Raw genomic sequence first — 69,970 nt, forward strand, 5'->3', positions numbered from 1 at the left:
AGTTTTAAAAGACATTTTACCCAGTTGTTTTCACTGGGGGTGTTGGTGCAAACCATCGACTCAGTCCAAATAACCAGAAGTGGAACTCACTCAAATCCCTGATGAATAAACACGAGTTACCACATGCTCTCTTTTCATTAAGATATTCCTCTGAGTCTCGGTCAAACAGTGCTTTGTACTTCAAATGTTTATGTCTCAGTGTAGAGGATCCACAGCCATTCACGTCAATAAACTCAAAGACCAACGTGCTAATTTATGACTCACGTTCCAACAGTGGTTCGTTTGTGTTCTTTGGGATCCATTCAAGGTTACTCTTCATACCCTGCACATCTTCAAACAACAGGAAGTGGGGTTATTTGTTTCAAACAAGAAAAAACACACAGAGAGATGGACTGGATCTGAGTAAGCAGTTAGGTCCGTTTGAGTGAGCTGTGGCCCAACGATTGAAAGGAGGGTTTGTACACAAACACATCGGGGTTTGCCCTGCTGTGGGGTGTGGGCTGTTGCAGGTCCCGGTGGTGACACAGTCAGCCTCCACCAGCAGTGGGGAAGCGTACGTATCGGACGATGGCAGATGATCTCATGTCCACGGCAAGCTTCTCCACCAGTTGCTTGTTTTTAAAACAAATAAACACACAGACAAAAAAAACCCAAAAACCTGCTGAGACACACCTGCTCTGTTGCACCACCAGCGGGGGTCAACTGCTCCCCGGAAATGGGGCTCCATGGCATCAGGGACTTTGTGCACTGAATTCACAGTCATCCTGTCAGGGCTGGAGAAGAGGTCTGACACCTAATTTGCAGAATCGATGAACGGAGGCAGACATTACCCGTTGTCTGTTGGTAGACAGTTCCTCCAGGTGGAGGCGCCGTGGAGGCAGGGACACTTGGGGTGTGGGGGTTTGCAAGGACCCAGGTCTGGGAGGGATGGCCTGCCTGCTGCCATTTCTCCTGAGGAAGTGATTTAGGACAACATGCTGGTAAAGATGATTGGGCTCAGCAAACCCAGCAAAGGCCATGATGAAATCCGGCCATGGGGCCGAGTCAATGGCTTTTAGGCTTTGCTTCCTCATGTCTGAGGGGCACAGCCCTTGCTTCCAGCCATTCCTGAAAGCCATCCCAACAGGAACCTCGGTCCTCATCAGGTTTGCTCCCATGGATGCTGGGGTCTCTGCATGTCCCCAAGAGCAGAGCAGTAGGCATGTTCGGCTGCGGGAAGCCAGAGGACCCCATGTCTTCAACAGAGGGCGTTGAGGACTCAAGGGTGGGACTGCCTGGCCAGGCTGTGGGAAGCACAGAGGGGCTGGTTGTCCTCCTTGGGGACTGGGCAGAGGACTGCAGCAGGAAGGGGGTTGGGCAGAGTGGCCCTCTGGACAGATTGCAGGAAAAGCAGGGGAGAAGGGCCTGGCCAGAGCCGGCCTCAGTTTCTCTATCTGTGCAGTGGGAGACCACACTCAGCCACAAAGAACTCAGGTTCCTGACAGCCCTTCTTCTGTCTCCCTGCTGCGCTGACAATGACCCAGTTCCCCGCCTTCCTGAGTCCACCGGCCCAGTGACTCATCCACGCTCAGACCACACAAAGCACGCGGGTCCACCCGGGAAGGACACAACAACGGGCCAGTGGGTACAGACACACTCTGCCTCCTCCATGAGTCAGGGGCAGGCTCAGGCGAGAGGGCATCAGGGACAGGACCGGGAGTGCGGGTCGCAGCCGGCCTTTCGGGACAGCCTCCTCCACACCCTGTCCGCAGGGCCACACCCAGGCCTTCTGGAAAGCGATCATTGCGTTATTCTTCACACTGATTCCAGATGGAAACGAAACATCACATCCCGCCCTGAGAGAGGTCATCGGGGCTTCCTGATCTGGAGCGGAGGGAGCTTCCCCACACTGTGCAGGGTCGTGCTCCCCTCGGGATATGGGCGGGGACACAGCTACCGATAATGAATCACAGGGAGCATTGATATGTCCCCAAACCAGAGTCACAAGGGACGGACTCTGCTTTAATTCCTGACCTCAGGCAGGACCCCACGGGGAGGGGTTTGCAATCACTAAGGCGCAGTGTCCCAGAGTCTGTGATGGGGGCTGGGGCCGAGGGGACAGGAGGAGGGGGAGGCAGCCGCAGAAGAGGCCAACGAGTGACAGGTCAAGAAGGCAGGGGTACGTCTGTCCCTGTCTCTGTCGCTGTCTCTCTGCAGGTATGATGATCCATCAAGAACCCGCACAAGGAGCTAAACCACCCAAAGAGCGATGCTGGGCAGATTGCCCAAGGGCCAGTGAGTGGCTGGTGTGTACTTTCTGGGCAGGGGAGAGAGCTGCATGGTGCCTGCCGTGACCCACTCTGCCTGGTACCGTGGGGATGTGCCTGGCTCCCCTGGGCCACCGCAGAGCTCTGCCTCTGTTTCTTAGCTATTTACCTTGCTCGGAGGGCTCACAGGCTTGCAGATACCCGCAGTGTGCAGAGGTGGAGCTGGGGAAAGGGGCAAAGATAACAGGAGAAGGAGGGATCAGGGCTGTGATCGGGCCCCAGGGGCCCACACCCCCAGAGGGGCCGCCTGTCTGCCTGAGCGGAGACTGGGCTCCACGGTCCACTATTATGACCAGTTCCTCAGCCAAACCCAGCATGTCTGCGTGGCCTGCACGGCCTCATTATCTGAGGTGTTTTCCCAGCCCTCCTTGGGGGCCTTCGATCTTGGGTGTGCTTGACCCCCAGGGAGCAGGCCATGTCTTGGTTTTGAACCCAGACCCTCACAGAGGATGGGGGGACAGGAGCCGGAGCCCAGGAGGATGGAAGCAGGGTGGCGAGGGCTGGAGATGGCACAGGGTGGGCACGGGTTGTGCGGGGCTGTGGGGGTGCCAGGGGCGGGAGGGGACTGCTCACGGCCTGTGCGGGCGCAGGGCTGACCTGGACCGTGGCGGCCCCCAGACTCACTGGATGGAGGGAGCCTGTCCTATGGCTGGGACAGGCTGCAAAGCTGCGGCAGGCCCCCACGCCCCCCAGCCCACAGGGGACCAGGAGCTGAGCCCGGGTTAGTCTGACGGAGATGGAGGAACTCTCACCCTCCTGCTTCCAGCGGTGCTCTGCGTCCCCGCCATGCACCCCGGGTCTTCCACGGTCCCCAGAGCCCGACCTGGGGCCTCGCTTCCATCAACGACAGTGGACGAAAGGCCCACTGTCCCTGGCTTCTCTCAGTGGTGATGTCCTCACAGGTGTGTGAGCAGGGGAGCACCTGTCTCCCCAGGGTTGTGGGGGGGCAGGACTCCGGTGGGAGCCTGGGGGAGGGCGGCCAGGCTGTGCCACGGGGGGCTGAGGCGCATGGTGCTTCCAGGGGCATCTGGCAGGAGAGCCCACAGAGGTGTATGGGGGACGCCCACCGGGGGACGCATGTGACGGCAGTCCTGCTGGGACGCCGGCCCCTCGTACATCCTATCTGGGGGATGCGCGCGGGTGTGGACTGGGACTCGGGGGGCTGACTACCCAACTCTCCACCCGAGGTCAAGGACAACCTTGTTTTCCTCGTGCGCTTCGGGACGGGGACGGGACGGCTCCCACGTGGCCGGTGAGGGCCCCCAGGGCGGAGCCGGTGCATTACCAGGCCTCTGTCAACATTTGCCTGTTTTTCTTGCATGTTTGGTTTTTTTTTTTTTTTTTTTTTTCCAAACAGTAAACACTCCCGGTTTCAGGTTTACTCTTCCGAGGAAGAAGTGGGTTGGGGAAGTTGGACACAAAATAATGTTGCTCTGAGGGGCGTTCCGGTTTCCCCACTGACTGCAGTCCGCAAGCCGAGGGTCCGGACTGAAAATCCCACACAGCAGGCTGGAGCCGGTTGGACTGGGCCTGAGGGGGGTGCACACGGGGTGTGTGGGCGCCCTCAGACGCTCTGCCCTGTTGAGGGCCCCCACACTGTCCAGAGCCAGCCCCCTCCCTTGGCCTCCCGAGCGTCATGCTTGTCCTGCCGCATGGAATTCTCCGGTCCACCTGAACAGAATATCGTTCGGCTGAAATGCACCAGCATCCAGCGATCTCCGTTCTTTGAGGCTAAAATTCTGTTACCGTGGGACACCTGGGTGGCTCAGTCGTTAAGCGTCTGCCTTCGGCTCAGGGCATTCTGGGATTGAGCCCCACATCAGGCTCCTCCGCTGGGAGCCTGCTTCTTCCTCTCCCACTCCCCCTGCTTGTGTTCCCTCTCTCGCTGGCTGTCTCTCTCTATCAAAAAATAAATAAAATCTTTAAAAAAAAATTCTGTTACCGTGCCCTGGAGAGTGGGGGGAAGTTAGTGGTAGGCCCCGTGATTTTCACAAGCCAGGAAGAAAACAGGGCCTGGTGGTGTGTGCCGGCTCCTCTCCACGCTGAATCGAGTGCTTCATAAGCACAGACCACCACTGGGCAGGGATTCTGCTTTCCTCACTTACCCCCCACCCCCTGGTCGGACACCCTGGCGGCCAGCCCCACGTCCGTCCCCCCATGTCCGTCCCCTCACGTCCACCCCTCCACGTGCTAATGAACAGGGCAGAGAAGGCGCCCAGGGAAGAGTATTCAGCTCCTCAGGCTCTCTCGAAGCGTGGGGTGGCCGCAGGACACTTCTGGCAAATGAGACATAAGCAGGAACCTGCTGGGGCATCTGGGGACCCTTTCCTTCCCTGAAAAATGCACCCCCTTCTCCCATTCTTTCTTCCTCCCTGGACCACAGAAGCAACGCCTGGGGCATCAGGAGCCGTCCTGCAATCCCAAAGCAGTGATCTGGGGAAGGGGAGCCAACAGGAAGGATGGTCGAGCAGGGAGGTGGCAGGGGCAAGGGTCCCTGATGGCACCGGGGTCACCGCCCCAAAGCGGGGCCTGGGTTTGTCAGGGTGCGTGTTGTTTGCAGGTGAACAAGAGTTCCTACAGGAGGCTTTCTCCTGGGATCGGGATAGACCAGGGTTGAAGTTAGGAGGACGTGTTGGCCATCCCTGTATTGTTGCTCACAAGGACACAGAAGGGGACCCCCAGGAGGAGAGTTGACCCCTGAAGTGCTGCTCCCCAGAGCCCCCTACGTGGCTGGGCGCATGTCTGGGCTGTGGGCTCGGTGGGGTCCCCCAATGAGATGCACAACATAGAGGCAAGATCTCCGCTTCTCTGGACCTCAGGTTCTGCTTGTTGAGTTGACGTTCTTTGTTCTTGCTATAAAGTAGGGTTTCTTCTGCATGTAGCCCTCTCCCCCCCAGCTCAGGGGGCAAGGTGGCCAGTAGGCGGGGGTGGAGAGGGAGAGAGAGATTTCACTGGAAAACCTTTCCTGACTCTGATAAACGACCATGAACTGGTTGGGGCAGCAGCAGGGAAGCGTTTCCACATAAAACAGAACTATTTTTAATCGGAGAAGTGTTTTGTTTTTCTTCCTGCTGTACAAGAACACACACGAAGTATATAATGGGGTTGCTATGAACTCAGTCACCCCGAACCCAAATATTTACATTCCAGGTGACTTAGTCTCGCTCCCAGCTCCGCTGGACCAGGTGCCAGCATGTTCACGGGAAAGAACACCCTGCCCGAGTCGGGGATGGCCGGGGGCTCCTGAAGGCGGTCGCATAAGGCCTTTGACCCTACTTGCTGGGTGAGCCTGCTGAGAAATCACGGAGTGACTCTGTCTCCACGGCCCTCGCTCTGCAAACACTCAGCCTCAGGCCAGACCCATCCGGCTGCATTCCGGGCACGGACACGGGACGCAGGTCACGCGGCGAGGCGCTCCTCTGCCTCCTTCAGGAAGGGCCGCTCCGGGCTTCCTGGACGGTCGCCCAGGGAAACCCAAGCCCCGTCCCCACTGTAAGGTGGGGCTGCAGCGGACCTCTGTGCGGGCTCCCCTGCTCAGCCTTCCCAGCTGGCAGTGGGGGGCATCGCCTCAGCCGCCCCTCCTACTTACCAGCAGTACCTCTCATTTCGATTACTCCTGTTCCTAGCCAGTTTGGGGGCGGGAGATGGAGGAGACAGGCTGAGGCTTATTCCTCTCTGAACAACAGAGGTCGGCCCCACTGGGCTTTATGTGCCGCGGAAGTCAGGGCCATGCTGTTGATTTGTATCTCTGGCTCGAGGCATGGGGCTTGTATACAGTAGGTGCTCAATGCTTGTTTCACTGAGATATTCCTTTTCTATTTGGAAAAAAAAAAGGCGGGGGCTACTTTTGACTTGAAGAAAAGGACTCTTATTTGCATTTGAAACCCAAAAAGAAATCTGGTGATACCATAATAATTTAGGCATTCTGGTTTAGCGTGAGGATTTCAGGTAATTCACATCACAAGGTGTGTGATGTTCGCAGTGGGCCCGTTTGGGACAAAATACTGAAGAAGACACACACATCCTAGACAGGTCACGTTTTTATCAAGACTCAGATCTCATCTGATAGTGAAGATGAACTGCCGTCCTGGGATCGAGCCCCACATCAGGTTTCCTGCTCAGTGGGGAGCCTGCTTCTCCCTTTCCCCTGCGCCTCCCCCTGCTTGTGCTCTCTCTCTCTTCCTCTCTCTCTCTCAAATAAATAAATAAAATCTTAAAAAAAAAACAGTAAAGATGCCCCATGATCTTATGTACCTCTTAGCGAAAATAACAACTACCAACTAACCAAACTATGATATGTCATCATCTGAAAGATAGCTCCCCATTTTGGAGGTGTTAGAATGTGGCGTTGAGTCGATGAAATAGTAATTTATCTTGACTTGACGTGGGATGTCACGTTGGAGACACCAGATTTAAATGCATGAAATAAATTTTAAAACCGAGACAATCCACAATTATGAACTCCATGGTTTGACACAGGCAGCAGAGGGCATGGGGATTCAGAAAGAAGTGCCAGCTGGCGCTAAGGGAGATGGGGGGAGGTTTGAAAAGAAGATGAAGTTATCTGAGCCCTGAAAGGGGAAGCTCAGGATGAAAGGCGAGGTGGGGAAGTGGAGTCATGGGAAAAACTCCAAGCTCTGACATGGAGAGGGGAACAGGGTGGGGTGGGCACGGCAGGGGCAGTGGGCACTGAGGGGGGTCAGCCAGACGACTGCAGCAGAGGCCACCATGGGGGGAGAACCTGCTCCCTTGTACGCGACCTCCAGCAGGCACTGCGCTCTCCACACACTGTCACATCTCGTCCCCATCATGGTCCCAAGAGTGAAGCGGGTTTCCCAGGAACTGAGCCTGTGACAAGGACACATGCATGAGTGGTGAACTCAGGAAACAAGTCCAGGAGTAGGGTGGGCAGACCAGGGAACTGAAAGAAGGTAAACAAGGTGCGACTTAGGTTAAGTCCCAGCCTGATCCCCTGGGGAACACTGGAGTGTCCCCCACATCTCAGAGTAAGGAAGCTTGGCTGAGGGGCCATAAATCCCTAGGCACTGAGGACTCACTCAGCTGTGTGGTGACAGCAGTCCTCCCAGGAGAGCTGGGGGGCAGGTGGTTGCTGTTAAAAGCAGACCCTCCCTCACATAGGTCAGGGGAGGCATGCAGGTGTGGTAGGTGACAGGGTCGGAGAGCATCTGGGAGTGGCACCATTGGCATTGGCACAATGGCATGCTTGTATACAGTAGGTATTCAATGCTTGCACAGATGGAGTATCAGAAACACACGAAAAGTGATTACAGTCTCTACGGGGGACACTGTGAGGAACGAGAAATGGGCTCTCTGACTCTGAATAAAGCACTTCCTGCATTTATCCATTCAGTGAACAATTACTTATTTTTTCACTTGTTAACCTTAAAAATAAAACTGCTAGTTATTTTGCCAGCAAAAGATGGGTGTATTTGGGAATAACAGAGAACTGCAATCTGGGACAAACTAGAATGGAAGAGAGGAGGCTCTTTTACAGAGGAATGTGGGTGGGGTGGGGTTTGGGAGAGGCTGTTGTAAACAGAAGGTCCATTGAGGTAAACTGGGAGCTGTAAGTGTAGAGGCTTTTCTCATTGGTTGGGCTGTTGCCCTGGGAGGAAGAAAACTTCCTTCCTCTTGCTGGGGTAGTAAAATAGTAGCTTCGAGCAAGGTGTCTCTCTTCCTGTTGGCTTTGCAATTGAAGATGAGTGGTAGGGCTATCAGCCCCCCTGCCAGCCCCCTACTCCATTTTAGTGAGGTTTCTCTTTATTAATTTTCACACATTCCTTTCACTACACCCAACTACTGCGTAAAGGGTTTGGTTGTACAATCAAGAAACTAGAATTAAAATGGGAAAGACAGAACCATCAGTGAACTGTAGAATTTTTCATTATCTTGTGTTCCCTTTGTTCTACATTAAGAGGGACAGATGATAGATAGATAGATAGATAGATAGATAGATAGATTGATAGATAGATAGAAAATGAAAATGCCATAAGGAAAGTATAAGACAAAAACAAGTTAGGAAATAATATTCACAGCTACTGCCACAGCAAATGTGCTGTATCCCTAACACTTAAGAGCTGCCAAAAATCAGAGAAGAGAAAGACCAACAGTTGAACCCTACCTCACACCATATACAAAATCAACTCAAAGTGGATCAAAGACCTAAACATAAGAGCTAACACTATAATACTCTAAAAAGAAAACATTGGGGTAAGTCTGTATGACCTTAGATTTGGCAACAGTTTCTTAGATATGACATGAATAGCACAGGCAACAAAAAAATACATAAATCGGAGTTCACCAAAATGTAAAAGCTTTATGTATCAAAGAATGCTATCAAGAGAGTGAAAAGCCAGCCCACAGAATGGGGAAGATATTGAGAATCATAACTCTGATAATGGTCTCATGTCCAGAATGCGTAACTCCTGTAATTCAACAATAAAAGGACAACAACCCGACCAAAAATGGGCTAAACATTTGGAAAGACATTTCTTCGAAGCAGATACACAGACGGCCAACAAGCACTTGAAAGGAAGCCCAATATCATGGGCCATCAGGGAAATGTAAGTCAAAACCACAATAAGCTGCTACTTCACACCCACTGGGGTGGCCACAGTTTTTTTAAAAAGCAGAGAACAGAAGCAGTGCTGGGGAGCACGTGGAGATGCTGGAACATCGGATCTCGCCGTTGGAAATGTGAAGTGGTGCAGCTGCTGTGGAAAGCAATTGCAAAAGTGATGCATAGAGTTACCATTTGACCCAGCAATGCCACCGCTAGGTACGCACCCGGAAGAACTGGAAAGAGGCGTTCAAGCAAAAACGTGGACACAAATGTCCATAGCGGCACTATTCACACAGCCAAAGGGTGGAAACAACCCAGATGTCCACTGACTGGGGAACGGAGAAATAAAATGTGGTGAACCCATTTGCTGGAATATTACTCAGCCAGGAACAGGAGTGGCGCACGGGCACAGGCTACAACACGGACGCACCTGGAAAACGTGATGCTTGGTGAACGACGTCAGACACAAGAGGCCACGTGCTTTGTGGTTCCTTATGTGTGAAAGGCGGGGAATAGGCAAATCCATAGAGACAGAAAGCAGATTAGTGACTGACGGGGGCTGCGGAGGGACTCCTCAATAGTTCAGGGTTTCCTTCTGGAGTGATGAGAATGTTCTGGAACTAGATGGTGGTCATGGTTGCACAATACTGTGTCTTTGCTAAATGTCACTGACTTGTACACTTTAAAATGGAAAAAATCGTACATTTTATATATTATGAGCTCAATCTGTAAAAATCATGCCAGCTAGAGGTTTCTAGGAGTGGGGCCCCCACGCTCAGCAGCACCGGAAATTAATAACATGGCAAAGTTGGGTTGATCTTACAGGTGGGACATTTATGTTTTAATTTGAGAAACTTCATTAATGAGCTCAGGTAGTTTTCCAGATGCTTACTGGAAATCTGAATGTTTTCCATTTTGTATTTGATTCTTTTGTACTCTCTCCTGCCTTGGTTGTGAGGACTTTAAATTTTCCTATTAACCTTTCGTCCATTATGCATCTTGCCAATATTTTCTGGCCATACGGCACCTTCAATCTATATGCCAAAAAGATTCCCTTTGGGCTTTGACTGAAATGACACCAATGATGACAGATGGGGGGCAAGGGGAGGATTCTACTGCCCTGCGTTTCTGGTCCACAACGGTCTCGGGTCCCTAGTGCACACTTATGGCATGTGTTCTTTGGTCAAATTTTACTCTTTTGTACCTGTCTCACTCTCTTGATACTCCTTGTAGATACTTTACAGTTGGGTCTGCAATGGCCCTGGGAGTCCTTCCCAAGCATCACGCACCGGTGTGGCTGGTGTGCGTGATCCCAGTCTCACACCGAGCTCCTGCGGGAATGTGACCTTAGAAACCGTGGCAGTCACTCAGCAAAACCTGCCTCAAATATTTTCCCTAAGTTTTCTGGAGCCCAACAAAGAACAGACAAGAAAACAGAGTCCTGCAACGTCCTTGCCAGTTTAATGAGTAAAAAATAATTGTAGAAAATAAACTGGCGCTAACGAGGTCTTCCCTGTAACCAGTTCTCAGACCAACAAGGAAGGGACGCGAGGTGAGCCGATGCCTGGCACAACACACACACCCAGGGGGTATAAAAGCCGACAGACAGCTTGAGCACCTCACACACACACTCACACACCCACACACTCACACACTCACAGCCTCCTCCAGCTCCACCCCACCCCCACCATGGCCGCGTCCACCCTGTCCGTCTGTTCCAGCGACCGGAGCTACGGCAGCCGCGTCTGCCTGCCCGGCTCCTGTGACTCCTGCCCTGACTCCTCCTGGCAGGTGGATGACTGCCCAGAGAGCTGCTGCGAGCCCCCCTGCTGCGCCCCCACCTGCTGTGCCCCCACCTGTTGCGCCCCCAGCTCCTGCACCCCGGCCTCCTGCCTGACCCTCATCTGCACCCCTGCGAGGTGCGTGTCCAGCCCCTGCCAATCAGCGTGCACCAGCTCCTGCCAGCCTTCCTGCTGCAGCTCCTCCCCCTGCCAGGAAGACTGCTGTGTGTCTGTCTGCTGCAAGCCCGTCTGCTGCACCCTTGTCTGCTGCAAGCCTGTGTGCTGCACCCCTGTCTGCTGCACCCCTGTCTGCTGCAAGACCTCCCCCTGCTCAGCCTCCTCATGCTGCCAGCAGTCTAGCTGCCAACCCTCCTGCGGCAGCTCCTCCCCCTGCCAGGAAGACTGCTGTGTGTCTGTCTGTTGCAAGCCTGTGTGCTGCACCCCTGTCTGCTGCAAGCCCGTGTGCTGCACTCCTGTCTGCTGCAAGCCCATTTGCTGCACACCTGTCTGCTCGGGGGCCTCCCCCTGCTCTGCCCCCTCCTGCTGCCAGCCCAGCCCCTGCTCCTCGTCCTGCTGCAGACCCTCTTCCTGCGTGTCCCTGCTCTGCCGCCCCGTGTGCAGACCCGCCTGCTGCGTGCCCGCCTCCTCCTGCTGTGCCCCCGCCTCCTCCTGCCAGCCCAACTGCTGCCGCCGGGCCTCCTGCGTGTCCCTGCTCTGCCATCCCGTGTGCTCCCGCCAGACCTGCCGCGTCCCCACCTCGGCCCAGAAGTCCTGCTGCTGACAAGCTCGAACTTCTGCCTCTGGTGTTGCCATCTCTGCTCCTGGGCACGAATGTCCTCTCTCAGGAGCCCTGGAGCCCCTCTGGGCACCAGGACCACCCTTTTGCCCCTTGGTGAGCACACAGCTGCTGCCTGCCAGGGATTCAAACATGCCATCCATCCCTTTCTGCAAAAAGATGGCCCATAAGTCCCTCCATGGAGGTGGACTGCGGCACCCTGGGAACCCTCCTCTGTAGGATTGGTTGCTTGTGTTCCACATGACAAAGGCCGATTGCCATAATCAATAAAATGTTTGTGTCATGACATAGACTGGTGTTTGTTTTCTTCTCCTCCTCGGAGCCCAAAGACCCCTCCAGAGTGGAGCTCTGTCTGGTGGAAGCAAACAATAAAGACATTCTCAAATTCCAAGTTCAAAACACTAGAGTGATGAAGAGGTCTGAACGCGGATGCCATCTGCACGCTCCACGTCCCTTCCCTACCCCGCAGCCTCACCCTCCCCACAGTGAAGAGCCCTCCAAGCCTGGGCCCCGGGGGGTGAGCATAGTTGCACAAGGCTTAGACCCTGAGTGGGCTTTGGGCTCCAGCCCTCGCCTGGCCCCTGCCCGTGCAGGTTAAGGGTGAGCTGGGGAGCAGCACGACCCTACCTGATGAGCACCTGAGGGTCCAGTACCCCGCACGTGCTGACTCCCTTGGAGACAGGTGCCCGCACGAAGGAATGCCTGCACGCTGGTCTGGGCACAAGGGCTGGCGCTCTGAAGCACCCGCAAATCCCTGTAGCCCGAAGAAGGGTGCAGGGGTCGGTTCAGACATCGTTCATTCTACTCAAGATTTCAAGGCCTGATTGAGGAGAGACAGGGAACAAAAAGATGCCTTGTTGACAAATCCTCAGGACAGTGGGAGAGGATGACCCTGCAGTCTCAGTGGACCACTAGCACCAGAGAGTCAAGTGGGCACCAGTCAGACCAGCCAAGTCAGCATCAGGCTCCCTACTTACCCCCTGTGCCAGAAACAGACAGAAGAGGCCCCCAGGAGCAGAACAGCCCAGGCCCAGCAGACAGGGGAAGGAATAGATGGTATCTCCTCCCAGAGGCTGTTAACTCTACCGCACGGAAGAAGAGACAGAGCAAAAACCCTAAGGGGGCCTTTAAAGAGAAAGGGACTGGGTTGTAAACACACCTTGGCTGTTAAATCCCTCAGTTGGCCTGAATTTATCCAAAACCTGTGCCCATTACTTGTTCATCAAATTTTAAGAAAAATATGCCCATCTGCATAGATAAACGGACAGAGACCTCGATGGATTCTTCACAGCACAGAGTTAAAGACGTGGAGGAAGGTTCCACCTCATCCGTAACCAAAAAGAGCAAAGCTCAGGGATGTAGACTCACATGGAAACCAGCAAACCACAGTGTCGCCAAAATAGTGCATGGGAGGGACGGGCGGGGGCCCCTGCAGGACGCACCCCTGCTCTGGCCCAGCGGCACGAGAACATCCAGGACCTCCTGATGGCTCCTGCAGGAAAGTCGGTCACAGCTGCAGAAGGCACGGCCGGACACCCTGCTCCCGGCCAGGGCGTCTACACAGCCAGCTGGATTGCTCACAGACAAGACGTCTACACGGTCAGTCAGACAGCTTACAGATGGGGAGTCTACATGGTCAGCCGGATTCTTCACAGATGGGGAGTCTACACAGTCAGCCAGACTGCTCACAGATGGGAAGTCTACACAGCTGGACTGCTCAAAGATGGGGCATCTACATAATCAGCCGGACTCTTCACAGATAGGGAGTCTACACAGTCAGCCAGACTGCTCACAGACAAGGCGTCTACACGGTCAGTCAGACAGCTTACAGATGGGGAGTCTACATGGTCAGCCAGATTCTTCACAGGTGGGGAGTCTACACAGTCAGCCCGACCACTCACAGACTGGGCGTCTACACAGCTGGACTGCTCAAAGATGGGGCATCTACATAATCAGCCGGACTCTTCACAGATGGGGAGTTACACAGTCAGCCAGACTGCTCACAGACGGGGCGTCTACACGGTCAGTCAGACAGCTTACAGATGGGGAGTCTACATGGTCAGCCGGATTCTTCACAGGTGGGGAGTCTACGCAGTCAGCCAGACTCCTCACAGATGGGGAATCTACACGGTCAGCCAGACTGCTCACGGATGGGATGTCTAAGCAGTCAGTCAGACTGCTCACAGATGGGGTGTCTACACAGTCAACCTTATTGCTCACTGATGGGGAGTCTACATGGCCAGCCAAACTGCTCATAGATGGGGTGTCTACATGGTCAGCCAGACTGCTCACGGATGGGATGTCTAAGCAGTCAGTCAGACTGCTCACAGATGGGGTGTCTACACAGTCAACCTTATTGCTCACTGATGGGGAGTCTACATGGCCAGCCAAACTGCTCAAAGATGGGGGGTCTACATGGTCAGCCAGACTGCTCACACACAGGATGTCTACACAGTCTGTCAGACTACTCACAGATGGGGTGTCTACACAGTCATTTGGAGTGTTCACAGACGGGGCATTTACACAATCAGTCAGACTGCTCACAGATGAGGCGTCTACACAGTCAGTCAGACTGCTCACAGACGGGGGGTCTACACGGTCAGCCACACTGTTCACTGTCGGGGGGTCTACACAGTCGGACTGCTCACAGACGTGGCATCTATAGTCAGTGGGACTGTTCACAGATGGGGAGTCTGCACAATCAGACCGCTCATAGATGGGGTGTCTACACAGTCAGCTGGAAAGCTCACAGACGGGGGGGGTCTACACGGTCAGCCTGACCGGTCACTGATGGGGCATCTACACGGTCGGTCGGACTGCTCATTGACGAGGCGTCTACACAGTTGGACTGCTCAGTGATGGGGTGTCTACACAGTCAGCCCGACTGCTCACAGACTGGGCGTCTACACAGTCAGTAGGACTGCTCACAGATGGGGCATCTACACAGTCAATCCGACTGCTGACTGACGAGGCGTCTACACAGTCAGACTGCTCACTAATGGGGCGTCTACACAGTCAGCCCGACCGCTCACAGAGTCTACAGAGTCAGGCAGACTGCTCACAGACGGGTGGGGCAGTGTCTACACAGTCAGCCCAACGGCTCACTGATGGTGTGTCTACACAGTCAGCCCGACCGCTCACTGACGCAGCGTCTACACAGACTGCTCACAGACGGGGCTCACTAATGGGGCCGCCGTGCCCAAGGTGAGAATGAGTCGAGGGGATGGGGTCTCTACTTTGGGAAGCTCTTCGGTGCGTGTTCATGGTGCAGCGACAACGCCAAGGGCTCTGAGACCCTGCGATGGCGGCGAGCCCTTCTGTGGGCAGCTCCCGGCCTGGACCGTCCCCGCCCTCGAAGGCACGGCTGAGGAGCCGGCGCGGCCCCCCACCCCCTGTCTGGTGGGTGGCGCCGTGGCTGCCGGGCGCGCCTGGAGGGAGGGCGTCTGCGAGGCGAGGCCGCGCACCCGTGGTGGGGAGGCCGGTGCCGGCGGTGGGGTCCGCACGGGACCGAGGGGGACGTAGAGCTGCGCGTAGTAGGTGCTCCGAGAGTCGCTCCCGAATGCCCCTTCCTCATTTTCCCGCGACCTCACGATAACGGATGTCTCCAGATTCGTGGACACGTGGTCCCCCCACAGGAAGGACCCGCTGCGCTCCTCTTGGGCTAGTTCTTGGTGCTCAGACAGCTCCCCCCGGCACCCTGGTGTGCCTCGGCTGCCCCGCGCTGACGACCGTGCCCCCTCTGGGCATCTCCCGCCTGCCCGGGGCGGCCCCAGCGCCCTTGCTCTCGGGTGGCCGGTGGTCACACCACAGGGCTAAGCCGCGCTGTCGGGGGCCAGTCTGGTTTCTGGGCCAGGTTTCCCGACCCGGAACAGTGCAGGCTCCCCGCGGGAGCACACGGGAGGGCGGCGGCCGGAGGCTGTGCGACAGAGAGGCGGGGTCTGTGCCGCGGCCCCGAGACGGACCACGCACACGGTGGCTGCCGCAGGACCCGCGGACACGGCTCGGAGGCCGGAGTCTGGAGAGGGCCTCTCGGGCTGAAACCAAGGTGTGGCGGGGCTGGGTCCTTCCAGAGCGCCCGCACAACCTGTCTCCTGTCCCTCCGAGCCGCTAGCGGGGCCACCTGCTCTGGGGGGCGTCTACAAGGTCAGCTGAACTGCTCGTAGATGGGGCGTCTACACGGCCAGCAGGCTACCGTTGCCCAAGGAGAGAATGAGTCGGAGGTGATGGTGGTCCCAGCCCACATTGCGGTGTCCCGCTTCCCGCGGTCTCCTCTTCCGTGGCAGCCCTTCCTCTCCCTTCTCCCAAGTCCCTAGGATGATGGGAGTCCCCCTCAACTGTTCCAGGACAGCTCCCGTTGCAAGACCCTCAGTTCACCCCGTCTGGGAAGCCGCCTCGCCTGTAGGGCTGTATTTACCGGTTCTGGGGACGAGATGTGGGCATCTCCCAGGGCCACGGAGGTTACCCACAAAGCCCTGTCCCCCGAATGGGAGAAGGAGGAGCTATACTCTCGATGGAGCGTACATTTTTAATTTTTAGGCCAGGTTGGCTCCGCATATTAATGGCCGAGGAGGGGACCTTTTTACCTAAAAGGGGTCAGATCAGAAAGTTAGAGATTCACTCTCAGCCCCACCCAGCAGAGTAAAAAATAACCTCGCAGGTTCAAGGGACAAAGTGGGACAAAGGAAGCCCTGGGGGCCCATCAGGCTGAGCTAGGAGCGCCCACTCGCCCAAGAGTCCCCTGGGCACAGGCATCCGGTACCGTGTGGCTTCTCTGCAGGAGCTTTCCTGGATTCCAGGAGTTCCCCTGGAGGAAGCAGTTTAGGGAAAGGCGTTAAAGGAGAGACACCACACATGCGCGAGTGTGCATCGGATGCACTCTGGGATTTATTGGACCCTGTGCTGGTGGCTGCAGAGCCTAGGCCCTCCGCACCAGCCAGGGTGGGTGCTGTGTGGATGGCCCAGGCCGGGGCCAGGGACACTGGGGGCGACTCTCTCTGCCTGGTTAGAGGGGATCAAGTGGCTTTGCTGTAAGATGGTCTATGGGGTCCAGGAGGTCTGAAGTGGATGATGTCTGGGCTGCCTTGTAGGAGTTCGGAGAGCTGCTACTTCTGACCACACGGAGGAGGGGTCCTAGGAGGCCATGGGCTCAGCAGCAGTTAGGGGTGCCGCAGGAAACAGGCCTGCAGACCAGGGTGGGGCAGGAGGGCTGGCAGCCCCCAGAGGACTGGCAGGAGGAAGCCACATACACGATGGGCTTGCAGCTCACAGGAAGGCATACAGCAGGCTTGCAGCTCACAGGAAGGCATACAGCAGGCCTGCAGATCACAGGCACAGAGCAGGACACCTGGCCGGAGCTGGGCATGGAGCAGGACACCTGGCAGGAGCTGGGCACGGAGCAGGTCGTCTGGCAGGAGCTGGGCACACAGCAGGTCGTCTGGCAGGAGCTGGGCACATAGCAGGTCGTCTGGCAGGGGCTGGAGGTGCTGCAGGCCTGCTGGCAGCCCGTGGAGCAGTTGGTGTGGCACATGGTGGCGTGGGGCTGGAGTGAAGTCAGGGTAGAGGATGGGGCTGGTCTGGAGGCTCCTTCCCTGGGCAGCCTTTATACCCGGGCTGTGGCATCCTGGCCACCAGCCACACAGGTGCCTTCCTCCTGGTTGCCTGATTGTTTTCCTCTTCCTCCTCCGTGCGTCTCTTCCTGGAGTTTCTGTTGGAAGTGACCCGGTTCAGGAAACTGTATCAGCGGGAGGCTTGGCGTGACCCAGAAGCCCTGTGATTTCTGGCTCAGAGCCCAGGTTGGGTGGTGAAGGACCATCAGCTGGGGACAAGGGACCCCACAACGCGATGCTTGAGGTCCTCCCCAAGCTTGCACACCCTGTCCTCTGTCCACACAAACACCATCTTGCACGCCAGACCAAGGGTCCCCCATTTTGACTTGGAGACTCCGTGACCCAGAAGATCTTCCCAATGGACCAGAGCCAAGCGGCTGGGCTCCTCATCGGGGACAGCCGTGGCCGTGTCACCCACCATGTCACCCAGTCCCAGCTTTGTGCCGGGCGCCGTGCTAAGCCTTTTACCTGGATCAGCTCATCACTGACTAGTCACCAGTCCTTGCAGCATCCAAGGGGTGGGTGACACCCCACTTACACGGATGCACAATTAGATTCCATGATGTGTGCGCGCTCAGCACTGGGGCAAAGAAGCAGGAATCCGAAGCTGCTGGGTCCACGCTGGAGACTGTGGTCTTTACCATTGTGCCAAATTATGCGGGGGCTTTAGGGGTTTTCTGAGACTCTTGGATCTGTAAGTTAGAATTTAAAAACAAACGAATTTGGGGGGTTGTGTGGACGACTCGGTTGGTTGAGCGTCTGACTCTTGATCTCAGCTCAGATCTTGATCGCAGGGTTGTGAGTTCAGGCCCTGTGTTGGGCTCCACGCTGGGCATGGAGCCTACTTGACAAAAATTGGGGAATTTTGTCCATTATTTATGCTTCGATGTCATTCTCTTCTCCTCCGTGGATTGAAATTGTTTACTGTTGGACTTCCTGATATTGTCCATAGACCCTCTTCATGATTCTTAATTCTGTTTTCTCTTCTTCGGATTGGGTAATTCCTACTGACGTGTCTTCACATTGACTGTCTTTCTCATTCTATTGGCCTGGGACTGTGATGCCTGGACCTCAAGCTGCGTGGTCTGCACCTGTCCACCTGCACCTGCAGCCCAGAGGCCACACTGCAGGATTTCCCACTGTTTCGGGAACGTGCCCGTTTCTGCAGCAGTGTCCTCACAGCCCCATGGCTGCTTCTGCTTGGAACACCGCCCCTGCCCCCTCCACATCACCCACATGCCAGCTCAGCATCACCTCCACACAGAGGTCCCCAAACCACCTACCAGCACCCCTATTGCTCTCTACCTGCTGAACCTGGTTTCCTTTCTGGGACTCAGCCCGCTCTGGCATCATTTCATGCATTAACTTTCACGCTCTCGTGTATTCGTTGCCCCACGAGGCTCATGAGGCTAGGACGTCTCTGTAGCCAGCACACCATATATATTTGTTGCATGAACAAATCAGTTACTGCATAGATTACTAGAAGGCAGAGGTTGGTCAAGTTTCTATAAAGGGAAGATAGTAAATACTTCAGGCTTTGCAGTGGCGTGGTCTCTCTCATAACCACTCCGCATTATAGTGCAAGCCCCAGACAATACGTAAGCAAATGAGCATGGCAGTTTCCAATAAAACTTTATTTACAAAACAAGAGGCAGGCCAGATTCGTCCCACAGACTTCCCTGCTTCCCAGTTTACAGATCCCTAGTTTAATGTTTTCCTGTGCAAAATAGAAGCTCAAAATATATTACTGCCTCAAAGTCACCACTGACCGCATGAGACAGAAAGGAATAGAGGATGCGGTGCTGAGCGGAGCCAGGGGTGCTGTGTGCATAGTACCGACCTGGAGAAATTGCCCAAAGCCCACATAAAGGCAAACCAGAACATCCTGTTTACAGAAGAAGTTGGCCTCTAAGCCAAACTTATTATAGTGGAGCGTAGCACAGGAGAGCGCGTCCCACGATAAGATGTTGGGGGAAACATGGTGGAAACAACTATGAGGAAGTCAACAGTTGTGCTTCTGTGTGGCCAGGACGCCTACAGCCCGGGTATAAAGGCCGCCCAGCGAAGGAGCCTCCAGACATCACCACCCTCTTCTCTGACTCCACTCCAATCCCACACCACCATGTGCCACACCAGCTGCTCCACGGGCTGCCAGGCTTCCTGCAGCACCCCCAGCTCCTCCCAGACGTCCTGCTATGTGCCCGTGAGCTGCCAGCCCACCGTGTCCGTGCCCGTGAGCTGCCAGCCCGCCGTGTCCGTGCCCGTGAGCTACCAGCCTGCCGTGTCCGTGCCCGTGAGCTGCCAGCCCGCCGTGTCCGTGCCCGTGAGCTGCCAGCCCGCCGTGTCCGTGCCCGTGAGCTGCCAGCCTGCCGTGTCCGTGCCCGTGAGCTGCCAGTCCGCCGTGTCCGTGCCTGTGCCCGTGAGCTGCCAGCCCACCGTGTCCGTGCCCGTGAGCTGCCAGTCTGCCGTGTCTGTGCCCGTGAGCTACCAGTCTGCCGTGTCCGTGCCCGTGAGCTGCCAGTCCGCCGTGTCCGTGCCCGTGAGCTGCCAGCCTGCCGTGTCCGTGCCCGTGAGCTGCCAGTCCGCCGTGTCCGTGCCCGTGAGCTGCCAGTCTGCTGTGTCCGTGCCCGTGAGCTACCAGTCTGCCGTGTCCGTGCCCGTGAGCTACCAGTCCGCCGTGTCCGTGCCCGTGAGCTGCCAGCCTGCCGTGTCTGTGCCTGTGAGCTGCCAGCCCGCTGTGTCCGTGCCCGTGAGCTGCCAGCCCTCTGCGTCCGTGCCTGTGAGCAGCAAGCCTGCCATATATGTTGTCCCCTCCTCCCAGTCCTCTGTGTGTGCGCCCGTGAGCTATAAGCCCCTAGTGTTCGTGGCCCTCTCCAGCCAGTCATCCGGGGGCTGCCAGCCCACCCGCCCCACCCTGCTCTGCAGACCCACCTCCTGTAGCACCCCATGCTGCCTCTGACCATGAGCCTCCCACCCAGCTGCTCCCAGGGCACAGGGGGCCACCCTGGCACCCCTCGTAGAACAAGTCTTCAGTGGCCTCCAGGTTCTGCACGGGGCAGGTGAAGAGCATGCCCAGCGGACCCTCTGAAGCCTATGGCAAGGATGTAGCAGGGTGATCGGGATCCCTCTGTGACCCTGCGTGTCCCCTCTGGGAGGCCCTTCTCCAGCAGGGAACCAACCCTTTGTGAGCCAAATAAATCATGCTTTCCTGATACAGCTTGTCCTTCTGTTTTATTGTCCTGTATTTTGAAGTTCTTTTCTCGAAGACATATATAGCCATAAGCAGAGCAGCCCCTCCTCAAAGAGCCCTCTCTCCAACAGCTCAGCGGGAGGTGGGGAGGGGGTCCTGGGAGGGCGCAGGGGGAAGATGTCCTGCCCACATCCACCACCTGGGACTCACCTTGTATATGGGGAAGGGCAGAGGAATAACTACCCCCACTGAATAGGGAACAGGAATCAGACTGTTACAGCTCGGAGGGCAGGGAAAGCTCACACACCCACCCCAACTACAAAGTGGAGTCTGGACATGGCAGGGAGGAGCAGCAGGATGTGAGAAAGCTTCGCCCTCCAAGACCCAGGCACATAGGGCCTGCTCAAGACACCCTGGGGTAGGACAGTGGAGCCCTCCTAGCCCCAAGTCAGCTTGGCTGGTACAGCTGCAGGAGCAGCAGCAGTCACTGGGGGGAGGCAGGCACGTGTAGAGGTCCCCTCCATGGGTCAGGTACACAGGACAGCTGAAAACTTAGGGCAGAGCAAGAACGCTGTGCCTCCAGCCCTTGCCCTAAGCACATGGCACTGGAAGCCCACCACAAAGGAATCTGAAATCTTAGGTACCCTGAGGTTCATCACAATAACAATAAAACCCAAACCAAGGTCAGCATCTAAGCAGGCTGATCCAAACTTCCCTCCACCACACGGATGACCTGACAGAAGAGACTCACCCATTTCCTAGACGAAACTCTGTTTATGTCCATTTCAATTAACACGTGATGGCTGATACTCAATCAAAAATTAGAAGACATACAAGAAAGCAAGGGAAAAAAATTAATCTATTGTCAGGGGACAAAGCAATCAACAAAACTGGACTTAAAAATGACCCAAATGTTAGAGCTATTCAGAAAGAAACAGTAAAATAACTATGACAAGTGAAATGAGTCAGATAGAGAAAGGCAAATATAGTTGACCCTTGAACAATGTGGGGGTTAGGGGCACTGACCCCCTGCAAGTGAAAAATTCACACATAACTTTTGACTCCCTGAAAACTTAACTATAATAGCCTACTGTTGACCAGAATCATTACTGATAACATAAGTAGTCGATTAACATGTATGTTGTATGTTAATGTATTATATGCTGTATTCATACAATAAAGTAAGCTAGAGAAAAGAAAATGTTATTTAAAAACCATAAGGAAGAGAAAATACATTTACAGTACTGTACTGTATTTTTAAAAAAAAAATCCATGCAGTTCAAACTCATGTTGTTCAAGGGTCAATTGTACTGTATCATCTCACTTGTATGTGGAATCAAAATAATAACAACAACAACAACAACAATAATAATAATAATAATAATAATAATAATAATAATAAAAATAAAAATAATAATATTTCCAGAGGTGGGGGCAGGGGGTAGGTGAAATGGGTGAAGGAGGTCAAAAGTTACGAACTTCCAGTTATAAGACAAATGAGTTGGGGAATGTAATGTACAGCATTTCTATAAAAGAAAAACACCAATTTAATATGTTTAAAGAAATAAAGGACAGAACTATAAATATGAGAACAGAGTGAGTATCTATTAAAATAGAAGAAACAGACCTGAGGGAAATAAAGAAAACTTCTAGAAATAAAAAAAATCAAGTAATAAAAATTAAAAATTTAGTGGAAACATTAAACAGAATATTAGACACAGCAGAAGAGAGAATTAGAGCAATCAGAAGGCAGATCCAAAGAAAATGATCCCAAATGCAGCAAAAAGAGTTTAAAAAGCAGCAAATATATAAGAGAAGTTAAGAGATGTGCTAAATGATTAGGGGGGACATGTGTGGTAAATTCATGAATAAAAGCATGGGAATTATAAATGTTAAATTTAGAATAACAGTTACATTCAGGATGGACTAAAGCATGAGTCATGTGGGGGATTGAGTCATGTGGGAGATGTCTCAGAGGGGTTCAAATAAATAATTAAGTAAGATAACTAAAATTAATATGTTAAATAATCAAGGGTAAAACATGACTACATATATGAACAGATGGAGAATTTCAGCAGAGAGATGGACACTATATGAAAGGGTCAAAAAGATTATGTAAAAATCAAAATACAGTATCAAAAATACATTCCTTCAATGGACTAATCAGTAGACTTGACACCGCCAAGTGTGGAATAATTACATTTAAAGATAAGTAAATAGACACAGCCCATATTAAAACCCAAGGAGAAAAACAGTAGGGGGAAAAACAAGAATAAAACATCAAGGAACTCTAGGACAATATTAAATCATCACTAATGCATGTAATTAAGGTCCCAGAAAAACAGAAGAAAGAGAATAAGGCAGAAGAAATATTTAATTTCTTAAAATTTATCATTAACTTTCTAAAAATAATGGAAGACATAAAATTATAGGTCCAAGAAGCTCAGAGCATCTCAAGTAGGATAAATCAGCTCTCCACTCCTACAAAAAATAATGACCTGGACACATCATTAAAGTCCAACTATAAAACCAAAAGAGAAGAGGAAATCTTGAAGACATCTGCATGAAAAAGACATGCTTCATAAAAAATGAAGATGAGAATCTCTTCAGAGTCTAATTAGAAAGCATACAATTCAAAAGACAACGGAAAGACATCTTTAAAATACTAAAACAAAAATCTGTCAACCCTATGAAACTTTTAGGAAAGCATCTTTAAAAATTAAAGTGAAATAGTGGCTCCTGGGTGGCTCAGTCATTAAGCGTCTGCCTTCGGCTCAGGGCATGATCCCAGCGTTCTGGGATCAAGCCCCACATCAGGCTCCTCTGCTGGAAGCCTGCTTGTTCCTCTCCCACTCCCCTTGCTTGTGTTCCCTCTCTCGCTGGTTATCTCTATCTCTGTCAAATAAATAAATCTTTAAAAAAAATTAAAGTGAAATAAACACTTGCTCAGATAAACAAAATTGAAGAGAGATTAACCACAGACACCCACTACCAGAAATATTAAGAAAATTTCTTCAAGCCAGTGATTGGGAGAGCAGAGAGAAACCTGATGTGCACAAGGGGAAAAAGCTGCTCTAGAAATGATTCTAGAGACAAGCTAAATATAAAAAACTTTACAAGATAATCTACTGTCGAGAGCAGACACTGTCACAATGCACTGGGGGTTCTTCACATGTGTAGAAGTAAAGGAGACACCCTCCCCAGACGATGTGATGTGGAAATACACTGCTGTGGAGTCCCAACACTACAGATGACCAGCATAATATCATTTGGAGGTATATTGTGTTCTATTAAAGGTGTAAATTACAAATTCTTGACCAATCCACTTGGAAAAGATGTGTAACTGATGAGGACAAAAGTAGAGACGAAATGGGATAATTAAAAATACTAAACTTGGGGGTGCCTGGGTCATTTAGTTATTAAGCGTCTGCCTTTGGCTCAGGTCATGATCCCAGGGTCCTGGGATCGAGCCCTGCATCGAGCTCCCTGCTCAGCAGGAAGCCTGCTTCTCCCTCTCCCACTCCCCCTGCTTGGGTTCCCTCTCTCACTGTGTCTCTCTCTGTCAAATAAATAAAAAATCTTAAAAAAAAAAAAAACAAGCTAAACCTGAAAAGAAGAAAAAGAGAAAAAAGAACAAGTGGCAGAAATAGAACACAACCAGCAAGATGGTATTTTACATTTAAGTGTATAACAACTTCCATTAAATGTAAAAGGTCTAAACATCAAAATAAAAGGACAGAGATTTTTAAATTGGATAAAAAAGCAAGACCAACTATCTGCTATCTACCAGAAATCCCACTTTAAATATAAAACCACAGTTAATTATTTCATATATGTATATGTTTCTATGTATGCTATGTATATGTTTCTATGTATATGTTTCTATGTAGAAATTAAATATTTCTACATATGTATATAAGCATCATGTGTATACTTATGTATACATATATAATATATACATAAACATACATAATCAAATACATTGTTGGTCTTATCATTGTGAACAAACCATTGTACCAAATCAAAAATAAGAAAAATAGAAGTTGTTATGTTACCTCCTCTTACTCCTTCCTCATTGTGCTTCCTTACTTTATATAGACCAAATTTTCTGACCTATATTACTTTCCTTTTCTCTAAAGACCTTCTTGCAAAGGAGGTTTACTGGCAAAAATTTCTCTCAATACTTAGTTGTCTCAGAAAGTCTTCATTTTCCCTTCACTTTTGAAGGATAATTTTGCAGGGTACAAGATTCTTGGGTGACAGGTTTTTCCCTCTCAACACTTGAAATATTTTGCTCTCCTCTCTCCTTGCTCACGTGGCTTCTGAGGAGAAGCTGGTGTAATTCTTGTCTGTGGGCCTGTGTAGGTAAGGTTTTTTTTCCTTTGGCTTCATTGAGGATTTTTTTCTTTATCTCTGATTTTCTGCAGTTTGGAAATGATGTGCCCAGGTATAGTTGATTTTTGTACTTATGCTGTTTGACGTTCTCTGAGCCTCCTGGGTCTGTGGTTTGGTGTCTGACAATAGTTAAGGGGGTTCTCAGTCATTATTGCTTCAAGTTTGTCTTCTGCTGCTTTCTCTCTCACTTCTCCTCTGCTGTTCCCACTTCACAGAGGTTATACCTTCCGTGTTGTCCCATGGTCCTTGGGCGTTCTGTTCTGGGTTTTCATCTTTGTTCCCTTTGCGTTGCAGTTTTGCAGCTCCTCCAGCTCAGAGATGCTTTCTCAGCCGTGTCCAGTCCACTAGGAAGCCCATCACAGGCATTCTTCATTTCTGTTGCAGTGTTTTTGTCTCTAGTGTTTCTTTCTGGTTCTTTCTTAGGATTTCCATCTCTCTGCTTACATTTCTCCATCTGTTCTTGCATGCTGTCTGCTTTACCCATCAGAGCCTCTAGCATGTTCGTCAGAGTTGTTCTGAATTTCCGGTCTGGTAACTCCAGCATGTCAGCCATGTCCGGTTCTGTCGTGTGCTCTGTCTGCAGATTGCTCTTTAGCTTTTGCCTTGTGATTGTTTTCTCAATAGCCAGACATGATGCCCTGGGTAGAAGGAACTGCTGTAAATAATCTTTGGTACTTGGTGGTGAGGTGTTGGCGGGGAGGGACGCATTCTGTAGTCCTGTGATCAGGGCTCAGGCTTCCAGCAAGCCTGTGCCTCTTTTCAAGAGTTTCTCAGTCCTCCCCCCTTCCATGAGACAGGATGGCTAGAGGGGCTGAGTTAGGTATTTTCCTTTCCATGGGTCAGTCAGGCTGATAAATCCCTCGGTGGTTAAGTTCTGGTTAATAGTTTTTCCTGAGTGAGCCTTGTTAAGAATGCTCTGCCAGATTTCAAGATGATTCCTTTACCCCCTCACCCCGCCAGAAGCATGAGGGGATCTTCCTCTATCACCAAGAATTCTAGGAGGTGTAAAACTCACAACAGTGCAGGAGCCTCCCATGACTGGGTCCCCTGAAGTTTTTAATCTCTCAGCCTTGTCTACACTGAGCCTCCAGCAAGTTGTGAATTACAGTCTGGGTTTCCCTGCCCTGGACCCAGCCCCAGCAAATTATGATTCTCTGTATTCACCTGTGGGTGCCTCCATTTTTGGGGGGGGAGCAGTGGTTTGCCCTGTGACCTCACTTCTCTTACAAATCTAAGAAGAACCATTGATTTTTCAACTTGTTCTGCTATTTACCTGTTGTTAGGACAGAGTGGTGACTTCCAGCTTCTCCCGTGCTGGACCAGACTACCACGACTCAGAGCACAGCCCCCATGAAGTGGTGCTACACGGTCAGGTAGACAAAACTACACGGCCAGCTGTGGCTAGCCCCTCTCTATCGCCTGCACAGAGGGTGCGTGAGTGCCGGAGCCAGGGGGTGAGGAGAGGAGGCTATGCTCTTCACTGAGGCTGATCTAGCCGCCTGCTGCGGCTGAGTACCCAGCCCTCCAGCAATGGAAGCCTGTTGAAGGTCAGTCTGGAGGTGAATCTCATGAGGAGGATGTACCCTCCTCCAGAACCGTCAGACGCTCTTCATCAGTGGCCTTTATATGGTATTGAGTCCATAACGGGTAGAAAACATGAGTCTGGAAACCAAGGGTTGGAAACTAGGAGGGTCCCTACTTACCATTTCACCCAGTGACCCACTTGGGGAATTTGTGTGCTCTGACCCCCACCGCTGTGAGCTCTGCAGGTTTAGAGGTCCTGGTTCCTGAAGGACGACTGTTCCCAAAGGGGACACAACAGGAATCCCACTGAAGTAAGTATTAATTTTCCACTGTTTATAAGTCAGTATTTCAAACTCATATAAATGTTCACAGTATATACATTACATAAATAGGATAGATATGTGTCTATCCACACACTGAGTTCTGTAAGGTGCTTATCCTTCATCATTTTGCTCCTCTGGGTAAAACATCAAGGACTTCTTCCACGCCCACACACAGATCTACCCTGTTCTTTTTAGCGCCTGTGTAGTGTTTCCTCATACAAAGATGTTAAAATAACATTGCTCCTCTACTAACGGTCTTCATCTTGTCTCTTCCGTCGTTACTGTTGCTATCACAAACAATGTGATTGTGAACATGTGTATCTTTGTGCAAGCCCTTCTGTTGGGCTGATTCCTGGGAGAAATACCCACTTTTTAAAGGAAGAGTCAGTGGGCTCTGAAAGACTGGCTGTCCAAGGCTGTAGTCAGTGCACAGCAGAGCAGAGGTGTCTACAACCAGCCCTGGTCCCCGGGGCGACCTCCCCCACCGCCCCCTGCTCAGGGGACTCTTGGAGACAATGAAGGAATTGACTATAGAAGCCTCCAGAGGGGACCGCAGTAGCATCCTGCCCCACCAACAGCCGCTGCAAACATCTGACCATTTGAAACCTGCAGTCACTGAACCTGGGCACCGCGAGCCTCCCCTTGGCTGAGTAACACTTCTCACATTGATATCCAGTAAACACATGGAGCCCATGAACCCCCGCATACGGCGCTGGGGCAGTCCCACCGTAAGGAGACGAGGCTGCCGATGAGACAGATGGCGGGCCGGCAGAGGGCCCCCAGGGAGCACCATTGGTAACACACACCAGCCGCACCCAGGAGCTTCAAGATCCATTCCACCAACGCAGGGCTCCGGAGGCGAGAAGACAACGCTGCCTCTTGAGTGAGTGGCCCCGAGAGAGATTCCTCTGTCTTGTCCCTTTCCAGCAGGCGGTGGGGCTGACCTGGAATAAGGCTTCCCTTCTGGCATCGCCTCCAGCCTGTTTTGTGCATCTCTGGTGAAGGAGGGGCTGCCTGGCAACCGGAGAAGGGCAATGACGTCCTGGGACTATTCTGTCCCACTCCCGGGACACTTGACCCTAGTTGATTATTAGCACACAGACTGTGGAGGCGACAGCCCGCCTTAAAGGAAAATGAGTTCTATAAAGTCACCGAGGGGCAGAAAGGGGGTTTTGGGAAAATCTTGGCCCCAGAGCAGGTGCCAGATTTTTCAGTTCTCAGAAAGAACCTTTCGTCCTAAACCAGCAGGATTCCTTGGGCAAGCGGACAATAGGTGCTAAGAAAACTCTTTGAAATATGATCCATTCCATTTACTTTCTAATCTGTAAAGCAGAAACGCAAACCAGAGATTTCCTGGCCTGTCTCCCCTGATTTTATAGCCTTTATGCTTTGGAAGTATACTGAGCAATTACAAAACAAGAAGGTGTAGGCAACTATCGCACAGCCCTCACGGGCATTCTGCATCTTTTTCTGTAAGAATGTGTTAATAATTTACGTCTTAACTAAGAGTTACTGTTGACACGGGGCGGGGGGGGGGGGGGGGGGGGACTTTTCAGAGAGCCACTTCGATCACCAGGCAAATAATCCTAGATAAGCATTTGCTTACCCTGAGACTCAAGTATCTTGGAAACTTTAAGGTATGCTCTTGGGAAAGATAGTCTGGCTGCTCCCCTCCCACAGTAAACAGGCACCAACCCCCCCAAACAAACAAACAAACAAACAACAAAAAACAAAGAAAGAGAAACCCCATTTGTTCACACAAAGGAGACAGGGTGCTTTCAAAAAGCTCATAGCCCCAGACTCAAGAGCGGGCAAGTGTTATCTTTGCTCAGTACTGTACAACAAGCCGTGGGGATTCCTGCAGGTCAAAATCCCTATAAAAAGGAAAGGGAAAGAAGTCATTCCATATTCCCACTCCCTAGAGAACCACAGTTCAGACTTTGGTACGTTAAAAAAAAATCTTTCTCTGTATTGTGTGTCATGTGTATTGCAGTGGGAGGGAGTTTGCTTGTGTTTCTTACAAAGTTCTTTTTATTTTTTTACTTTTTAAATTTATTTGACAGAGAGAGAGCAAGCACAAGCAGGGGGAGCGGCAGGCAGAGGGAGAAGCAGGCTCCCTGCTGAGCAGGGAGCATAGACCCGGGCTGGATCCCAGGACCCTGGGACCATAACCTGAGTTTAACGCAGATGCTTAACCGACTGAACCACCCAGGCGCCCCTCTTACAAAGTTCTGGTCATGCTGTTGGTCTAAATTGGTTTCCCGCTTTTTTTTCTGTAAGCCTTGTTTAGGATACAGACCTACGAGTAAAAGGGATCCCTATGCTGGGGGTCATCCCCCAAGTATGGGTTGTCCATATTGTTTGCACAATTAAAATAATCTGCTGTATTGAAATAGGGAGGAAGCCTAAAACATGATGAACGAAGACAGACCCAGGCTTCGGTGGTGGGACGTCTCTCCAGCACAGCAAAAACCCCATGGAGAATGGTTTGACCTTGGGGTCAGATCTCAGTTCACAACGGAGACTGGTGTTTCTAATCATTTCTGGGATGTTCTAAGAGGATCGGAAGGCGGGATTTAAAAAAAATTTTTTTTTTAAGATTTTATTTATTTATTTGACAGAGAGAGAGAGACAGACAGCAAGAGAGGGAACACCAGCAGGGGGAGTGGGAGAGGAAGAAGCAGGCTCCCCGAGGAGGAGGGAGCCCGATGCGGGGCTCGATCCCAGGACCCTGGGATCCCGCCCAGAGGCAAAGGCAGACGCTTAACGACTGAGCCACCCAGGCGCCCCCAGAAGGTGTGATTTTTAATCTTTGCAGGCAAATGGCTGAAACCCCAAGGATAGACTGGGATTCCCAAAGCAGCTCATACGACTTCCTTGTTTCCCTTTCCAGTGAGATCCTGGCCTTGCCTTCATGCTGCTTCTTTGAGCTGGCAACAAGGAGCTCATGACCAAGCCCTGGGGCCGCGACTGGCTGTGCCCCAAGCCGACAAAGAGTGAGTTGCAGGGGCGCCTGGGTGGCACAGCGGTTAAGCGTCTGCCTTCGGCTCAGGGAGTGATCCCGGCATTCCGGGATCCAGCCCCACATCAGGCTCCTCTGCTATGAGCCTGCTTCTTCCTCTCCCACTCCCCCTGATTGTGTTCCTTCTCTCGCTGGCTGTCTCTATCTCTGTCGAATAAATAAATAAAATCTTTAAAAAAAAAAAAAAGAGTGAGTTGCAAGCCCCCTTACCATGTGCCCTCAGCCTGCTGGGCTGCCAAGGCTTCCGTCTCAGAGCTCACCTTTGGCGCCTTGCTGTTCCGATTGGGTCCGCCCCCCCCACCCCCGCCCCGAAAAAGGATATGTCGAAGGCCGAACTCCTGGTGAATGTGACCTCATTTGGAAATAGGGTCTTTGTGGATGAGGTCGCACTGGGTTAGGGCCAGCCCATAGGAAGTGCCCCTATAAGAAGAGAGCAATTCGGATGGAGCCTCAGAGAGAAGCCATGCGAAGAGGGGGACAGGAATGGGAGCCATGCAGCTACAAGCTAAGGGACACCAGGGACCACGGGCTGCCACCAGAGGCTGGAGGAGGCACGGAAGGATTCTTCCCTATAGGTTTCAGAGGGCGCACAGTGCTGCGGCCACCTTGACACGGGGCTTTTGGCCCCCAGAGCTGGGAGACAGTAAATGTCTGTTGTTCCAGGCCCCTTGATTTGTGGCGCTTTTTGTCACAGCAGCCCTAGGACACTGACACAGAGGGTAAAGAAGAAAAAGGAGGGACAGTATCTGTAAGAGCGGCAGCCCTAACTAGGTCGTGGAAACCCAGACCCCCGCCCTCTGGGCAAGCCGGTGCCTCCAGGAGCTCCGCGGGGTGGGGGAGGAGGCACGGCAGGGGCTCCCGCAGCATCCTTCCTCCCAAACCACTGCCTGGGGGTCCCTGAGCCCCATGCACCTCTCCTACTAGCAGCAATGAGCCTGAGTCAGCCGCTTGTGACTTACCTGCCTCCACCGTCATTTCTCTAGTGTCCAGGGCCAGCTCCGGAGGAAGCAGAGTCAGGGCAGCTGGATCTCGGGGCTCTGACCCCCACCATAGGTCCCCAGGAGTGTGTGCTGGGGTCGACATGAGCAGAACAGTTCCCAGACAGGGACGCCTGGGTGGCTCAGTCCATTAAGCGTCTGCCTTTGGCTCAGGTCATGGCCTCAGGGTCCTGGGATCGAGCCCCACACGGGGGGAGGGAGGGGGGTGAGCAGCCTGCTTCTCCCTCTCCCTCTGCCTGCTCCTCCCTCTACCCCACTCCCCACCCCTGCTCATGCTCGCTCTCTCTCTCTCTCTCTCGTTCTCTGTCTGAAATAAATAAGTGAAGTCTAAAAAAAAAAAAAATTCCCAGGCCCAGCATCTTTGCTGGAGAAGCGAGCGGCACCTGGGAGGGGGTGGCCTGTGCCAGGGCTGCTGGCAGGATGGGCCCCGTGAGCCTTGCAGGGCACACCCCTCGTGGCCATGTCCTCAGGCCCTGGCTACCCTGCAGTCATGGGCCACGAACCACGGCCTGGAGCGCAGGACCCTGCCCAGGATGCAAAGGCCCCAAAATCACAGTCCTGATGGCACCAAACTCACACTGACCCTTGGGGTCAGCGTGCCAAGCTGGGTTCTCGCACATAGGCAGCTGAACGTGGAGCGCCCGGGAGGGCAGCCCCAGACTCTCTCTGCCTTTGCTCATGCTGCGTGGGGGTGGGCATGGTGGATGTCTCAATGTCCCACGGAGTAGGCCAGGAAGAGGGGAGACAATGGGTGCTTTCTGGGGTGCCAACGTCATCCGTGGATCCCAGCATGTGTCCTCACCTCTGCCAATCCACACCTGCTCCCCCGTGGGTGTCGACGGGCCCGAGGTGGCCACCCGGAGCGGGGAGGCAGAGGTCAGAGGTGCCCTGAGCCTGGCAGTACAACCAGGGGCACCCCCCCCACCCTGCAGTCACCGTCTGTGGAAGGATGGCTGGACGGTGCCCCCCCGGGGTACCCGTGTCTTAGTTCCTGGAACCTATGAATGTGGCCTGATAAGGAGAAAAAGGACCTTGCAGGTGTGATTAAGTGAAAGATCTTGAGATGGGAGATTGGCCTGGATTGTCCAGATAGTCCCCAAAGGCCACTGCAATGTCCTTCTGGAAGCAAGGCAGAGGGAGGTTTCACACACACACACACACACAGGGCAGGGGGAGGCCATGTGACCCCAGGGACAGAGATCAGAGCGAAGCAGCCACCTGCCAGGGATTTCTGGGGGCCACCAGAAGCTGCAAGAGGCAAGGAACAGAATGTCCCCTCGCCAGCCCTGTGACACCGATCTTGGACGTGTGGTGTCCAGAGCCCTGAGAGAGTACATCTCTGTACCTTCCAGCCACCTGTCTGCGGTGCTTTCCTCCAGCCGCCCCGGGGAGCTCATCCCCTTTCACGCCCTGCAGGCCCCGAGCCAGGACACCAATGCTGCACACACGGAGCCCCGCCCCGTGTGCAGCCCGGAAGAAAATTCCTCCAGATGGGACCACTGCCAAGGTCAGCCTCACGGTTTCCTGACCCCAAACACTGTCTCGTTGTTCCTGCGTGTTGATCCAGAGCCGACTGACTTCCGAGGGGATCTTCATTCATCTGCAGCGTGCAGACCCTTTACCGTGGAACAGTGGAAAGAAGGGTCCAGAGCGGGGAGAAGGACTCGCTGATTCGGGGCCGCCGGGCAGGTGCTGGAATTCACGGTCTTGGAAGTGACGATCCAGAGCTTCGGTGGTGAGGCCGCTCTGGCCGAGGGGAGGGCCAGACCCCTGTGGGGCTTGGGCAATTCTTTGTCTTGCCTTTGTGGCCCATCACGCCTGGGTGCGGAGAGCCCAGCCGCCGCGGCCTCGCGGTGATGCCTCGGTGAGGCCCACGACGGGAGCATCGCCGGCATCTTGTCACAGTAGTGCGGTCGCTGTTTGGTGTTCTGTCCCCCGTAACCTCAGGCTGCGGGTCCTTTTGCCAAGAGTAAACCTTGGCCGGTGGCAACAGGGTGTTGTCAGGAATGTCAGGGCAGAAGCGCGTTTCATACGGTAGCAGCTTTCAGAATGTGCAGTGGAATTAGTAGCCCGAAGACAGGCTTTTGCCACCTCATCCCAGCACCAAAATCCTGCTGCTGAGGTCGGGGGAGCCCGACCTTGGCATTTGGCATTCCCCCAATGAGAACATCCTTCATCCAAGTCATCAGGCTACAGTCTTTTGCCTCCTTCACGATTGCACCTGGTGCCACCTCCTCTAGGAAGCCTGCTTAGAGTGAATCATTCAACGCTGAGACAGGCTGAGATCAGGACGCGGTAAGATTGAACCCATGTAGCCAAGAGGATCCGGGTCGGCACCAGGCTCCGTCCCTCATGAACCATCACGGGAAAGTCACTCGCTGTCTCAGTCTGCGTTATCAGAGGATAGCGGAGGGTAACAACGGGCTGGGCCTCTGTAGCTGGAGGTATTTCACATGAGGCCCTGGGCCAGGGGCGGACGCCTCATGACGCCATGGTGAGTATCAGCTGTTGCTGCTGCTTCCGGTCAGTTCCACCCCATTGCTCAGTGCTGGGCGGCGGGCAAGCTCCGGGTGGGGCCCCCCCTCGGTGATGTCACCGTTGGGTGTTCACGTCCTGCTCCATCGCTCCCCCTTGAGTGGGGGCTGGTCCTAGTGACTTGCTTCTAACAGAATACAAGAGCAATGGAGTCTCACATCCACGATTAGGTTTCAGGACTGACTTGCACCTCGGGGGACTTTCTCGACCGCCTTCTCTGCCTGCACGCTCCAATGAAGTGAGCAGCCCTGCTGGAGAGGCCAGAGCCCCCGTGCGGGAACTGAATCCTGCTGACACCTGCTGAATGAGCTTGCAGCCAGACACACCTGGCAGAACCTTGGCACGGCCGTGGCCCCAACTGACCTTGCTGCAACCTTGGGAGGGGCTCCGGAGACGAGACTCCATTGGGCTGTTCCCGGATTCCTGACCCACGGAGACTGTGAGCTAATTGGGTAAATTTGTTACACAGCAACAGCTAACGATATAGAGCCACGCCCTCTTCATGCAGGGTTTTTTATTCAGTCGACAAACACATCTCTTCAAGTCGTTCCGTGCTTATTCACCCCGGCCACATACAAGGCACATGTGGGGACCCACAGACGAAAACAAGAGCCAGTCCTACTCTTTGGAGAAGCCCCCACGGTGTCCGCAGAAGGGGTGGTGGGACCACAAGGAAGCACAAGGTGCAGCGTCTACCGGGAGGGACCGGCAACCTTGAGGACAGAGGGTGGAGACAGTGCTCGGCTGGACGTCGCAGCACCACAGGGCTGGGCCTCTTGTCCCTGAAGCAGGACTGGTCCTTATACAGCCGCTTCCCAAGACCCTCCAAGTGGGGACCTCCCTAGAGAGGTAAGCCCTGGTTCATGGGGGGCCCAGGGCCCTGGCCAGTGTCCATCTGACGGATCCGTGCCTGGTGTCATGCAGCTGTGGGGGGGCCGAACTTTCTCTCGCCCCCAGGGTCTCTGGCTGGGCCCCAGAATTCAGCGATGTAAGGCAGAGGAACAGGAGAAAAGCACATGCTCATTTAATGCAAGCTCCATGGGGCATGGGAGCCTTCGCAAGGAAACGAAGAACCCAAGGACGGGCAGCACCTAACGGCCTTTATAGCAGGTTGAGCAAAGAGGCGAACGTGGACATCACCACCATGTATAGGCAGGGACAGGGAGGTCGGAGTTATCTTAACAAGGTCTGTTCACATAGAACTTCCCACCTCTGGTGATGGGAATGCGTCCTTCTTCCTGGCACAGAGAGGGCACCGTTCCCGTGGGACTTCCACCTCCTGCTTCTAGGAAGGAAGGGGACGCGGAGAGCCTGTCTCCACATGCTGTTTCCAAGCCCCTGAAGCTCAGGATAATCCGTAAGCCACGGTGGCAGTTCGGAGAGGCAGATCCTGCCCCAGTCACAGCGGTGCATCATTAGGAACCTCATTCTGTTTCGGTGAGCCACACAGCTTCCCCAGAGGTCACCCTGTGCTCGACGCAGCCGATCCGAGACTATCTGGTGGGCGAAGGCCCAGTCGGTCTGCCTTCTCCCCGCTCCACCCACAGTCCCGATAACCCTTTTGTCAAATAAGACAGGACGGCCCTCCCTGGTACAAGGTCAGCTGGTGAGGGGTGGACGGAGGGACAGTGGGCAGGTGCTCACGCCCCGCCCAACCACACGCTGCCCATGTTGTTGGCCCATCGGACACCCACCAAGCCCTCAGGACACTGCATGGAGTCGCTGAATATTTGAAGAAAGAAAATCCTGGTTTCTGTCCAGCTCTGCCACTAATCACACACGAGGGTGCCCTGGGACCCACAGGGCAGCGTCCGCAGCTACTGAATGAGCCAGCTCCCGGTGACTCCGCTGGACCGCTGCCAGAAGCAGAGAAAGCTCAGGGCACAGCCAAGGCATCTTTGGCCCTAAGTTCCGTCGCTGAAGGTCAACCCGTCTGGGAAGACTTCTGTTTTATCTGTAAAGGCTGCGAAATACTGCTGTTCTGTTGTATACACGGTCCCTGTTTGTTTGAAAATAAAAATAAAACTTTAGCTCTAAGGAACGGCCACGCTGACATGCCCGGCTTGACCCTATGGTGGCGTGTGCCCCCCTCGCTAGCCTCTGCCGCTGCCGCAAAGCAGTTCCTGCCCTCTGGCCCTCCCACCAGGAACGGAGGGGAGGGAGGGTTGGAGACTCCCATCCTCTCCCCACCGGGCTGCCGGGGTCAGAAGGTGATGTCCTGGGCTGGAGTCCCAGCTCTGTCACTACCAGCTGTGTGACCTTGGGCAAGTCTCTTGACCTCTCTGTGCCTCCCTTTCCTACTCACAGTGCTGTCGGGAAGGTGAAGTGAGCTGTTACATGTGGTCTTAAAACGATGCCCAGCAGCTGACAGCACTCCGTAGGCTGGGTTTGGGTTTGGATTTGGGTTCGGGTTAGTGGGCAGTCGGGTTCCTTTACCCCCAGAACTGCTTTCCCTTCTCCCCACTCACCACCTTCCCCTCTGCCTCCAGACTCAGATAAATTTCTCTGCTGCTCTATCTTCTCTTTCCCCAGCTCCCCCCCCTCCCTTCTTCTCTCTCTCCCTCTTTGTATGTCCTATTTGTGACCCTAGGATGACTTCAGCCCGACTGCTGGGCTTCCAGTCCAGGAACGTCCGCTCGCTGCGGCCCTGTGTGCAGAGAGGGGGCACGTCCGTGACAGGGATAGTGGCCTCCTCCTGCCAGCTTCCTTTCCAGTGACAGGCACGAGGAGCTCCCTCCAAAACACACGGGGTCACCCGTGTCGGAAGTGATCAGGGTCACCAGCATGTGTCACCGTAGGGGCCGCTGAATAACATCTGAAGTATCCACGGCGTAGCATGTTCGATGCTAACTGGCGCTGGAGCCCCAGGCCTCCCCGGTGCCTCCAACAGCCGCCCACTGTGGCTCCCCAGTCTCCCTGGGCTGAGGCTGCAAACACACGGGAGGTGTGGGGACCGCGCAGGGGTGTTCCTGCTATGCTGTGAAGTGAACGAAGCAGGGCCGGAAACCCTCCCCTTGTGTCTTACATGCTAACACGACTCACACTTAGGGACTCAGCCCCCAGTACCACAGACTGGGAGCTTGCGAACGACAGGAGTGTCTCTCACCCTCCTCAGGGTGCTGCGTGGCCGGGGGAGGGCCCCCCTCACTGTCGGCACAGGGGAAGGCAGGAGGGAGCGCTCCGGGAGCTCTTCCATAAGGAAGGCCCCTGACCCCATAGCCTGAGGCGCCGCCCTCCCCACCCAAGCACCTCCCATGGCCCCGCCTCCTAATCTCACCCCGGATGTCCCAGCTTCAAGGCCGAGGGGAGTGCCGGGTGAGTGTGTGCACAGCGCCGGCTAGGACCCGGCTCCGCGGCAGGGGCCCTGGAGCAGCAGTGGGGGGTCACACGGGGAGGAATGGACCGTCCCCTTGGATGCACTACAGAGGACTCATGGATTATTTAAGAGCCAGGGTAGGAGGACTACTTAGAAGCCCGGCAGGGCAGGGAGGGACGGGAGGGCGGTGGGACCCCCGGGTGCATCTGAGGGCCTTCCGGCGCGCCCCCTGCAGGGATGGCCTTGGTGCACAGTCTGATCTGCGTTTCCCTTTAAGGAGCCTGCAAAAGGAGCGCGGTGGCCACCCAGGTTCAAGCTCCCCATTGCCCCCGCCTTGGAATTCAGACCCCGCTGCCTGCTCTCCTTCCAGGCTCTGGCAGGGAGGGGCCCGGACAGAAAGAGACAGGGCTGGGGAAGGGCGGTGGCCAAGCTGAGGTCAAGCTTGTGGAGGTGAAGCCCCCTGAGCAGTGGGGGCTGGGGGAGGTGACCTCCAGGCAAAGGAAGTCCTGGGGGCAGCAGGTGGAGAGGGGTGGGAGGTGGTAGTGCAGGGGTGAAGGGGGGAGGGGCAAACAAATGGGGCATGTGCTGTCACTAAAGAGAAGCAGAACCCTTCCCTCACTGGTCGCGGTGTGCAGTGAATCGTGTCCTCCCAAAACACATGCTGACATGCTAACCCCCGGTACCCATGAAAGTGACCTTATCAGGTTCAGATGAGGTCCCCCTGAATTAGCGTGGGTTCTGAGTCCATGACTGGCGTCCTTACAGGAACTAGAGGCATACAGATGCACGGGGAGGCCACATGACCAGCAAGGCTGGGGGCAAGGCGCCTACAAGCCGAGGAAGGGGGGCAGTCAGGAATGACCCCCGCACCCCTTACAGCCTTCAGAGAGAGCATGGCCCTGCAGACACCCCAGTTTCAGACTCTGGCCTCCAGACCACGAGGGAACATGTTTCTGCTGTTTAGGCCCCTGGTGCTCAGCCCTTCATTACAGCAGCCCCAGAAAATGAATGTCGTCCTCAGGGACACTGCCCATTGTAGGGGGCCCGCCCAGTCCCTGATGGACACGCAGCGAGCCCCTGACCCTCAGGAAAGCCTCACCGCAGAGCACCTGCACCCCCACCCCTGAGACCTGCCTCCAACAGAGCTGTCTGAACAAAGCAAGATCGCAGGGAGGGCGGGGAGGGGGTGAGGTTGGTGTTTGGCTGTATCCACGTAAACCTCACTCTGTCCCGTCTCCTGGGACAGCGTCAGGAGACACTCACTCCTTCTGGCCACATTCCCGCTCTAGGACGAGCCGACCAGGCCAGCCCCGGTGGCCGGTGCCAACCAGAGAGCGCCCGGACATGATGCTGTCTCTTCCACCTCCGTGGGCGACTTCCCACCACAGTGGGCTGGAGACCTTCCAGGCACGTTGTTAGGCTCTTCAGTGAGGCCCAAGGCCCCCAGGCTCACAGAGACACCACCAGGCATGGCCCTGCAGGGGGACTAGAGACCCCCTCCCAGCAGCTGCAGGGCCGAGGCCAGGCCTCTCTTTGGGCAAGGTCATGTTGAGCATTCCACGCTGTGACCTTCTGTCCTCCTGAGTCTCAGGCGCCCCTGCCAGACCAGCCCCATCCCCTTTCCTTTCATGCCTTCCCTGTTCACCTCACAGTCCATGGCTGACAGCACGTTTGCCTGCAGACCCCCAGTCCCCGGCCCCAGCCCCTCGCTCCTTCCCGCCCACCTGGCAAAACCCTGCGCCCCCCAGGACCCTGCAGGAAAGCCACAGGCTCACAGGCAGGAAGCACTGAAAGTTCACGCTTGCTGGCTCGGCTAGCCTCAACTGGCCTCAACTGGCCTCGGCTGACCCACACCTCCCTCTGCTGGGGGATAGCAGGTGTTTACCCTGAGTCCCGGCCCTGGTGGCTGCTGTCTCCATGCTGGGTCTCTGTCCTGTGCCCACCTCCAGCCCACAGCAAGCGCCCTCTTCCCGCTGAGCAATGGAGCCTCTCAGCCCCACCCCCACAAGAGCAGAGAGGAGAGGGGGAGCTCCTGGGTCAGTGCCCCCTCCCCAGCACCGCGCTCCCCTGGCCTTGCTCTGGGAGTCAGTGTCTCCTGTGTCCTCCCCTCCCGTCCCTGCTGGTCCTTCACATGCTCAGTCCTCCCTGTCTTTAATGCGGACCCTCCTCCCGGTCCCCAGGAGCCCCCATCCCCAACTAGGCCTCCTCAGATGAGATTTCTGCCCCTTCTTTTGTGCCCACCCCCTCCTGTAAGCCCAGAACAGCAGCCCAGGGTCTGGGTCTGTCTTGTGTGAAGGTGTTCACCCAGGTCTCCACGTCTCCCTTCTCCTCCTGCAGGTGCAGGGGTCATATACCCGCCCTGATGGGGCCTGAGTCTGAGAGAGGGAAGCTCCTGGATCCCTATAGAGGGGGCAGTATGGCCCCATACTTCGGGGGCCCCCAGACAACATGAACATGCCTGCAACAACATGAACATTCAAGTAGTAATAAGACCTTCTGGATGGCCGCAGCAAAGTTCCGAGCCTGGCGCAGGGCCCCCTGGGGGCAGGCCCTTCTGAGTCCCTGTGACCTTGGGACCCAGCAACCTTGGGTCCCTGTGACCTGGGGACCCTGTGACCTCAGGGTCTTTTGACCTGGGGGCGGGGCTCCGTTGATGAAGGAGAAGAGGCTGAGGACAAAGCAAAGCTGGTGCCAGGCACCCCCACCCCCAGTCCTAGGGGGACATGTGTGACATTCTTCCAGGAAGCTCCCAACTGTCTTCCTGTTAATGCCTTGCTAGAGGGTATCCTCCGGTATCCTGGGCGTCTCTTTTGAAACCTCGCTTTTCCTTACCTCCCCCAACTCCCAAGTCTGTAATCAGTCACCCTTCGCAACCCCCAGGCAGCAGCTCTTTCTGCCCATGGGTCCTGTCCCCGTGCTTTCATAAAGCCACCTTTTTGCACCAAAGACATCTCAAGATGTCTTTCTTGGTGGTCGGCTCCGGACCTCACCCCATCAAACCTCACCTAGATTCCAAAACCACATCACTGTGAGCTATGAGATGGTCAAGGTCACAGCCTGTGGGGTTGGCCTGGCCAGGGGCTTGCCCTAGGGGAGCCACTTAGTCCTCATAGGGCAGAAGGGGGCAGGGTGGCCTTGGGGACTGGGGTGTCCCCAGAGCAGGTGTGAAGTGAACAAGGAGGCCATCACACCAAGACAGCTCCAGTGCAGCGGTGGTCCTCCAGTGCAAAGTGAAACCTGAGTCTGTAAGTGCCTCAAGGTCACCAAGCCAGAGCTCCAAGGACAATGGATCACGAGCAGCCAGTGAGGCTTAGCACTGCAGCCAATCCAGTAATGTCGTTCTTGCTTCCTTGGTTTGCCTGTGTAAGTCTTTGCCCTGGCCTCTGTGGGGGAATGCTCCCACACACCTCTGCCTGGCACTGCCCTGGCCAGACTGATTTTCGATCAAAGAAGCTCTTAAAGTCGTTAGAATGTCTCCGATTATCTTCCAACTCTTCCGGAGTTGGAAGCCGTGCCTCTCTCTGCAGGAGCGGGCACTGCACAGACCCTGGAAGGGGCGCAGGCGGCGGCAAGGACCTGGAAGGGACCCGGGGGTTCTGTCACTCGATATGCAAGTGAGGAAAGCAAGGCCTAGAGCTACAAGGCTCCAGGGTCCCTCAGAGCGACGTGCATTACAGGCACGGTGCCATCTAACTACACAGCCCCGGGGACGGGGCTCCTATTAGCCCACTTTACAGATGAGGAAACTGAGCCACTGCAGGGCTAAGGCCCTGTGCCAAGTCCCTGAAGCCACAGGCTGGGCTGGAACCCCATTGAGGTGGATCCTGAGGCTGGGGGTGTGGCCACCAGCTTCTGGATGGGCCAGTCTCCCCCAACCCCCGCCCCGGGCCAGTGCCCCCGCAATTCCAGGGGTGGGTCAGGACTCCAGCTCCCCAGCTCCTGAAGCCCAGCTCAGCCCTCTCCCTGGCTCAGAGCCACTCTCCAGGCTGGTCAAGCCAGTCTGCCCTCCGGGTGCAAGAGGGCAAAGGCTGGAGGAGCGGGCCCCAAGTGTTCAAGAAGGAGCCGTGTCAAAGCTGCTGTCCAGTGGGTGGGAGCGGCCCTGGGCCGGGGAGCAGTTGGGCAGGCTGCTGGCACACGCAGCCCCTGCCCAGTGACTTCGGGAGGAGCCCTGGGGGAGCTGGAGGAGCTGGGGGCCGGGCGTGCGCGGTGCTGGCAGGGGTTAAAAGCAGCGCTGAGAACCCAGGCGTGTTGGAGCCTGACATGAGACACCGGGGGAAGACACTGCTGGCTCGGGGCATTGTTCTCAGGATGCTTTGATCCGGGACTCTCACTGTCTCAGGTTAAGGAAGTTTGGGGCTCTGCATTCTTGAGGTTTCTCAGCTATCCCCTCGGAGCAGCTGGCTGGGTTCTCACCACTCCACTGTTCCCTGGGGAAACTTTCTTGTTTGGGCAGATAGCTCCCTAAGGGCCAAGGGGCAAAGCGTGAGGCCATGTGTGTTTCTCTCCCATTATGGGGGGTTCCCGTGTCCCACAGAGACCTATGGCTCAGGCCCAGCCCCGAGTGCCTGTGCATGTGCCTGGATTTGGAAATCAAGGTATGATGTGACCAGTCTGGACAAGGCTGGGCCCCGAATCCAAGGACGGGTGTCCTAGAAGAAAAGAGACACCAACAAAGAGACACACCAGGAGACAGGCAGAGACTGGGGTGACGCATCTACAAGCCAAAGAAAAAGAGGGTCACCAGCCACCCTAGCAGCTAGGACAGAGGCCGGCAGGCATTCTGCCCTGGGGCTCTTGGAGAGAGCAGGGCCCCGCAGACACCTCCCTCTCTGACTTCTGGCCTCCAGCCTGGGAAAGTAACTTCCTGCTGTTCAAGCCGCCCGGTCTGTCAAGGGACTGATACCCTGATCTGGGCCCACCTCTGCCAGGCTGTCTGCAGAACTCCCCCCACCCCATGTTACATTTCTGTGACCCAGTGACGGGGCTGGAGCTCTCCCAGGCCACAGTGGTGATATGCCCCCTTGGAACGAAAGTGGAATAGGGAAGGGAAAGCCACGTGGACTGGCAGGACCTGGGACCCCCGGAGAAAGGCCTGTGGGTGCAGGAGGAGGAGGGGAAGCCAACTCCAGATTATCTAGTCCACCCAGCAGGTCACCCCCATCCTGCCAATAGGCCCAGGGGACAACGTCCATGCAGAAGGGCTGAGACTGGAAGCAGAGGCAGGAAGAAAGTTGTGGGCTCTCCCATCGGCCCCTGTCCTGCCAGAGCCTCCCTAAGTTCGGGAATCCCGGCTCCACCCTGGAGGGACTCTCCCCTGGCCCATAACCTGCACGGTCTCCCCTCGCCTGCTGAATATTTCCACCAGGAGTCTGCTCAGCCTCCCTTCTCCACCCCAAATCCCGCCCAGCTTTGTTCTCCTCTGTCCTGGGCCGCCCAGAGGTCAGAAGGGAAGGGGCTCCTCCCCCAAGGCTCCGGAGCTGCCCCCTCATTCCCGTAGCCCCTCTGGGCCAAGCCAGACCTTCCTCCTCTGACCCCAAGCTGCTGCCCACCTCCCTCCTCACCCCTACGCAGCCCCCGCCGTGGCCTCCAGGGTAAAAACATGCTTCAGCCACATGGGCCGGTGGGGCTCCAGCCTCTCTTCACCTGCCTCCCACTACGCTACCAGGGGCCGCCGCCCTGCCCCTCCAGAGTGATACCCTCCTGCCAGCCTGTGCCCACCCCCTCCCTTTAACCTGCTCTCCAGGCCTGGAAACCCTCATTTTTCTGTTGCCTCCTCTAAGAAGCCGTCTGGGAAGCCCCCATGTTCAGAAGGAGCCCTCACGCTGGTGTTCACCACACAGTCGGGTTACTCAGTGTTCGCACACCCATGTCCCCTGCTGTCCACAGTGGCCTCCCCGCATGTAGGAACTGTGGTTCCTCACCCGAGCCCCTGCTTAGCTCTTTCTGGTGGGGGCCCAGGGGAAGTCAGGCAAGCAGACAGAGGACTCAGCAACGGGCCAGGGACTAATTCTCTTCCATGGTCCGTATCCTATTTCCCCTGCCATTGACCCAAGGCAAGGTCTTCTCTTGCCCCCGAGCTGCCGTACGTTAGTTAATGATGGCAAATTCGGCGACAGTCACTAAATGCCTGTCATCGGTTCACAAGCAGAGGATGGAGGAAGGTGGCCTGCCACCAGAGACAAGTCAGAAGGGCAAGGTCGGGGGGGCGTGGGGGCCGGCATTGCTGGCTGGGGACAGGCCTGCAGGGAAGGAGGAAGAGGGGAGGCAGTGGGTGGGCCAGAGCCCGGCGGGGCCAGGGGGCATCCTTCCACGAAGTTCGCCCACCATGCGGCCCCCTGGGAAGAGGCGCCTGATGGCCTGGGAAGCCCTGGGCCCCACAGGCAGTTTTCCGCTCTGTCGCCCTACAGTGCCTTGAGGACCATCCAGCTGCTCCCCGCTACTCCCTCTGGCTTGTTATTTGGGAAAAGCGGATTGCGAACGCAGTAAAGAGCCCACAGTCCCCACACGGCCGCTCAGAGTCAGGTGCCTCCGAGTGCGGACAGCACCCACTTGCTGGGGTCCAAGTCTACCTGCCTCAAGAGGACACGGGGACATGGCCTCTGCGTTCCTAGAACCTCAGGGCTACTGGCTTCTCTGAACCGCGGCCCTCCTCACTGGCCAGCTGCTCCCCCTCGACGTCCTTGCTGCGCCCCCCAGCCAGCTCCCACGCTTCAGAAATACAGGCTAAGAAAAGGCACTTTTAGGGGCGCCTGGGTGGCACAGCCGTTAAGCGTCTGCCTTCGGCTCAGGGCGTGATCCCGGCGTTAAGGGATTGAGCCCCACATCAGGCTCCTCCGCTATGAGCCTGCTTCTTCCTCTCCCACTCCCCCTGCTTGTGTTCCCTCTCTCGCTGGCTGTCTCTATCTCTGTCGAATAAATAAATAAAATCTTTAAAAAAAAAAAGAAAGAAAAGAAAAGGCACTTTTGGGGTGCCTGGGTGGCTCAGTCGGTTAAGCAGCTGCCTTCAGCTCAGGTCATGATGCCAGGGTCCTGGGATCGAGTCCCGGGTTGGGCTCTTTGCTCAGCGGGGAGCCTGTTTCTCCCTCCCCCCTTCCTACCGCTCCCCCTGCATGTGCTCTCTCTTTCTCTCTGTCAAATGAATAAATAAAATCTTAAAAAGAAAAAGAAAACACACTTTTTTCTGTTGCATTATCTTTCTAAAATACGTGTGTCTGTGTAAACATATATATGCAGATAGTTACGGGCTGAACTGTGTCCCTTACAATTCATATGTTCAAGTCCTAACCCCCAGGACCTCGGAGTGTGACCTTACTGGGAAAGGCGGTCATGGCAGATGGACTCAGTTAAGATGACGTCACCCTGGAATAGAGTGGCCCTAAACCCAGTGTGACTGGTGTCCTTATGAAAGGGGACATTTGGACACAGAGAGAGACACGCACGCAGAAGACCTTGTGATGTGGAAGGCAAGTGGTGCATCTCCAAGCCAAGGAACCCCGAAGATGCTGGCCAACCCCCAGAAGCGGGGGAGGGGACGGAGCAGAGTCTGCGTGCTGGCCTCAGAGCAGCCGGCCCAGCCCACACCCCAGTCCTGGGCTCCTGGCCTGCAGACTTCGAGATGAGACATTTCTCTTGTGTAAGCCCCCGGTCTGGGGGACCTGGTCACAGCGCCCCAGGACACTACTGTGTATACACACGTGCACAGAATACAGGCCTCCTGAATAACTATGGAAAATATAAAAATCATAAAGAAGAAAATAACCCTGCCTCTCAGGGAAGGCACACTTTTGGTACACGCCCTTCCGTTTCTTCCCCGTGTGTGGCTACCAAGCTTAGCTGACATCATACACTTTTCCTTTAAAATATTATCACTATTTTCCCGGGTAATTAAATGTTCCTTAAATTGGTTCTATAACATTCCATCAAATAGCTATAACCAATTTTATGTAGATTGGTTCAACTGTTTGCAATTTAAAAGTAATCCGAAATGAACATTCCTCATGCATAAATCATTCCTATATTTCTGGGCATTTCCTTAGGATCATTTTGAGAAGTGAAGTCAGGTCTGATATAACCACCAGACAGGGTTTCTGCAGAGGCTTATTTCCAGAATCCTGAACTCCCCCACGTCATGCAATGGTACAGGTTTGAAGATGATGGCCTCGATTGTTTGAACCCAGCCAAAGAAGTTTAAAAGCCCAGGGATTAGTCAGTGACCTTGGTCTAAGGTTGTCTGCGCACAGAGTTCCCATGACCAGGGAGATGCTTCAAAAGTGAGCCTGCAGCCTGCTTATTGCTATGAAGACACGGGAGACATTTGTCCTCACAGAGGCCTAAGGGAACAAAAGGCAAGCCGGCCCTCTCCGTGCACCTTGGGCCCCGCACGACATACTTCGTCAAGGCCTGTGTCCCCCATCCTGTCCAAGTTGGTGATACTAGTGAAAGGAAAGGGCTCTGGGCGCCGCCTGCATGAGACCCGGAGATGAGCTCATCCTGGATTATCCGGTGGCCCTAACCCCAGCGACCAGCATCCTTCTTAGAGGAGGAAAGGTCACAGAGAGACAGCCATGTGAAGGCAGGGATGGAGGCTGGAGGGCTGGTGGGATGCAGGGGTGCACCTGCAGTCCAAGGAATCCCAAGTGTCCTTATTAGAGAGAGGAGAGACTGGAAACACACAGACACGACAGGGGGTGGGGGTCACATGGAAACAGGGACCGGGGTCTGAGTGCTGCGTCTATAAGCCATGGAATTCCAAGGATTGCCGGCAACACCAGAAGTCTGGAGGAGGGCGTGGGGGAGATTCTCGCCCGGGGTCTCCAGAAGGAACCAGCCCTATCCATGCCCTGATTTCAGAATTCTGGCCTCCAGAAGGGTGAGAATACAGTTCTGTTGTTTCCAGCAGTTTGTGGTCCTTTGTTGTAGCGTCCCAGCACCTGATACGTCTGGGCATTTTCTGTGAGCCCTCTCTCTGCCCCCCAACAACAGAAAGCCCCATGCCTATAGCTCACCGGGGCGCGTGTCTGAAGGACTTCCCGTCCAGCGCCCTCGTGTGCGTTCCGTGGTACCCAGCGCCCCTCGTGCACATTCCATGGTCAAGGAACACAATTTTTCCCTCTTCCCACTCCCTGTGCTTTGCGGAGGGTAGCAGTAAGAGTCCCCGCAGTCTTTGGGGGACAACCTGGGGGCGACAAGATGTGTGGGGCTCATTACCCTCCAGGCTCTGGTAGAAACAGGTCTGTGTCTGCCCTTGCTGCGTGGAAGGCCCAGAGTCTTCTGTGAGTTCTGGAAGGACAAGGGCTGGACTCAGGCTTTCTCGGACCCCACGTAGCCCAGCACAATGCGGAGCACCAGATGCCTGCCGATAGAAAGCAGAGGGCCCTGGTGACTTTTTTGCTAGAACAAGTCGTCCTTACAGCCTCTGCAAGCTCACTCGCTTCCCAGAGGCCTGGGGACGTGCTGACGGCCCGCCGTGATTACGTCCCACGCATGCATGCTGGAAAAGACATTTCCTTTAGCTGCGGAAGCCCTCCCCAGCTGTTAGGAGGCAGAGGGGTCACAGGGCAGAAGAGGGGGGACTTGGCGCCCTCTGGCCAGCAGGGGGCAGGATGGCTCATGCCTTCTCCCCTGTGCGCTGCCGGAGCAAGGATGGTTGGCAGGGTCCCCGGACCTGTGGCCATGATCCTTTACTGAGAAATGTCAGGCTGTACTTGGGGTTTTGTTTCTGCTACTCTTTGGAGCCCACCATGGATGGTCTGGAGGGATCTCAGGGACTGGAGATGATGTAAATTCATTTTCTGAAAAGGATTGATTCCCTGTCTCAAAATGAATGGAGCCACAGTCAAATAATAGGAATGCACTGAGAAATGGTCACGGAGAGACCGGCGGCGTTAGCGCAGTATGAGAAAGGAGAGGTAAGCCAGGAGCCGCGAGAAACCACCAGCCAGGGTCATGTGTTCCGGAGAATTAAGGTTTGCGCCATAAATTATAAATCAGATACTGATCGATGTGCGTGTCTTCAAGCATCAAGGTCTTAGAGCCATTCCACATCGCGGAAGCTGGCCAGTGGGGAAGGGAGCCAAGGCCCACGACTTCTCTTCTGCCAGGACATCCCAGAAACTTCTCTGGGGTTGGTCTGCTTCCTTTTATTTAAACGTTGTTTGTGTGTTTTCCATTTCTCAAGTCAGTGTGGCAAAGGCCTGCTTTGGAAGATGCCTTCCTCGCCTGGCATTTCCCTGCGGGGTCATGGGCAGCCCCGAGGCTCAGCTGGGGGGGAACAGGGACAGCTCCCACCCCGTGAGGAATGAATCCCCTGGGCACGAGGGTGCAAATGTCAGACCCCAGGTCCAGAGAGTTAAAAAATAATAACATTCGTGCCCACCTTCAGGGATGATTGTCTCAGACACACTCGTCTCATCCTGCGCGTCTTCTATTCGGGCTTCTCTTCCTACAGCGCCGTCAGCCCTGGGGCCCGGGGTTCTCCTCTCGAGGGGATGGGATCTACCTCCCCCCCCCCCCCGCTCCTTCCACTCTCGCCTCACGTGGGTTGCATCTAGAAGACATTGCGGTTTATTGCATTGTGTTTTATATCACCGTGATTGTTCAATTGCCTCTCATTTTTATGGGAAGGGGAACGCAGTAAAACGCTGCATCACGGAGCAGTGCTGGTGGTGGGTAGGGAGGGACGGCCCGCTCTCGCACTAAGCCCCCGGACAGCAGAGGCACAGCGGATCCTGTGCAAAAGTGTCTCGGGGGGAAGGTGGGCAGCGTGGCGGTCCACAGGCCAGACAGGCGATCCTCGGTGTGGCACCAGCACCCTCCCCTCAGTACCAGGGACACAGCCCCGCTGCTGGGGCTCACCCCACACGTGCTGTGCACAGACAGGTCTGTTCTCTGACCAAAGGCTGTCCGTGATTTCTGTTTGCTGGACCCTGGCTGAACCGGAGCAGGACAGACACCTGGGTTCAGAGCGGCAGCTTCCAGACGAGGGAGCTCTAGCCCTTGCCTTGCCTGCAGGCTAAGCTGGCAGCCGCTCAGCTCCCTCCTAGACGCCTCAGCTTACACAGACCCAGAAACACAGGGTGCTAGACACCAAGAAGCCGCCGGACCCAGGAAATGGGGGCGGGGAGGCAGTAGACAGCTGAAGCCCACCTCTCGTCCCTTTGTCCACAACTGCCCTGTACTCTTGGGTATTCAGGAAGGCGATGTGAATGTTCCCCGCCCTGGTGTTGAGCACGCAACAGTGAAAGAGACATTTTCTTTTTCTTTCTTTCTTTCTTTTTTAGCAAAACCGGTTCCTGTTAAATGCCCTGAATCCCGTTGTGGGAGTCCTCGCCTTCCCGTCCTTGCGGTAGCTTCACTGAGCATGAGCAAACCAAGAATGGCAGGCTGAGTTCTCCAGGGGTCCCGCATTTGGGAACTAAGGGTCTGGCTGAGTGATGGGACCCCACACATGGGCACAGACGGGGAGCACGGGGAGCCTCAGGCAGAACTGACTGCAGGGCTCTGTGGCAGGCTCAGTATCGCCTGACACCCCTCCCGGACCCCGATGTGGCCCACAGCCCCAGCACCGGGCCATCCAGTCAGGCCAGGCCTCAGCCTCTAGGAGGGCATCCGTGCTTCTGGGTTCAGGAAGCGTCATCCTCCAAACACAGGCAGCGCCTCCCAGATTCCTTTCCTGCCCTCTGCCAAAAAGCCTCACCGCCAAGACACAGGAATGTGTGCCTGCCTCCAGCAACTCTAGCCGACGGGCCTGGCCGGGGCTTTGATCTGGGTCCTGGAGCGCAGTGTGGGAAGCTCGAAGTAGCTGGGGCCTGGGAACAAGCCCGGGCATCCCAGCTCGCTCCCTCCCCTGCAGCGCTGGATGCAGGGGCCCAGAGGACAGCCAGAGGTACCCAGACCAAATGCCAATCTCACTGCGGGGGAGGAGGGGCTCCAGACATCCAGGCGCAAACCGTGTCCCAGCTTCCGGCCCAGATGCTCTGAGGGTGCCCACGAGGTCACAGAACCTGGCTCTCTGTCACCTGTCGTAAATCAGCCATGCCTGCTAGCCTCTCTTTCAGTCACCATCCACCAAACACACGAATCCTCCCCCCACCCCCCACCGCTGGCGGCGTGTTTCATGCTGGGGAGGAAACGGCACCCTTCGGAGCCTCCGGAGGGCTGAAGGCTCCGAGCCTCACCCAGGAGACACGTGAGAAAGGGAGGCTCGGAGGCGAGACTTTCCTAGGCTCTGCAGCTGGTAGACGGAGAGACGCAACAGCCTTGGGAACGGAATTTGTTTTTTAATTTAAGATTTTATTTTTTGGAGCAATTTAAGGGTTATAATAAAATTGAGAGCAAGGCAGAGGAATTTTCCTTGGACCCTGTGCCCCCGTATGTGCCCAGATTCCCTGTTACCAACATCACTCACCAAACGGTACGTTTTTCGCCAAGGACAGCCCTAGGCTGACACATTGTCATCGCCCAGAGTCCGTAGCTGGCATACGGGTCCCTCTCGGTGCCGTATGTGCTGTGGGTTCATACGAGCACACGGTCGCAGGTATCCGCCGTTGCAGCATCGTAGAGAGGGTGTCCTCGTTCTGGAAAATCCTGTGCTCTGCCTGTTTATCTTCCCACCTTTAACCCCTGATCTTTTGACTGTCTCCACGGTTTTGCCTTTCCCGTGATGTCCCACAGGCGGAATCCCGCAGCACGCAGCCTTCTCAGACTGGCTCCTGTCCCTTGGCGATAAGCACTTGCGGTCCTTCCGCGTCTTCTCACGGCGTGATGGCTCATTTCCTCTCAGCGCTGAGGGGTCTCCCATTGGCTGGATGGACCAGGTTATCTACCCATTCACCCTGTGGAAGGGCAGCTTGGTGGCCTCCAAGGTTTGGCAGTTACGCGTGAACCTGCTATGGACACCCGTGCGCAGGTTTCCTATGCACAGAAGAGCATGACCTCTGGATCATACGGGAAGAGTATATTTCGGTTTGTAAGAAATGGCCCAACGGTCTTCCAAGGTGGCTGCACCGTTTGCTTTCCCACCAGCCGTGAATGAGCCGCCGTATGTCCTTGCCAGCATTTCGTGCTGGATTTCGGCTATGCTGGCCGGTATGTAGTGGCATCTGCATTGTTGCTTTAATTTGCTTTTCCCTGAAAACATACGATGTGGAGGGAAGTGAACATCTGATTAGCCTATGACTAGGGTCTGCCACGGGCATCAAAAAAGTCATCCCTCCAGCATACGTGGAATGTCAACTCTCATCCTGGGTTCTGTTTAAATAGCATACACACATATGTTAAATAAAGAGACTATTTGATATATACAAAGTATAGTTTCATAAATACAAAGAATTAAAAATTTAGAAAAGGAGGTGTATCAGTTCAAAAAAAGATCGGAATAGAACTTTGCATTATACGTTCTCTTAAACGTGCTTTGAAAGAACTGCCCCTGGGCGTTCTGGAAAATGCTCCGAAACCAGTATTGCAAGTCTGAATAGCGCTACACTAGAAAAGAGAAGTAAATATTGGTAGAAAGCCTATAAATGTAAAGATGTTTCTGTGGGAAGATAAAGGGACAAAGGTGCCATGTGCACCCAGCAGAGGGCTTAACACCTCCTGCGGGGTCATCGTCCCTTGGATATTGTTGTGGGTCCTTTGCTGCTGGTAGCAGAGTTCCTTTTCTTACGGAGGGACAGACAGACAGACTCACCTCGTACATTTCGTCTGGTGAGAAAGTAGAAGGCAATGGGAGAAAGAATGCAAGGGAGTGATTTAATTGTGACATTATATATAAGACCCTCAGATAGAAAGGAAATAAGAGGGATCGTGGGCTCCATAGCAAAACTACTTATTTAGATAGATTTTTTATTTATTTAAATTACTTTTACAAATAAAAGGTAAGTTTAAAACAAAGTTTATTATTTTGCTTAAAATTTAGTAATTTTTAGGACACCTAGGGGGCTCAGTCAGTTAAACGTCTGCCTTTGGCTCATGTCATGATCTCACAGTCCTGGGATCGAGTCTTGCATCAGGCTCCCTGCTGAGTTGGGAGTCTGATTCTCCCTCTACCCTTCCCCCCCTGCTCATGATCTCTCTCTCTCCTTCCCTCTCTCTCTCTCAAATAAGTAAATAAAAATCTTTAAAAATAAAAATAAAATAAAATTTTGTCATTTTCAACTCTGATCTCGTGAGTAGTAATACAAGGGGGGGGAGGCATGTGGTAAGACAAATCCCAGGAAGATGGAGCCCAAGTTGCAAGAGAAGCAGGCCCGCAGGTAGAATGGCTAGGATGGCCTAATGGACTGGAAATGAAGCAGCAGGTGATACTGGGCTAAGTTCTGATGTGCTGTGCGAATGTGAGGTCCCGAAGTCAGTTCCCCTACGTGGCCTGTTCAAGGCTGGATGGGTCAGAGTCTGTGCTGGACATGGTCACCGCCTCTGGAGCACCTGGTCCAGCAAGAGAGACAACGGACAGGTGCCAGGAGCTGCAGCAGGAGCCTTGAAGGACAAGCAGCAGGAGCATCGCCCACCCCTCGGGCCAAGCAGGGGGGATATTGCCCATGTGAGCAGAGGCCTGGCATAGGAGAAGGAGCAATGCAGGGAATGGAGAAGAAGCCTTGGCAGAGGACAATAGAGACCCCGAGGGGGAAGAGTCTGATTTCTTCCAGTCCCCAAGGGACCCTGCGTGCAGGCAGCAGGAGGAAGCTGACCAACGCTGACAAGTACTTCCTCCTCACTAAGCGTTAGCACAGGACCAGGAAGTAGTAACACGCGTGCTTATGGACAAGGACGTTCTGACAATTCTCAGGACCTGCCGTCTGCGGGTGAGGGTGAGGAAGGAGGACGTGATGTGCCATCACCTGCTCTCGAGGCAGGGTGGAGTGAGGAGGGGCAGGGCGGGGCTTCGGCTGGTGTCTGGGCCCCTGGTGTTGCGGGCAGCCCCCTCTCCAGCCAGGCCCTGAGCTGCAGGAGGAAGAATGTGGGCTTTGGAGTCAGGCAGATGTTGCTGCGAATCCCAGCTCTCTGCTCAGCAGCTGTGCCCCGCAGGGGGGTGACTCAGCCTGGCCGGGCCTCAGTTTCCCCTTCTGCCAAATGGGCATAAGAATTGCAAAGTCAGGGTTGTCAGGACAATTACAGAGGGTGAGTGTAAAGCATCTCACACCGTCTGGCTGGTAACAGGAGCTCAAGCAATGAAAGTTGTTAATATTTGCACATTTATTTGTTTATTTAAAATAGAATGTCTGTTGGGACTCCTGGGTGCCTCAATCAGTTAAGAGTCTGCCTTCGGCTCAGTCATGATCTCAGGGTCCTGGGACAGCGCCTGCTTCTCCCTCTCCCTCTGCTGCTGCCCATGCTGGTGCACTCGTACACACCCTCTCTCTCTCTGTCAAATAAATAAATAAATAAAATTTAAAAATAAAAGAAAATAAAGAAAATAAAATAAATTAGAATAGAATGTGTGTCACCTGCCCTAAAAGAATTTGAACCACAGTATATAAATCAGGACAATTCCCTTAAAGTTATAAAGTGAGAGCAGAGGCCAGGCCAGTGTCCGGAGGGCTCCTCACCCCCTGCCCCCCAACGCCTGCATGTTCCCCAGGGCTTCCTCCCTCCCGCAGAGAAGTTCTAGAAGGCCTTAAAGAGACACGTGCGTTTGTATGTGTGCGTGTTCACATCGGTAGCACAGTCACGTGGCTCAAATACAGACTCAAACACAAGCACATAGTATAACACACAGGCCTATACTCAGTGCGTATTTCACGTACACCAAAAAATCCCTCCGCCTCCCTCCTTCAGCCCTCCGCCCTGACACGACGCCTTATTGGCTTCCAACGTGCCCTTCAAGCATTTCTTTAGGTAAATACAAGCAAATAAGAAGCAGACATTCTTACTTCCCCCTCTCTTTTTGCGCAGCAGACGGTGTGCGGGCTACCCAGCGCTTTCGGCGAGCTTTCATACGCTAAGCCTGGCTGTCCGAGCTTTCACGTGTAACCAGCTCAGCCTTCGCGACAGCATCGGGCGGTAAATGAATTATTGACTCCGTTTTACAGATGAAGAACCCAGGAACCCAGGCACAGGGCGGTCAGGTTACCGGCCCCAGCGTCTGCATGCTGCCCAGCTGCCCGGCTGAGACTCTCTCCTCTCCCCTCCAGCGCTGCTTCTGCTCTAACTCTCCCTGTCCTCTCCCTCCCTCCCTTCCCTTCACCCCCCTTCCCTCCCTTCTTTTCTTCTCTTTCATTTCTCGTTAAAATTAACAGCGTTTGCTCTGGTTGCTGTAACCAAATACCACAAACTTAGTGGCTTAAAGCGACACAAAGTTATCCCCTTACGGTTCTGGAGGCCAGAAGTCCATCATGGGTCTCACTGAGCTAAAATCACTATGTCGGCAGGGCTGGTCCCTTCTGGAAGCCCCATCGAAGAATCCATTGCCTTGTCTTTCCCAGCATCCGGGGGCTGCCCCCAGTCCTTGACTGACCGTCGTCCTGCATCCCTATGGCCGCAGTCACTTTATTCAGACCTGCTTCCAGGTCCTTCTCCCCTCCCTGTGCCTCAGGCTTCAGTCAAGGACCCCTGTGATGACACTGGGCCCACCTGGGTCAGTCGGGATACTCTCCTCTCCAAGTCCCTGATCTAATCACACATGCACTGTCCCCTTGCTGTGCAAAGTGACACAGTCCCAGGGTCCAGGGATCAGGACGTGGACATTTTGGGGAACCATTATTCTGCCTATCGTACCCGAAGAGCCCGCTTATTCTTTTTTTACAGATAAGAAGTCTTCCGTAGCAGGGAAATTCTGTAAATGTATGTACTCGCTCTTCAGTTCTAATGCATACGTGACTCTTTCCAACCTTTCATCATTATTTAAAACGCTGTGATGAATGATCTGGTACCTAATATCCCTTTGCACACACGCGAGGAGGGGTGTTGGGTAGATTCCAGAAGTCAGATTACTGGGTCAAGAAATACATATGCATTTGTAGTTCTGGTGGAAAGGGTCAGCTTGCCCTGCAGTGGGAACCCTGGCCAGCGACCCCACGCCATCCCTGGGGTGCACGCGTCTCACCTGGGGACCGCCGCCAGCCCGGGAAGAGCGCAGCATGTGCCATCACTCTCTCCTCTGGTTTGGCAGGTCATGGGGAAACGTTCTTCCATCGGCCCTCGAGAGACGTCAAGGGCACAGCCTCAGTTTATTCCTCAGTGAAGTGTTTCATTCACCGGGAGGGCAGAGCTGGGAGGATCTGCTGCTTTCTGATGATTCCTCACTGGAAACAGTGTGAAACTTGAGGCCTGAACACAGCTGGTATGTCATCCATGCACTGGCGATCTCGTATTGGACGTTTCAAGTATGTGTCTGGCCAGAACTAGAAATCAGTCAATCTAGCCAGAGAATGCCGATTCCACATTTTGTGCTGCTCATTGAGGAGAAAACCAAATGCTCCAGTTAACAGAGGAGAAGACTGCCTGGGCCTCCAGACTCGACACAGAAGAGCCGGCTCTGGCCTCAAGCACATGCAGGCCACCCTCCCACGCGGTGGGCACCTTGCCCGTGGGAAAAGCTGAAAGATTCCCTCAACAGACTTGAATCTAAGTGCTAGGGTGAGCATTTAATTAGGAGCCCAAAGGTCTGCTTCCCAATGAGTAGAGAGAATTTTCTGGGCCTGGAGAATTTCAAGAGCTCATATGTTATTCAAGGTCATAACGAGTGGAAACAACCCACATGTCTAGCTAGGGCAGCATGGCCAACGACCGTCCCACGTGACCCTGCATCCCAGCCTTCAGGGATAGTCTGCTGTCGCTCCTGCAACGTCCTGGGCCTGAGCCCTGCAGACCAAGGCAGAGAGCTCGCAGGTCAGCTCTGAGGGCTGGAACAACCCCTGAGTCACTGCCCTCCTGCCTCTGACAGCATCTTCTCACCCCAACAGTGTGTTCCGGGGTCCTGCCTCAGTTTCTCTTTAGAGTTGTTCTGTGGTCAGGCAGGATAATTCTAGGAGCCCATGGTCCCCTGGCTCTTGTGAACCCCTGGTCCCCCCGTCCCTCTTTTGAGTTTTGTTTGTTAAAACGATTACTTTTCTTTCTAAACAAAGAACTTGGTTTAATCTCCAATCCACCACTTCGATGGTCCTGAACACGTAAGAGTCTCAATAAAATTTAATTTGTAACGAGGAAGTCTACACTGTGGTTTTCGTTTGTTTGTTTCTTTGTCCTACTATTCTGACAGCTAACACTATACTTTCAGGGATCATTTCTATAGTTTGTTACTATGTGGATGGCTAGTGGCCTGCTGGGGTTTCTACAAACAGAGAGCCCCGCGGTCAACCCACCCCCAGCGGGAGGACCGTCCTCCATGCGACAGTGCAGGGCAGGCTCTGGGCGGGGAGCGTTCCTCTGTGGGTCTGTGTCCAGGTGACTTGAGCTCGCTCTGCTTGGTAACCTAGAAAGTCCTCATCCTCACGCTGGGACCAGATGCCAACACGGCTGTGATTCTAAAACCCATGTAAGCAGGTAACAAGGTCGCATGGTGGCAGACAATTTGGTGTCATTCAGAAAATTCAGAATGTGTGCAACACAACACATGAAAACATACAAGCACATGTGCACGCACGCGCGCACACACACACACATGCGGTGTGCACACGCATGCGTGAAACATCAGAATGAACGCACACCCTTACAATGGCACCGCGAGATCAAACTGGTTCTAAACCAGTGTGCTGAAAGCCTCGTCAATGAAGATTGAAAGCGTTCCTGGGACGCCTGTGAGCACAGTCTCACTCGTACAGCGTGGAGGGGATGTAACTGGGCGTAGCCATTGGGCAAAGTCCATCTTCCATACACATTGACCCAGCTCCTGAAGTGTGTCTGTCGCTTACCCAAGGGCACAGAGGTACGCATGCTGGGTATTTATTGCAACACGTGTGTAAGAGCCAAATCTGAAAACAGCCCACATTTTTATCAGCAAAGGTTTAATTGCATAAATTATGGCACATCTGCACAACGGAGTAGGATGCAACTCCCCAAAGACTGAGGTTAACTTGTACACACTTACAGGAAAAATGTCGCAGATCTTCCTACTTCGTGTGGTAAGAAAGCACAATCGTTTTCCATTTTTGTGATAGTGCACACATGGTGGCAGGCATGATTCCAGGGGCTGGTGACGCGGGCGCTGCCCCCACAGGTGGGTACTCCCCTGGACACACGGACAATAAGCACAGACAGTGAGGGGCGCAGGGAGCCCCGTGAGCTGGGGTGGAAAGCTGTTGGCCCTGGGGCTGAAGAGTGAGGCTGGGGTTGCTAGGGAAATGGGGGTGACAGTTTTAGAGTTAACATCGCCCTCCTCCAACTTCCCACCTGAGAGAAGGACAGGCGGGACAGGAGGTGTGGGTTCCCTGCAGCCAGGAGAGGAGCAGGTCTCCTTTTTCTCTGTCCATCTGCCCACCCCCTCGTGGGTCATTAGCTGCGGGTTGGGGTCACAGGCCCAGGGCAAGCAGGGGCCAGCTCAGGGTGGCCACAGTGAAGGCATCTCTGAGGGGGAGCACCTGAGCAGAAATCCAAAAAAGTGTGGGAGGGAGAATGTGTTTGTCCAGGAAGAGAAATTCCAGGCCAAGGGAAAAAAGAATGAATGAATGAATGAATGCATGCATGAACCAATACGTGAATGAATGGAAGCCTTTCCCGACAAAAGAGAGCACCCACAAATTACTCTGTGGATGCTGCCGTGATGTTCTTCTGCATTCTGCATCCAGCCCCATCGTTCTCCCCATCTAGCTGTCAGTGAAGGTCCTGGTGTTTACCCCGCCCGCCCCGCCAGGGGTCCTGGGTCCGGTGACCAGAGTCCTCAGCCTGCCGTTCTGCCCGTCTGAGGCTTTGCTGCTTGCACAGAGGGTAAGGATGGTGCACACACGTGCCTTTGAGGGGCTGCTCAAGTTCAGTGCGACTCTTGGAACGTGTGGGGGGGGGGGGGTCGCTGCATGCATGGTAGTTTCCATGGTAGTTTCCAAATCAGAGGAGCACCTCTTTCCAGCTTATCTGGCTGGTCCCCCAGTGCTCCCTAATATGAGGCCAACCAGGGGAGGGGGGCAGTGCTCCAGGAGCTTTGCTTTGGAGGGAGGTCCTAGGAAATCCACCAGCTGTGGCAGCCCTAAGACGGCTTGCACCTGTCATTGCTGGTGACCCCAACCCATGGCACATGACCCAGCAGAGGACAGGCAGAGGGGCATCTGAGCAAGGAGACCTGCTCCTCTGCCTTCCTGCTTGAGCTGACGCCTTCTGTCCCCAGTGGGAAGAATCCACCCTCTCTGTCCTTCTCTGGGGAAAACCGGGGCAGGGAAGGGGGAGTGCTGATTGTGACCCGGACATTGAGCTTCTGCAAACATCAGTGCAAGTGACATGATGGGAAGAGCCCTGTGTTGGGCATTCACACCCCAGTGCTGCTGTTTCTGAGTTGGGCGCTCAGGGCAAATCTCTGAAGTTCTTTGATCATCAGCTTCCAGGGCACCGAGGCTTCTGATGGCTCACTCTGCCAATATCTGGGGCTTTTCTACTTCCTTTTAGTGTTTGTGATGTCTGTAGGGCTCACCTGAGGAGATGGGGTGGCAGGAGAAGCAGCTCAAGATCAGTGGTCTGCCTACTTAAATATCCATGTGTATGTTTACCAAAGTCAATAAAGAAATGTTAACCCTAGGGAAATTTCAGCTTGCAAGGAACAAAGTGACTTGTTTCCCTTACCTCTGTCCTGCAGCCCTGCTTCCAAATTCCTTTAAGAAATTCACCATGAGATTATGAAAAGGAGGATTTTTAAATTATTGCCCAAATCAGACTCTGTGGCTTCTTGAAGGATCTTCTGAAAACACGCTTTCGCTCTGGAGTGCTTCTTAGCGTAGCTGGAAGACTTCAGCACAGGGAAGGCGGCTGTCCTTGTCCCTTAGTCACAAGAACCAATGTCCGGTGGTGGTGGGATTGGACCCAGGTCTCCTCTAGTGATTAATCCATGTATACAACCCTATCCTATCCCTCCCCACTGGACTCTTTCCCCAGAGCTGCTGCCCCTGGAGGTTTGTTCAGAAACTCTTAGAAATCCACAGCTCAGACACATCACTTCAAAGTCTCTGGGGCTGAAGCTGTTTTCACAAGCACAGGAGAACATTCAGAGGGAGGAATTTCTCCTAAAAATTACTGGCTGGGCTTCTATGTCAACAGATCTTTCCCCATATGGCAGCAAAGACTGCCACTGTGGTCTAGACCCTTCAGTTTATCCCAGGGCCAGGAAGGCTGTGGGCCATTATTCATCATCACCGTCATCATCACTGTCACCACCATTATCATTACCATCATCACCATCATCACTATCACCAGCATAATGATCAGCATCACCACCGTCTTCATCACTATCACCACCATCACCGTCATCACCATCATCACCACATCACCACATCAACACCATCGCCATCACGACCATCATCACCATCATCACCACATCACCACCATCCCCATCATCGTTGCCATCATCATCATCACCGTCATCACTGTCATCACCATCACCACCATCACCATCACCATCATTATCGCCATCATCATCACCACCACCACCATCACCGTCATCACCATCATCACCACATCACCACATCAACACCATCGCCATCACCACCATCATCACCATCATCACCGTCATCACCACCATCATCATCATCACCACCATCACTATCACCATCATCACCATCCCTAGCAGCATCATTAGCATCATCACCACCACCACCATCACTACCATCATCACCATCAACACTTCTCAGTCCTCTTTCCCAGTCACTTGGCCAGTTGTAATGAAGTGAGTGGGAGGGAAAATGGGACCTGCAGGGTTAATGCATCACTACATGTGGCCCTGGGCTCTGGGGGAACTTGTGCTATACACTGCATTGGTGTCATGGGGCTGTGCCAAATGGCCACACACCAGGGGAGCTTGAACCACAGAGGTGTCCTCTCTCACAGTCCAGAGGCGTTAACTCTGAAATCGAGGTGTGCACAGGGCCACATTCCCTCTGAAGTCTCCAGGGAAGACCCTTCCTGCTGTCCCCAGCTCCTGGTGGCTCCAGCAGTCCTGGAGAACTTTGGCTTGAAATGTATCCCTGGAAGTCTGACTTCTGCCTCACATGGCCAGCTTCCCTCTGTGCCCGTGTGTGTCTTTTTGTAAGGACTCCAGTCCTGTTGGATTGAGGGCTGAGCCTGATGCAGTATGACCTCATTTTAATTTAACTGCTTACATCTGCAAAGACCCTATTTCCCATTAAGGTCCCATTGTGAGCTCCTGGGTGAACACAAGTTCTGTGGGACACTATTCAACCCAGCACCCATGTGCTGGACTGGAGACAAGAGACAAATCCTAGACATGTTCACTCTGTGCAGCAGACAGGTGCCGAGCACCATATGGAGTGATACGCTCCACGTCGGGGGCTGCAGTCCACTCTGCCTACCTGGGACGGACACTGCGACCCCGGCTCCAGTGCTCTCAGAGGGTGCAAGAGACGGAACTCGCACTGAGTTGACGCAGGGGACAATGAGCCTTCCACCATGTGCCCCTCCCCAGGGCTCCCTTCGGAGCGGCCCTTCCCTGCACGTCGGGTCTGAGTCAGGCCCGGGGAAAGTCCCTCTGGTCTTCCTCGCAGCTCGGCGGGCGTGGGTACTGAGTCAGGCCCGCCCGTGGGGTGGTGACATGCACACATACATCGTAAGTCACAGCTGGTGTCACACGCACGTGGACTCTGGCAGAGCTGCCGGGAGAGGAAGAGGAAGGAGACAGAGACGGGTGGACTTTGCTCACATCACCCAGGAGCTCTGCCAAAGCCCCCACCCCAGAATATTACCTGGAAACATTGACCAACATCACCTGGCCTGAGTCTGACAAAATCGCAAACACCCCTGCCTGCGACTGATGTAATGTGATGGCAGACACAATCTCACAGGGCTTGGGACTCAAAGTGGGGACACGGAGGGGCCAGGTAGATGGGCTGCGTCTTCAGTCGGCTCCAGCCTTCAGCGATTTTGAAGCTATCATTTCTTGAAAGAAGTTACTCGATTTCTCTAAGCCTCGTGTCCCTCTTCTGCAGAATGGGAATATTATCCTAACACACAGGGCAGTGGAGAGAACTACGCAGGGTCAGCGGCAGGACCTTCATGCCTCAGGCCCTTCCGACCAGAGGCGACGAATTCCCTGCATGGCCAGGTGTGTCCAGGCCCAGTCGTGCTCTGGTGCAGAGCCCTAGCTCGGGGGTAGAACACCCACCATCCTCCTTTCTGCCCCCCACGATCTGCCAAAAGTATCTTGTGTAATTTCTCTTTTTCATCTTTCTTGTGAAATGAGAGCCATGGCTGTTTGAGCTGACCTTCACAACCACATTTCCAGGCTCCTCAGAGAAAGAAAGCAGGCACTGAGCTAGGGATGTGTGGGGGCCCCGGGAGCCTGGGACTACGTGTGCAGAAGTAGCAGGCCCGGCCGGTCATGTTCCGCCCAAGGAGGCGGGGCAGTCCGTTGCTGGAGAAGCTCCTCCAGCTAAATGGTCAGCCCTTGCTCTCCCTGTGTCTCCAGCTATCAGCGACCCTCTGCTCTTCAGGGTCAGACCGTGTGAAACTGAGCTTACGGTAAATCAACCTTTAGAATCCATCTTGATACTCGTAAAAGCCACGTGCAAAGGCAAGAAAAGAATCACACTGTTTTCTGGCTTTGCTGGCCCTTCCGGGGAGAGTGGGCAGCTTCTCAGCTTTCTCCTCAATCTGGCGTGAGGATCCTTCTCGTGCTTCCACACAGGGGGCCGCAGACCACAGCTCCGGCCCCACTGCCTGCTTTTATAAACAAAGTTTAATTGGAACACACCTGCTCTCTCACTCGCATGTTGCCCATGGCTGCTTTTGCATCATAATAGCAAATCTGAGTAGCCATGATGGAGACCAGATGGTCTTCAGAGACGGTTCACTCTTGGTGTTGTACCGTCTATGAGTCTTGACAGTTTGTCTTATTTCTTCTTTAAAAATGTATTATTGGGTGCCTGGGTGGCTCAGTTGGTGAAGCATCTGCCTTCGACTCAGGTCATGATCCCAGGGTCCTGGGATTGAGTCCCACATCGGGCTCCCTGCTCAGCAGGGAGTCTGCTTCTCCCTCTGCCTCTGCCACTCCCCCTGCTCGTGCTTTCTCTCTCTGTCAAATAAATAAATAAAATCTTTTTAAAACATATTATTACTTTTCTTAATTACAAAAGCAATTGCAGGCTTCACGCCAAGTTGGAACAATATAGACCATATGAGGGAAGCAGTGGGAGGTCCCCCGGCCGCCATCTTTCTTTCCCAGGGCAATGTGAACACAGCTAATGTGCCTCCTGGGTTGTTTCCGTGTGCACAACTCTTGCACTCGTGCCGTTCCGGGTTTTCTAAACATAGTGCTGTCCTAGACATGCTGCCTTGAAACGCTTTCCCCACTTAACTATAATCCCTGGGCATCTTCCCGGATTTCTAATGGCTGCTGGATATTTTATTGGATTTAGACGATCTCTAGAGCTGTGTGCTTATGATCAACACTGGAATGAATGTTCTCATCCATTTATCTTGAAGCACTTTGGGTAGCATTTCTATAGAAGAGTTTCCAGGAATGAGACTGTCCAGCCAGGGAGCGTGAGCACATTTATCTTTGCGAGAAATAGAACAAAATGCCATCCAGAAAGTCTGAGGCATTTACATGTCATTCTTCCACATGCAGAGTGGAGACCAGGAGTCAAGATATGAATCTCAGGGCGCTAGGAGCACAAGAGAGGGGATTCACAGGGTCTGGAGGAGTAAAGGGGTAGGGGTTGGTCATCCAGATAAGAACTTGCCCAAGCAATGACTGAGCCCTTTATGGACCCTGAGATCATAGGCTGCTCCCTACAAATTGCATCAAGCATATGCCTTCTTGGGGGGAAACGATCTGGTAGCTAGGGCTGGAAATTGGGTGTAAAGTTCACCCTCCTTAGGGTGAAGAGAAGGCATTGAGCAAGGGGCACCCTCAAGGGCATTCACAGGGCCAGGCACAGCCTTGGCAGAGGACGCCATCCAGAGCAGACAGGTCCTCACCCTGGTAGCCGTCCTGGGTGCCCGGAGTGGAGGAAAGGGAAGAGGGAGAGAGAAAAAGTGAAGGGAGGGTGAGAGGAAAGAAGAAAGGGCAAAAGGAGAAATGCATTGGCCTTCATCTAGGCCCCCTTAGACAAGGATAGCGTGGAAGGATAGACTGTTCACAGCCATCTATTCGTAATAGAGCAAAACTTTAAGTCACCCAGAAATGCATTACTAGAACAGATACGCTGTTCATTGATGCGGTGGAATACTCTAGAGCCGTGAAAAGGGACAGAGTATGCTACACATAACACCATGGAGAGATGGGGGGGCACAGGGGCGATTCTGGGGGCTAGCAAATCCCTAGCTGCTTATGTCCCTCCCCCACCCTGAGCTCCCACCACCGCCCGACCCTTTCCTCCTTTCTACCACCCATCTTTGGTGGTGACAACTTCCTGGTCATAATTGCCACGTAAGGACAGCTCCCTGAGTAGCAGGTGTTTCTTTCCGAAGGCACCGTGGGTGGATTCCTGCAAAAGCCGCTGCTGGAGGGTCACATTGTCTTCACTGTACTTTGTGATCTTTCGTGGAGCCCTGCTTTTTTTGTTTTTTCATAGTCTTCTGTGTATGTCATGTTTCACAATAAAAAAGTTTCTCCAGCTTTAAATATCTGAAAGCCACTGGGTTATTCCCACTCATTATGCCATGTCTATAGTATATGCAATGTATTGTATACCCGCATATTATGCGTGTGTGTGTGTAGACATGGAGAGCGAGACAGGGATATACACTGATAAAGACCTACATAGAGAACGTCCCTATTTATATAGTCCATACTTTATACAACAATGAAAAGAACAACCGGATGGAGAAATGCCCCCCACCCATGGGAAGGCCGCGGACCGGTGGGTGGCCCTCCGAGCTGTGTCAGGCTGTCTCCCTGCTTCCTGGCCCCCATGAATCAGTTTTGCAGCGACTGAGCCTGACAAGCACAGCCATGACTTACGGCTAATCTTCCTGAGAAGCCGGCTCACCAGCCATTCATCTTTAAAACCCTCGAGTGACTCATAGCTCAGCCCAGGCCTCCTGAGAACTTCATGAAGCAACGTGTTTGCTCCCTTCGCAGACCATCTAAGAAAGGATGAGCAAGCCAGGCTTGCTATGATTAAAAAGAAAAAAACAAACTTCTCTGTCGTGCACGGCTCCTGGCGAAGCCAAAGCACAAAGGGCTGGAGGCCGTGTGGACACGATCTGAGCCGTGCCCTGCTAGGGGTTGGCACTGCTGTGTAGACATTAGCAAAAATCAGGCTGATCACCATTTACGACCGCAGTTTGAGGGTCAAAATTATCAACCCCAGTTGCTAGCCACATGGTGAGTTGTTGACTGTCTAAATCACTTCCCCCAAGAGCTGGGATTTTATTCCATTTTTATAGATCCATCCCTCCCTCCCCTAAAAAGGTGGTCGATTCCCCAGGCTGCTGGGGTGAAACAAAACACCACAAACGGGGAGCTTAAAGGAGAGAAATGTGTGTCCCCAGTTCTGGGTGCCAGAAGTCTGAGATCCAGGTGTCCTCAGAGTTGCTTCCTCCCGGTGGCTCTGGGTGACTGAGCCCCGGGCTTCTCCCAGCTTCTGGCATGTGCTGGCAGTTGGTCCCTGGCCCTCCTTGGCCTGTCGTGTGTCACCCGATCCCCGCCTTTGCCCTCACACAGCCTTCTCCCCATGCATCTGCGCCCACGTTTCCCTCTTCCCATAGGGATGCTGGGCATTGGACTTAGGGCGACTCTAACCCCCCTCGAGGTTTTGTAGGACTGAAGTTTATACACACTGGGGGCGCTTCTCTAAGAAAAAGGCTACAAAATTATTGAATCAGAATTAGGTGCAAACGTGAATTCGTATTTAGAATGCAAACGAATCACAAGCAATTACTCTGGCTGTGGACATTTGGACGCCTTCCCACTGGAATCTCTTTAGGCAATTTGCAGAAGTGCCTAGCTAGAATGTGTGGTGTCCCCCAAATGGGGGGGCGATGATCTGGTGGGAGCCAGGGGCGCGGGCAGTGAAAGGAATCACTCAAGGCAGAATAAAGGCGACAGTTTGTTGACTACACCACAAGGGGGCGGGGGCGGGCCCGCAGAGGAGAGACTGTCATGCGGCAGCAGGTGGGGGCTGTGTTTAAAGGGGGAAGGTGAGGAGCTATGAGAACATAGGGAACTTTCCCTTTTTTGGTAACTCTGCCTGGTTGTAAGTAGCCCATTGGTCAGTTAGGGCTTATGGATATTTTGACGTGCGTCTCCTGCTGGGCTTGTCTGTATTCAGCCAGGGGGTCATTGTGGGCCCCTTAGACTTGATCAAGTTTCCATTGCTCAAGCCTGTTGTCTAAAAGCAGCCTTTACAGAATGCATCCTGGTCTTCCCTCCCTGTCTACAACTCTCTATGGCTCCCAGAAGCCCTGCATACTCCCAGTGGCGGTGCAGATGAGGGCCCTGGGGCTCAACCTCATTTGATTCCAGCTAAAACCGCTCCACCTACAAAAAGATGCTTTTAGGCCAGGTGGACAGGAGACAGGATGGGGAAGGTGTGGGTATCAGAGTCTCAACAGGAGGGAAGGAGTAGAACCCTGGCACTGACTGTAGTTGGAGGTCACCTGGCTTGGGACCCTGGCCCAGCTGGACAGTGGTCACCATGCTCCCCTTTCACCTCTCAGCCTTCTGCTCCCTGCGCTCCCCACAGAGGACCAACAACCAGAAGGGGGGGGTCCCTCCAACAGGAACATGCAATTATGCCCCCTTCTCCCCAGCTCTGAGAGCTGGTAAAGTCAGGCCACAGCTTGAAAGGCATGTTCTCAGTGCTCCAGTTTTATGTCTCTTGTAAGATGGAAACGTAATCACAGCCCTCTGCTATGATTCAGCCAGAAAAAAGATGCCAGTATAAGGACAGGTGTAATGGGGCCACCTGGAGCCCATCAAAAGGGCAGAGCCAGGCCCCAGGTTAGACTCTCCCAAGGACCGCAAAGCTGGCTGGGGCCAATTGGCTTGATTGGGGGGAAGGGTGAAGCAGAGCTTCCCCTTTGTCCCTTGGTTATTCCTCTCCCCAGCTCTGCACCGCCCCTGTCTGTCCACACCCTAGGACTCCTGGTGGTGCAGGGCTGGCCCAAGAGTCCTGGGTGGCCTGCCTGTGTAGGGCACCAAGGGTGACTCCCCCCTACGCACCACACATTTAAGCTTGGTCCTTTCAAGCACGCTATTGACCAGCTTGCTACAATGGGGGCCTTGGCAGGATCCCAAATCTCGTCCTTATATCCCAGAATCCTGTTCATTTTCCTATCCACCCATCCATCCATCTATTATCATCCATCCATCCACCCATCCATCCATCCACTAAGCTTTCATCATTCATCATTCATCCCCCATTACCACCATCCATTCATCATCCATCCACTTTTCATCATTCATCCACTATCTGTCTGTCTATCTATCTATTCATTATCCACTATCCGTCGTCCATCCATCTCCTAGAAAAGTCTCGAGCGCCTGCTAGTATGCCAGGAGCTGTGCTTGCCCTTGGAGTTACAAAGGTTTTGAGAACAGAGTCCTGCTGCCATGGAGCCTTGGGTACTGAGGAAGCAGAGAGCGCATGTGGGACAGGTGTCATTTGCCATCATAGGGCACAGGCGGTGTCGCAAGCAGGGCGCAGCTGGTGCCTTGCCCCCTCCACCTTCATTCCCCGGCTCTTAGTCCTGCTTCTCAGTAGCTCCGCATTCAAAGTGGGGCAGCCCCTCCCTCCTCCAAAGCCTGGGAACCTGCAGGAGGAGGACTCCTTGCCCCGGGCAACAGTGATTAGCAGCCTCACCCCTGCCAGTCTGCACAGGACTTCCCCTGAGGCCACAGCAGCTCCGGAATGCTCTGCATTTTTCTCATTTCAATAAAGGTACAAAGGGTACTTCGGGAGCAAGGCGGCCAAGAAATCACGCCCTTTCAGGTACATTCTTGGCAGCCCTGCAAGAGATTGCTTTTTTGAGGGAGGGGGCTGCTTTATTTGACAACTCACCGCATTGACTCAAGCCTGAGGCACGCCACCCCGCCCGCCCACCTCCTGACCCGAAGACCCCTGGGCCCTGCAGAACAGACGCAGCGAGGGCTGAGAAGGGCAGGCTGGGGGAAGGGAAGCCCACCACCACCACCTCCACGGCAGAGGACCAGCGAGGACGCCCCCAGTAGTGAGCCATGCAGGGGTGGGGGAGGCAGACGACCCCACAGTTCTTCCGGGGCGCTGCACGGCCTCCTGTGGTTTTCTTCTGCCCAAGGAGCAAGCGAGGCTTCCAGATCCTGAGATTCACCCCTTCCCAGTACAGCCTTGACCCCTGCGGGGACTCAGACAAGGTCACCGCTCCGCCTAGAAGCAAGGCTGGCGGCCCCTGGGAGCTCACGGTGTGTTGTGAGACCTCTTGTGAACGCACAGCTGGACTCCCTGGGAGCTGGGGCGCAGCATACCTCACACCTCGCCAGGCCGGCGGCGACAACAGAGGGATGTGGCCCCGGGTGCGAGCGCTCCGCCCCATGAGAGCTGCCTGTGACCTTGGGCCCTCGCCCCCCTTCTCCGGGTCTCACCGTCCCACCTCGGAGCTGTGCTAAAGGTAATAACAGCATCTCCCTCCATGGCCGGCGTGCGGCTTCCCTGCGTCAGTACAAGTCTTTGAGCTCCCGGGAGAAAGGCGCCAAGGAGCCACAAGGTGTTATTAGAAGTAATTGGGCCTGCGGTTGGGTAAACCTTCAAAGCTGCCAGACTCAGTTTACTTCACCTAGTTTCTCTCCCCCCTCCCAGTCTCTTCAGTCTCTCCACCTGGCTATTGCTCCCCCTTCTCACCCCCACAATCCCTTTCTCTTTCTTGTCTCGCCTGCAACTTACGCTTACACTTTCCTTCCTGGCTTAGCAGTCTCCACAAGGAGTGTTCTGCCTCTAAAGTGATGGAAACCAGACAAGAAGAACCGGGAAGGTCCCTTGGGAGTATTGACTCCAAACCTCAAGCCAGAGAAATAAAGGTTGTTCATCTATCTATCCACCTTCCACCCATCTATTCACCCATTCATCCATCCATCCATCCATCCATCCATCCATCCATCCATCCACCCCTGTATCTACTCACCCATCCATCCACCCATCCACCCACCCACCCACCAATCCTTTCACTCATCCATCCATCCATCCAACCACTTATCCGTTCATCCAGCCAGCCAGCCAGCCAGACATTTATCTAACCACCCATCCTTTCACCCTTCCACCTACCCATCCATTCACTCATCTATCCATCTATCCCTCCAAGCCCCCACCCAGTGCTGACTTTTTGAGGCCCATGTTAAGTCCTGGGGTCCTTCAGATGAACTCGGACCTACCTCCAGTTCCCAGCCAGAGCAGAGCACAGGACTCACCTGGTAAAATAGAAGTGGGACAGAGCCCTGGCTTCTCACAGGGAGCCCCGTCCTGCCCACCCATCTCCAAGAGGACTTTCTCCGTCTCCATCACTTTGGTCTACACTCCATTTGCTCCTCTGCAGGGCTGAGGGTGTTGGGCACAAGGACATGACCCCAAGGCCCCTCTCTGCACCCCCCTGATTTTTGCCTAGTCTGTGCTGGGGAGACCGTGGTGCAGACAGGCGTGTGTGGGCCCTGGAGGAAGAATCCAGAACTAGGGTCATAAAGGGAGGTCTAGCCAGCAGAGCAGGTGCAGAGGATCTGGAAGGCCTGCTGTTGCCCTGCCTGCTGCATGCTGTGGGCTCTGAGGGACTCTCTGAGCTCGGAGGGTGGGCCAGGGAACCCCAGCTTCTGACTTCCCAGGAGCTTGTTCAGCGAATACACGAAACCGGGCCCAGGCCTTTTGAATGAGGATCCGAGAGAGCCCAGGCATCTGTGTGTGAACAAATTCTCCAGGGTTCCTTGTGCACGGTGTTTGAGAACTGCAGCTCCAGAAGTCGGGTGTGTGCTTGACACTCTCCTGGGAAGTCCCGAACCCCCTGAACCCATCGGGGCTGAGCCTGGTCTGCATGACAGAGATCTGTGGGCTGTGAGGGGGCCCTTCATCCTGCAGGGTGTGGGCTTTCCTCTTCTTGCTCTCAATCCTGAACCCCAGTCCACAAGCCAGGGTGATAGAGAATACTTGGGTTTGCAAAGGATAGGGAGTTGGCCTCTTCCGTCACTCAGGACGAGGCCCAGGGTTTGGGACCTGGTCAGCCCCATGTAAAATCAGGGTGAGCTCAGCCCACCTTCAATGCTCCTTCCCTTCCTCTGGCCCTTCCCTGCTTTTCATCTGCCTCCCTGGGTCTCAGCTCCCCTGCTCCTGCCTTGCTCGTTAGACAAGAGGATCTACGGAACAGGGACTTTAAATTACGGGGTTATGCCGGGCAACCTGCCAGCTGGTTTACAGAACAACCTGTGAGGTCAGCCTTCTTTCCTTTCCCTTCCTTTCCTTCCTTCCTTTCTCCCCCAGATATTTCCTTGCTGTGTGCCGACAGTGCCCCGAGAAAGCCTGCCCTTCACAGAACTCACTCTCACGGGGAGACTGACGCACATGGACAGGCAGGGAATCTGTAATATGTCAGATGGAGAAAGTCCTTTGGAAAAGAAGAAGGTGGAGAGGGAGAGGGACTCTTGGGGAGAATCACACTTTTAAACTGGATGTTCTGGTGAGATTTGAGCAGAGACCTGAAGAGGTGAGGGAGGACCCCAAGCAGCTGGTGGGGAAAGGCAAATTCTGGCTGGAGAGCAGCAGGTGCAAAGGTCCTGAGGCAGGATCACATGGAGCATGACTGAGAAACAGTGAAAAGGCCAGTGTTGTTGGAGGGCAGTGGTGGCCGGGAACAGCAGCAGGAGCTGAGAGGCCACAGAGGGAGACAATCACGCAAAGCCTCCTCAGAGCTGCAAACAGCAGCCATTCTATCTTCTCAGGAGTCTGCAGTCTGAGCTGAGCTCAGCAGACGGCTCCTCGGTGGGTCTGAGGGGGTCCCTGGTGTGGCTGCCCTGGTCCAGCTGTGTGGAGAGGCTTCTCTCTGCAGGTGGTCCCGGGGCCTCTCTCCCTCCCGTGGCCTTTCCGGGAGTTTGTCTCTATAACTGTCAGGTAGAGCCGCTGACTTTCGTATGCGGTGGCCCAGGGGTCTCACAGGTGCAAACATGGAGGCCGCCAGGTCTTCTTAAGGCTTCATCAGGCCAGCAAATGCCACTGTGGCCACCATCTGTTGATTGAAGTGAGTCACGGAGCCAGCCAGATTCAAGAGGAGGGGACTGTGCAAGTGACTGAACGCTGGGTGGTGTGGCTCCCCGGGGGGCCACATGGAACAGATGACCATGCACGGGAACGCATCACGGAGCGAGGACCAGCAGCAGCAACACACGGGGACCTGGCAGAGATGTGCTGTGTCTGGCCGACCCAGACCGACTGCGCCAGGATCTCCGGGAGCGGCCCTCTGGAACCACGCACGTGCCTGCTCTCCACCAGACTCGGGGGCTCGCTGAGCCCACCGGGTGAGGACAATGCGTCTATGGCTGCATAATCTGTGGAAAGAGGGTTGGCGATTGCTCTGTGTGAAGACAGAAGCCACTGGGGAGCTCTGGGCAGGCAGAGAATGGAGACTCCAGAATCACTTCTACCAAGGGGAGGGCACACGGCGGGGGTCAGGGGGGCTGTTACAATGAGTGTCTGCAGGAGGTCGGGGGGGGTGGACCAGAGTGGGGTGAGGACGGCCCAAGGTGCAAACGCGGAGCCGGCAGGGGCCGCCCCACTTTGGGTGCGCGGTGTGAGCGAGACGCTGGATGTTAGCTGCTACTGTCCCCGGTTACAGAAGAGAAATCCAGACCGGGTAAGCTAAGCCTAGCTGAGGTCACACGGCCACAGAGGACGAGCCAGACACAGACTCAGTTGGGTGACACGGAGGCCCCCAGGTCCTGGGGCCAGGAAGCAGCTCCCTGATGACCTCACTCACCCCCAGGATGTGCCCACAAGGGGAAAGCAACAGTTAACCCAAAAGGAATGATCTGGCAAAGAAGTGCCTGGGCTGGGGGGAGGCCCTTCAAACACCCTGCCCAAAAATGCAGTTTTTATCCCCTTTCCCTCGCACACAAGTTATTGCTTACAAGGAGCAACTCCAGAGCAACCACAGACGGGAGGTCCCCCTGCGTGGCAGGGCCCTGCAGCCCTCCCGAGCCAGGTCTTTGCACTCCCCCTGGGCAAGGCCAGGCTCATGGTGGGGGAGGGTGCTTCTCTGGGGGAAACCCCTCACTGCGGGGGTGCCAACGTCTGGGGTAACAGAGCAAGACAGACTTTCACTGGATCTGTCTTTTCAGCCGAGGTAACGAAGGTGCAGGAGAGACGCATCCCCTCCTTGCTTGGTGGGGGGGCGGGGGGGAGCCAGAGGAAACCGCCGAAGGCGAGGGGTTCAGGCGCCTCTCGCAGTTCAGTCCAAGGTCTGGAGAACATCCAAGTCTTACCGGAAACCCAGGTAAACGGATGCACCTCTTGTCCTGATGCTCAGATAGGCTCAGCGGGAACACAATGTCTCC

General features: G+C 54.2%; 3 protein-coding genes across 3 annotated transcripts; 2 read left to right on the forward strand and 1 right to left on the reverse strand.

Annotated features, from left to right (window-relative positions):
* The first annotated feature begins 10,578 nt into the window (after positions 1-10,578).
* LOC113250247 (keratin-associated protein 10-7-like) lies at positions 10,579-11,742 on the forward strand. The gene has a single exon (XM_026491584.3). The coding sequence runs from the start codon at positions 10,579-10,581 to the stop codon at positions 11,449-11,451; it is 873 nt and encodes a 290-aa protein (XP_026347369.2). The 3' UTR covers positions 11,452-11,742.
* A 4,583-nt stretch (positions 11,743-16,325) lies between these two features.
* On the reverse strand, positions 16,326-17,022 carry LOC125281514 (keratin-associated protein 12-1-like). Its single transcript, XM_048215196.2, has one exon. It carries the CDS (start codon positions 16,991-16,993, stop codon positions 16,613-16,615), a length of 381 nt encoding a protein of 126 aa, XP_048071153.1. The 5' UTR covers positions 16,994-17,022; the 3' UTR covers positions 16,326-16,612.
* A 2,148-nt stretch (positions 17,023-19,170) lies between these two features.
* LOC125281508 (keratin-associated protein 12-3-like) lies at positions 19,171-20,277 on the forward strand. Its single transcript, XM_057306776.1, has 3 exons — positions 19,171-19,355; positions 19,497-19,682; positions 19,917-20,277. Exons 1-3 carry the CDS (start codon positions 19,195-19,197, stop codon positions 20,029-20,031), a joined length of 462 nt encoding a protein of 153 aa, XP_057162759.1. The 5' UTR covers positions 19,171-19,194; the 3' UTR covers positions 20,032-20,277.
* Positions 20,278-69,970: the final 49,693 nt, after the last annotated feature.

The sequence above is a fragment of the Ursus arctos genome, unplaced genomic scaffold, assembly GCF_023065955.2.
Source record: "Ursus arctos isolate Adak ecotype North America unplaced genomic scaffold, UrsArc2.0 scaffold_4, whole genome shotgun sequence".
Lineage (NCBI taxonomy): Eukaryota > Metazoa > Chordata > Mammalia > Carnivora > Ursidae > Ursus > Ursus arctos.

Bases quoted from the DNA above. Each gene is read 5' to 3' on its own strand.
- LOC125281514 (XM_048215196.2), bottom strand. From the start codon at position 16,993: ATGTGCCACACCAACTGCTCCACGGGCTGCCAGCAGGCCTGCAGCACC.
- LOC125281508 (XM_057306776.1), top strand. From the start codon at position 19,195: ATGTGCCACACCAGCTGCTCCACGGGCTGCCAGGCTTCCTGCAGCACC. The intron at 19,356-19,496 runs GTCCGTGCCCGT...TGTGCCCGTGAG, and splicing joins GTGAGCTACCAGCCTGCCGT to CTGCCAGCCCACCGTGTCCG. The intron at 19,683-19,916 runs GTCTGCTGTGTC...TGCGCCCGTGAG, and splicing joins TCCGTGCCCGTGAGCTGCCA to CTATAAGCCCCTAGTGTTCG.
- LOC113250247 (XM_026491584.3), top strand. From the start codon at position 10,579: ATGGCCGCGTCCACCCTGTCCGTCTGTTCCAGCGACCGGAGCTACGGC.